This window comes from the organism of the source record quoted next, unplaced genomic scaffold (genome assembly GCF_019419815.1).
Source record: "Pyrus x bretschneideri cultivar Hongxiangsu unplaced genomic scaffold, Pyrus_bretschneideri_v1 Contig49, whole genome shotgun sequence".
In the NCBI taxonomy this organism is placed as follows: Eukaryota; Viridiplantae; Streptophyta; class Magnoliopsida; order Rosales; family Rosaceae; genus Pyrus; species Pyrus x bretschneideri.
In genome coordinates, this window is record NW_025999786.1 from 748034 (window position 1) to 820122 (window position 72089).

At 37.1% G+C, this 72089-nt stretch overlaps 2 protein-coding genes and 1 long non-coding RNA gene across 4 annotated transcripts; 1 reads left to right on the top strand and 2 right to left on the bottom strand.

Moving 5' to 3' along the window:
* Positions 1–8880: 8880 nt before the first annotated feature.
* Positions 8881–15441, top strand: LOC125470138. Its single transcript, XR_007252376.1, has 2 exons — positions 8881–9781; positions 15020–15441. It is a non-coding gene; the product is annotated as an uncharacterized LOC125470138 (long non-coding RNA).
* A 19948-nt stretch (positions 15442–35389) lies between these two features.
* LOC103956134 (replication factor C subunit 1-like) lies at positions 35390–37395 on the bottom strand. Its single transcript, XM_009368078.3, has 6 exons — positions 37304–37395; positions 37181–37220; positions 36799–36923; positions 35912–35984; positions 35707–35799; positions 35390–35628 (listed from the first exon to the last, which is right to left on the bottom strand). Exons 1-6 carry the CDS (start codon positions 37393–37395, stop codon positions 35506–35508), a joined length of 546 nt encoding a protein of 181 aa, XP_009366353.3. The 3' UTR covers positions 35390–35505.
* A 15123-nt stretch (positions 37396–52518) lies between these two features.
* On the bottom strand, positions 52519–56063 carry LOC103940178 (root phototropism protein 3-like). Of its 2 annotated transcripts, none has more exons than XR_007252427.1 (5): positions 55503–56063; positions 55287–55356; positions 53891–55177; positions 52730–53348; positions 52519–52650 (listed from the first exon to the last, which is right to left on the bottom strand). XR_007252427.1 is itself a non-coding variant. In XM_009350259.3 (5 exons), the coding sequence occupies exons 2-5, from the start codon at positions 55613–55615 to the stop codon at positions 52794–52796; spliced, it is 2025 nt and encodes a 674-aa protein (XP_009348534.2). In that variant the 5' UTR covers positions 55616–55644; positions 55780–56063; the 3' UTR covers positions 52551–52793. The 2 variants fall into 2 exon arrangements, 1 of the variants encoding a protein (XP_009348534.2); XM_009350259.3 differs by having other exon boundaries at positions 52551–53348; positions 55503–55644; positions 55780–56063.
* Between the last annotated feature and the right edge of the window lie 16026 nt (positions 56064–72089).

Here is a 72089-nt window from a genome sequence, read left to right on the forward strand (position 1 = left end):
TTGGGTTGAGAGTAAACAATCCTACTTAGAAGGTTAACAAATAAGATAAAATGTAAATGAAAACAAAAAGACGAACAGAAGGTAGTGATTATAAAGATGATAACTCAATTACCACTCACTTGGCTCTAATACCAAATGGGGTGATACTAGTGATAATGATGAGGGTAGTAATGATGCAAATCTTGTGAATTGGAGATTTGATGTGGTGGATAGGCAGGATTGAATAAACTATGAAACCAACTATTATAAATGAATAAGAAAAACTGGATGGAGTCATCTGTGTTTATCTTGAATTTGAGATATTCAATGAATTGACTGTGAGTAAGAATTTTATGCCATTCAAAATTAGTAGTTATGAAAATAATGAAATCAAAATAATGATGCAATTATAATTTGAAAATAAGTTTTATTGCAAAACTTACACTGGGACTTACATTTAATTTACAGACGATTGAATTAGCAAATAAGAAATTGACTGATGAAAAGGATATTGGTGCATGCAGGCATCCTTGACATTTTAGAATTTAAATTATTTACAATTTGGTTTTCTTTGAATATAGTGTGAACCCAAAGAAATTTTGACTGAGAAAAGATGTAAATGAAAACTTGATGTCTCCTTCCTCTGAGTCATCTTCTTATAGACTTGGAAAAGAGACTTGGATGATTGATTGCTTTTACTATTGATGAATAGTGAACTTGTTGGAATAATTGCTGTTTTTATAGTGGAATGTGTAGATGACTGAATGATTGCATGCTTTGTTGGAATTATTGATATGAATATTGTCTGAACGCTTCACATGGTGACTTGGAAAGATGACTAAATTTTCACATGGCAATTGTCATAGTGTTCACATGATGACTTGACATGACGGATGAATTTTCACATGGCCTTATGCAAAAGGGTCTTGCGAATCCTAGTAGTCGACCCACTTGGCTGACTGTGTTTTTTGACTTATTAATTTGGCTGGTTGCTGTGAGGACGCATATGAAGATTTGGAGTCTGAAGCTTCTTCTTCTTTAGTGTGGAGCATCGTTGCTTCTGCAAGTAATTGTTGTGCTAAATCTTAGAGCTGAGTGGCTTTATTCTTCTTTGAGCCTGACGATCTAGGAGACTTGACTGTTCCTTAAAAGGATAAGGATGGACTAATGTCCGATAATGATTGAGCTGAAATAGCTGGCATTATTGGTTGTGCTGGGACGACTGGAGGATGAGTAATGGGAAATTCAGAGAGAACCAAATTGATGACCCTCTGATGGTTGAATTTATCCCACCACTTGACTGATCTGACTTTGTTGACTTCACCGGTTTCAACTTCATAATTCCACTTCAAGATCCACGGGACTTTGTATTTGGCCATGAAAATTGGGAGAAGTGTTATTCTGTAGTTGAATCTGCTTCTATCAAATTTTTGTTGAAAATTGGTGGAAAGTACCTGCATAAGTTATTTTGCAAGGAGACTGGCTACTGGGCCATGGTTGACCACCAATTTTGAGAACCATGCAGGAAAGTTCAACCTAAAACTCTTGTCAAAATTAATGAACCATGAATGACTGGAATCTTCTGTCTAATGGAGAAAGATGTTAGTCCAAGCATCGATGTAATCAAAATAATTATAATAGTTATTGGGTATTTGAACATATTTAGTGTGAAGGGGTTTGCTTTTGTAAATGGGGATTTCCCAATCTGCTTTGGTTAAGAACCGGCCAATGTAAAGAGAATGGTAAAAAATTTTGTTTTCATGGGTTTTACTGTAAAGTGGTTTGATAGAGATGGACTTTGTTTCATAATGACTTGATAATATTTCAGTGTTTTGTGTGGTGATGTAGGGTGATAATTGAAATTAAGTGGAAAGATGATTTTGGCTAATTTTTCTAGTGCTTGTTCCTGATTGAGATTGAAAGGGATGTTAAAAAGATATCCACTGGGATTTTTCTTGACATAAGATGATGTTTTAGTATAACTGATTGGTTGAGATGACGATGATTGGTATGTAAGAATTGAATAAGGATCATATTGATTGACTAATGCCGTTTGGTAATTGGGATATGGTTACTGGTAATTTGGCCTAAAGTTTCCTATTGTGAAACCTAAGGGAGTGAAACGGTTGTTAATGGCTAAGGTCGATGAAGAATCAGGGCTTGATTCTTATTTTACTAGTGGTAGTGGTAGAGTGGCTGGAAGCCTTTTCTGATCAGGTCTTCTTGTTGTCATTCTTCCCCTGCAGAAATTCTCTGGTTAGAAAATCAGGGATGCAATTTTGACTACCTTTGGTGTATTCGATTTCAAAATTAAAGAATACTTAATATAGCTTGCCATCGTGCAAAAATCTATTTTGATGCAATATTTTGAACATCTTTTTGTAAAACATGTTTTGCAGATTTGCAATCGACTTTGACTAAAAAAATTTTGATTTAATAAATCATCTTAAAATTTACTAATACATAATACTATAGATAATATTTCTTTCTTAATAGTACTATAATTACTTTGTGCTGGATTCCATACTTCTGAATGGAAACGAACAATTTGTTTAGGAGATTCGAAAGAAATTAACTATTTGAGAATAATCCCCTGTAACCAATTTTAGAGGCATCAGTTTCGACGATATTAAATGAATTAGGAGTTGGAATGCCAAGATAGGGCAACATCTAAACATGTGACTTGATCTTTTTGGTAATGGAAGTATGAGTATTAGACCATGATGAGAGATTTTCTTTTAGACGATCAAACAAAGGTTTGCATTGTTGCCTAAGATGTGGATAACATTCTGCAACATAATTTAAAGATCCTAGAAATCTTTGTAATTTTGTTTTGTCAGTAGTTTCATATGGGAATTTATCTGCAAACTAAATTACTCTATCTATTGGCTAAACGGTTGACTGGTGGATATTGTATCCCGAAAACCTAATTTTGGTCTAGAATAACTTAAGTTTGGTTGCTGAGACAATTAATCCATTTGACTTAATTATCTTAGCAAATATATTTAAGTGTTTCCAATGCTCATCTATGGGTTTGGAATAAATGAGAATATGGTCAAGATAAACAATTGAGAAATGACTGTAATGATTAAATATTTCATTCATGATATTCTGAAATTCGCTTGGTGCGTTTTTAAGACTGAATGGCATTACATTCCATTCATAATGACCCAAAGGAGTGACAAATGTGGTTTTGTATTTGTCATCCTTATGGATTTGAATCTGCCAAAATCTAGACTTCATGTCGAATTTTGAGAAGATTATAGCTTGACTAAGTCTCTTAATTCAATCTCTTTTGTTAGGAATTGGATACTGTATCCATTCCAAGACTTCAATAAGAGGTTTGTAATTAATGACTAGCCTAGGAGTTCCTCTTTCTAATTAAGTGTTTTTTCTGGACATAAAAAGCAGGACAAGACCAGAGTGATTTACTTTTCCTGATTATTGCTTTATTGAGAAGTTCTTGAATTTCTGTTTTGCAGAATTTCATGACTTCTTGGTTCATTTGAATTGGCCTGGCTTTTGTTGTTATTTTCTTTTCATCAAATTCCTTATTGTAAAGAAGTTTAACAATGTGTTGCTTTCAGTGCCAGAAAGCATTGGGAATGTTAGAACAAATTTCATTAATAAGTTCCTTTTGAAAGTTGTCAATGTTTTGTAACAAAGATTTGTTTGTGAATTGTTCTTCAATGCTTTTGTAATTAATTTCTTCTTTTAAGAAATTAATTTGTTGTGATTTTTTTGGTGACTAGATTGATGGTTTTTGAAATACTATCTTTTTGTAATTGTCTTAATTTTTTGAGATCATTTTTCGTGCAAAATTCAAATGTGATTTTTTTGTCCTATCATTTTGGTAGTTATACGGTTATGGTGTACCTTAAAAGGATATATGAGAGCTATGAAGGGGAGCCCTAGAATGACTGGGTCTAAAATGTTTTTTTTAATTAAAACGAATGTGGTTTTAAAACAAACATGAGCTTTTGGAATTTCTTATTTTAATTGCATTGGGGACTAGTTTGCTCCACTAAGGATTTTTGTTGATTTATGAAAACACTTAGTGGGGATTAAACCTTCTTGAATACAATTCAAGTCCACACCTGAGTCAATTAAGACAATTGTTTCTAACTAAAAGTCTTCAATTATTATTTTTATTTTAGAATACCATTTCTGGATCCTAATTTTTTGTAGTAATCCTAAAACTAGATTTTCTGTTGGATTTTCTATGGACTTGGATTCTAATTCTTGGTAGGAGGAAGAACTATCGTGTTCTTCATCATTATTGCTAAGGAATGCTTGTGTTTGAATACTACTGAGATGTGAGCGGATTTTTATGTTTTCTGATTTTGAGGACATAATTTCTTCCTTAATTTTGTTGACTTCCCTTTGTAGGTCTTTGATCGTAAAACCTTTCTAGGGTTGTGATAAGAAAGATTTTTAGGGCTACCTAAGGTTGACTAGTACTGGCTTCTTCAAGAGAGACTTACTTCTTAAGTTTCTTTAAATAAAATGACTTTAATTCATGGTCATCTACTTTGCTAATTAACTCGCTAAGAAGATCTTCTTGTTTATTGAGGACTGAAATCTTTTTACAACAAGCATCTGTGCATCCTATCTTAATGTCGGGGAATGAAAGACTACTTGAGGAATTACTGTAAAACGTTGAATTAAAATCTGAATCATCTTTAGATTGACTATGGTATGTTTCTCTTAATTCTAAGATTTGGATTAGTTGGGTCTTCTCTTCCTCAGAGATTTTCAACTGATTGATTGTTTTCTTGACTCTGCACTCATTTGCATAATGACCGAATTTGCTAGCGGAGACAGAGTTTAGCAAATATGTGGGGAAGGTAAAGCCAGTAAGATTTATGTATATTGAAAACCTGCATTTTGAACATTATGAGTAGATTATTTAGATCTAATTCAATGGCTAACATTAGCTCCAGATCCAGCTTAAGTAGAATTCCATACATAGTACATGAAGAACAAAAATTAGAATTTCAAACAGATGATAGTATCGACTTTGGAGATTGGAATATCCCCAAGGTTTCTAGTAAAAACATTTACAAAAAGAAATGGTCAGTAGCCTCTTTTAGAAGTGAACATCACATCAAAATAGTTGAAAAAGCTTATGCCCTTAGTAAAGAACATGAAACTTGTCAATTATTCACACCAAAACAAATTAAAACTCATATAAAAATGGTTACAACTACATTCACATAGGTGTTGTCCAAATAGCAGTTAAGCCCTTAACAAGAAGAGGCCTTAATACCTTTATTTTATTATGCCTTCAAGATGCAAGATTCAATGACTTCAATGACAACATTCTTGGGATGATTGAGTCAAGTCTTTAAAACGGACCAATTCATTTTGATTGTTTCCTAAATCTCACGATAAGTCTTTCAGATCCCCACATGCTAAAAGCACTCACATTAAACATAAAAAATTCAGGGTACCAAGTTCTTGAAGCAGTCCAACTATTAGCCTTAATCTTTAGACTTTACTACAAAGTTACAAGAACAAACATGAATTTCCAAGCCTTAGACCACACACTCCTGATACAAACCAATCAAGAAAATGCCAACATTAAAATACCCAGAACTATCAAATGGTCAGATATCAGTCTACCTTCAGATTGGTACTTGATCAATGAAAGCAAACTAGTAAGCGTACAGGATAGCTTAGTCAACCTCGACAACATAGAACAATATTTTGACGGAACAATTAAAATCAACTTCAACCCTCCAGCATGAAAATCTAGTGTCCACCTCCACAAGTTAGCCCAATCACACAAATCTTTAGGGTCAGATAAAAACTCTTTTTCTGGATCCACTTCAGTCGATATGGTGGTTCGAGATCAAGTTCTAACCAATTCCTTGGTCAATAAAAAATTAAAATAAGTAGAAACTAACTCAATAGTCACCCAGCAAGAATTCATTAATGATTTAATCAACATGAAATGAAATAAAAAATGTAGTCAAAAGAGATGAAGAAGGAACACTTATTTTCGATGAACGTATCGAAAGATGAGTCCTAGATGCAGTCAACACATTACTTTTCACTATCATAGAACATTTCATAGGGACACTGTAGACATTGAAATTTCGGTGAAATAAATGTTGGCCAATGCATTAAATGATTTATTTCATCTGATTATTATATTGAAAATTAAGCCTTGAAAAATTCTATAAATTGAAGGCCAAACCTTCCATTTAAGGGAACCCATTCACATGTACATTTCTGTACTCCCAAATTGGAAGAGAATTCCCCAAATCCTTGAAGCTATGAAACTCTAAAGCTTTCAAGCATCCAACTCCCAAATTCCCAAGAATCCCGGAAGATCAAGAAAACTCTCTTTGTTCTTCGTCAGATCCTTGAAGAAATCCACACAACTGTTCATCAAGATCAAGCCCCAAAGGCCCTTGAAGATCCTTCATCCTCATTCATCAAGATCAAGCCCAACGACCCTTGAAGAAATCCACACAACTATTCATCAAGATCAAGCTTCGAAGGCCCTTGAAGATCCATTCATCCTCGTTCATCCTAAGATCAAGCCTCAACGGCCCTTTGGATCAACAACATCAGCAAATCTACATTATTGTTCATCCCTAGACCAAGACTCAAAGACCCTTTGGATCAACATCTCATCCACAAATCTACACCTTACGAAGATAGAATTAGAGAATCAAATTTTAAAAGAGATTTTAACCCCAAAATTAATTCAAAACATTATTTTGTACACGTGTTCTTGTTTTATTCATTGTAGGAAAATCGTGTTTACAATTTTGGCACGCCCAGTGGGACAATCTCTACCTCTCATTTTTTTCTCCATTAAGGAATCCGAACACATCTCAAAATCAATGGCATCAAGCAAGGGTAAGCCGTTCTTGTAACCACCAAGGAAAGGATCCTGAGCACTTCTGCCGCGAACGGACAATCCATTGGCTCCACAACCGCTCTTCAACATGCTGCTTCAAAGTTGGTGCCACTAAGGGAACATGGGGAGCATCAAAGGTTCGAGTCCATCATCAACCTAACCTTGTTGGGGGCACCAAAGCATGCTGCTGAGGCACACAAGATAACATCCCAAAACGGCCAACGGGATTTTTCTTCAACACACTGGATGCCTGAAGAAAAATCACGTCTATTGGTTGCACAAGTCTTGACCATCGGCCTTACCTCCATTAAAGAATAACTGGCTTAAATAAGTGAAGCAATTGTAAGCTTCACAAGGACTGCGGAGGAGAAAGACTTGCAAATCACCGCACTCATTAACTGATTGGAGGCGCAACATGACGAAAAAGTTGACTGCGACCCAAAGATTGATCTACAAAAGAAAGAAGCCGACAAAGAAGAGGAGGCTCTGGTGGAGAAAGTTGAGGAGAAGCCAAGCCAAGCAATGACACTCATAGACTCTCTTTCCACACAGCATATCCAGGACATGATTGCTAACACTGTCGGAACACTGGTGTAAGGCACTTTACAAGATGCATTGTTGTACTCAAAGCCATATACCAAAAGGATTTATAGCTTGCGGATGCCGACAGGGTACTAACTACCAAAGTTTATGCAGTTTGATGGAAAGGGAAACCTAACGTAACCTGTTGCCCATTTCATTGAGACTTGCAACAATGTGAGGACTGAAGAAGACTGCCTCACAAAGCAGTTTGTCCACTCTCTGAATGGGAATGCGTTTGACCGGTACACTGACCTAGAGCCTGAGTCCATCACTAGTTGGGAAAAGTTGGAGTGGGAATTCCTCAACCTCTTTTACAACACCTACTGCACTATAAGCATACTGGAACTCACAAATACAAAACAGTGGAAAGATGAGCCAGTCGTTGACTACATCAACCGATGGTGCACTCTAAGTCTCGACTGCAAAGATAGACACTTGGAGACCTCCTCGATCGAGATATGTGTTCAAGGCATGCAGTAGGGATTACACTACATCCTTCAAGGCATCAAACCACGGACCTTCGAGAAGTTGACCACCCACACCCATGACATGAAGTTAAGCATCGCCCATCATGGGAAGAAAGAATCAATCGCCGACTACAAGAACGACAAAGTTTTTGGGCCAAAGGTGGACAAGGTTGTGTGGAAACCTACCAAGGAAGCAATGACGGTTAATATAGCTCCCGTCAAAATCTCCACACGAGGCAAGGCGATTCAAACCGAAGCTTTTCGTTATCCATTCCCCGACTCTGATGTGGTTTCCATGTTGAAAGACTTGCTTGACAAAAAAATGATCTATTTACCTGAGTGTAGACGGCCGGAAGAAATGAACTGTACTGACAATCCAAGGTACTGTAAGTTCCATCGATTTATCAGTCATATGACAAAAAAGTGCTCCGTGCTGAAAGATCTCATCATGAAGCTGACTCAGAAAGGAATCATCGAGCTAGATCTTGACAATGTGGTGAAGTCAAACTATACCACTGTTACTTTTGGCTTTTTCGACTCAAAATCTTCACCTCAACTGCTGGGGGCATGCTCCAAAACCATGTCAGTCAAGTTAAGTGAAGTTGAAGGATGGACTCATGTCACTCCAAAGAAACTGCACAAGAAGTATACGTCTCTTTCATAAATTCACCTATCGGAAAAGGGGCAAAGCAGCTCTCGTTAACCTCCAAAGCTACATAAAGTGTTAAGGATGATGAAATTGTGACACGAAGATCGTCTGTTGCCATCATGATGCGCAATTTCTTCCTCGAAAACTTCTTCAATCACTTGGTCAAGACTCCTTGCTATGAAGATTGCAAGGAATGCCTCTCCAAGATCGTTTGACAAATTCAAAAAGCTCCTTGTTTGCAAAAGCCTAAAAGGCGACAACCAAAACGCTCCTTGCTTGCACAAGCTGAAACTGCAAACGGCACAAAAATACTCATTGCTTGCACGAGCTGAAATTGTAAACGGCACCAAAATGCTCCTTGCCTGCATGATCTGAAACTGCAACACGGCACCAGACTCTCGTTGCCTGCATGAGCTGAAACTGTAAATGACACCAAATCTACACCAAATGCTCTTGGCCTGCAAGAGCATAAACTGTGTACAACACAAAAAAAATGTATTTGAACTACGTTATGACTTGATCTCTTCTTTGGAGGGGTACTTAGGCACCTCGAACATTCAACTTTGAATTCAGTCACATCAAAATAAAAATAAAAAATAAGGTTTTATTAAAGGCTCGACTAATGAAAGTTAATTTCATTACAAAAAAAAAAATACAAGTTTTCTTTTGTACATAAATTAAATTACAGCTTATTTTAAAAAAAATACAGGTTGTAAATATACATATATTTGTATATAAATTTGCAATTGCTTTGGCCCAGCACGGTGCACACCATCAATGAGTCAACCAGCAATAAGCCCAACTCTCGTGGCCCATCCTCACTCAACTCCAAGCTGGTCCAAATCCTCTCCCAAAGCTTCCTTGTCTCCAGCTGTCTCTCTCATTCTTTTCAACTAACCTATCCACCTTAAACTCGTCTCTGCCACCGAAGGCTTTAAGATCAGACACCATGAATCGAAGCAGTTGAGATGGCGGTGCCAGTCTCCTTCGTCCTCATTCCAACCAAACCCCACATGCTACTTATGGTGCGTACACTTGGAGCAACCTTACTGCCAACCCAGCCACATGTCTCTCCTTCGTCTCAGGTCTTCACTCGCGAGCTCATTAACCCCCTTTTCCAGCATCGGCTATCTCCGTTTGCGTGGCATAGCCCGTCCTTGTCTCGTAGTCTGCCTAGCGAGCTCTGGACCTCACACCCAGCTACCTGTATCGTCCTTCAAGCCCACAGAGGTGTTAACCCAGTATCTCAGATTCAATGAAGATAGAGAGAGAAAGAGAGAGAGAGAGAGAGAGAGAAAGAGGATTGTAGAGAGAATTCAGAGGGAAAAATTATGATGTATTATTATCTACTTCACATTAAGGAAGCTATTACAAGATGGAGTATTTATACTCTTAGCAAACCGACTCTTCTAACCAATATAACAAACAAGCTAATCTGTTTACATGTGGCATCATCTCAGCCTTACATTCTTATACTTCTAACATCCCCCCACAATCTCATGCTTGGAACCGCCAAGCATTAGATTGGTACAATGAAACTTAAACAAAGGAGCACTCAATCATTTTGTGAGAATATCCGCAAATTGTTCTTGAGAAGACACAAATTGAACAATCAATTTATTCTTGGCAACCCTCTCGCGAACAAAATGAACATCTATCTCAATATGCTTAGGGCGCTGATGTTGTACTGGATTGAAGGATAAGGCAATTGCTGAAAGATTATCACAAAATAATACAGGAGAAGAAGGAACAGAAACCTTCAAGAAAGCCAGAAGTTGTTGGATCCAGTCTAACTCAGCAGCCGTGGAAGAGAGAGCCCGATATTCAGCTTCAGTAGATGATCGAGAAACAGTTTGTTGTTTCTTAGATGACCAAGAGATAGGATTGGTACCTAAAAAGACCACTAAACCGGTTGTAGACCTCCTATCATTAGGATCTCCTGCCCAGTCAGCATCACTAAAAGATTTGAGATTCAAATCACCCTTGGAATATGTGAGCCCCAGATGCATAGTCCTTTTTAAGTACCTTAAGATCCTCTTCACTGCTGTAAAATGAGACTGCACTGGTGCTTGCATAAACTGGCACACCTGATGAACAGAAAAGGCAATATCGGGCCTAGTAAATGTAAGATACTGAAGAGCCCCTATTATACTCCTGTACATGGTTGGATTGTTATAGGGCTGACCATCATCCTTCAATAGCCGATTATAAGGGAGACAGGGAGTATCACAAGCTTTAGAATCAAGCATTTCTGTTTTATGCAGCAGATCCCGTATGTATTTAGTCTGTGATAAGAACAGACCATTGGGACACCTAGTAATCTGAATACCCAAGAAAAAATGGAGAGTACCCAAATCCTTGATATCAAACTCAGTTGTGAGAGAGTGAATGACCTGTGTAATTGCTGCAGAACTGCTCCCTGTGATGATTATATCATCAACATACAACAATAAAATCACAACAGATTCACCAGCATGCTTGACAAAAAGAGAAGAATCAGAATATGTATGTTGAAACCCCAGAGAAGGTAGAAATGCAGTAAACCTTTCATTCCAAGCCCGAGGGGCTTGTTTCAACCCATAGAGGGACTTGTGTAACTTACACACTAAGTCAGGTTGTTTAGCATCTACAAACCCAGGAGGTTGAGCCATATATACCTCCTCTTGAAGAACGCCATGCAAAAAAGCGTTTTTGACATCAAGTTGTCGAAGGGGCCAATCAAATTGAGCTGCTAATGCCAAAACTAACCTGACAGTAGTTGGCTTTACTACAGGACTGAAGGTTTCTCCATAGTCTAAACCAGGTTCTTGGCTAAACCCTTTTGCGACCAACCGAGCTTTATGCCGAGCTATAGATCCATCAGAATGCTTTTTGACCTTGAAAACCCATTTGCAGCCCACTAAGTTCTTTTGAGGTGGTAAAGGAACCAAACTCCATGTCCCTTGTTTATACAATGCATCTAGTTCTTCTGTCATAGCATTGAACCAAACTGGAACCTTGAGTGCAGATTTGTAAGTAGCAGGTTCCACCAAAGAAAGATCAACAGGTGGAGACGCATCAAATGTGGTCAAGAGTACCTTCTTTTTAACAATTCCACTTTTACTCCTTGTTTGCATAGGATGTAAATTGAGGGGAGGTATTGGTAATACAACTTGGAGACTATCAGGACTAAAATCAAATGCCACAGGGATCTCAGGATAGGAATTTGCAGCTGCAGTAATGGACTAAGGAACAAAATTTGAGGTGACTGGGTGGGAGGGTACTAATGAAGGGGGAGTGGAAACAGAAGGATGTAATTGTGTAACAGCAAGACTATGAGATGACAAACTTGGTGACACAGGTATAGAAAATGTATGTGATGATGAATGAGATGGGAATGTAACTAATTCATTAAGACTATTAGTGATAGATAAGGAAAGTCTGTCAATAAGGCTGAATAAGGAAACTCTGTCTCATCAAAGATCACATGTCTAGAAATGTAGAATCTTTGACTTAACACCTCTTAACATATATACCCTTTATATTTAGAGGCATACCCAAGAAAAACACATTTGGCTGTTTTTGGTTGCAATTTAGTATTGTTGTAAGGCTTAAGAAGAGGATAACAGGTACACCTGAAAACCCTTAAGTGTGAAAGGACAGGTAAATCCCCAAACAAAAGCTCAAAAGGTGACTTATTCTGCAAAGTTGCAGAGGGCATCCTATTGATGAGATAGTTAGCAGTTTGACAACCAAATGACCAAAACCGGGATGGCAATTGAGCATTTTGGAGAAGTGTAAGTGTGCTTTCTACCAAGTGTCTATGTTTCCTTTCTGCTAAACCGTTTTGCTCAGGGGTATAAGGACAAGAAATTTGATGGGAAATGCCTTTGTCTTTAAGAAACCTTTGAAATCTGTGACTAAGGTATTCCCCACCCCCATCACTTTGTAACAATTGAAGGGAAACAGAAAATTGGTTCAACACAAATGAATAAAAACCAACAAATGTGTCAAACAAATCTGATTTATTGATGAGAGGAAACAGCCAACAAAACCGAGTACATTCATCAATGAATGTTACATAATATCGAAAACCATCAGCAGAGATACATGGTGCTGGCCCCCAAATGTCACTATGAACAACTTCAAAAGGTTTAACAGCCTTATTGACACTACAATGAAATGGCAGTTTGCTAAACTTGCCTTCTAAGCAACTTTGACACAACACAGGTAAGGATGATTTTGCACAAGGTATTTTAGCTTTACTGAGCATTAAAGACACAATGGAGTTTGAGGGATGACCTAGTCTACTATGCCAAAGAGTAGACTTGACAAGCTGACCAAGGAAGGCTGTGGGTTGCAAAATCGATTTCTGAGACGCAGGAGGATGATTGGCAAGGGAAGGTAGTGAATAGAGCCCATTATTGCAAATTCCTGTGAACAGTATCCTCTCTGTAGCCTTGTCCTGTATCCAAAAATTATAGGCATCAAATACGAGGCAACAGTTGTTGTCAAGGCAGATTCTATGCACAGATAACAAGTTTTGAGACAATTTAGGCACATATAGTATAGAATTCAGCTTAATGGGATGAAGTTGAGGTTTGAGAATTGTACTCCCAATATGAGATACTTTCAGAACTTCACCATTAGCTGTGTGCACTGTTTCAGAAGTAGGATAAGGAGTGGCTAAAGTCAAATTGTTGAAGTCAGCAGTCATATGGTTGGTGGCACCAGAGTCTGCAATCCAAACTGGAGGTGAAGCAGCCGGAGTGGAGGACATGCCAGGTGTTGACTGTGAGGGTTGAGAAAGCACAGTGTTCATTGCTTGCATAGAGTATTGTGGAGGAGAGGAATTAGGGAACATGCCAAACTGTGGTTGTCACAGGCGAGGATCTTTATCCTTGTGAAAACAATACTGAGCCGTGTGATTCTATCGACCACAAATGTAGCACTTAGGCTTGAACCGGAATTGATTAGGACAGGAAGGTGCAGTGTGTCATTCTTGATAGCAGAGTTGACAAGTATTAAAAGGATCAGGATAACTGCCATAAGCTGGCTGAGGTGCATGACCAAGAAGACCTGGACTCGGAGTCGGAAGCACTCGGGTTTGAGGGTTATATGACTGCCTTGGCATGTTAAATCTGTTGCCTTGATTAAACTTGCCCTTGCCTTTGTATTTATTGTTGTTTTGCCGAAACCCATAGGTGGATTGCCCAGAATTAGAAGAAAGACCAGAAGAATGATCACTAGAACCCCGGTCAGTAGTAGAAGAACTGGTAGCTAACATTGCAGACAGCATCTGAGCATTAGTACTTGCATCAACAATTCCTTCATCAACAAACAATTGAGATCGAAACTCTTTCAACGAGATGACCTTTTCTCGTCCACGAATGACACACCGAAATGTGTTATATTCAGGAGGTAAGCCATTTAAAGCCAAAATCACAATATCTTCATCTTCAAAGAACACTCCTGTAGCAGATAGATAATCTCGAGCCTCTTTGATTCTCTGCAGATTCTGAGAAATTGTATTGGAGCCTTTCTTAATATTCTGTAAGTCAGACTTCATCTGAAAGATACTAGTTCTTGAAACTGTTGAAAAATTGTCTTTGAGACGAGTCCAAATGTCCTGAGAACTAGTACTCCCTATAGCACAAGAAACAGCTACAGGGGATAGTGTAGCCGTTATCAACTGCATAAGTGCATGATCATGCATTTTCCACACTTTATAGTCATCAGTTTCGACATTAGCAGATGAATCACCAGAACTGACTTCAGATGCAACAGAAGAAGAAGATACAAAACGAGGAGGACATGGGGACGAACCATCAACAAACCCCATAATTCCATATCCCTCCAGCATTAATTCCATTTGAAAATGCCAATTAAGGTAATTAGAGTCATCCAATTTGACATTCACAGAAGTGGACACAGAGGAAATCAACCCAGTAATCAGAGATTGCAAAATTTGAAGTTGCGAAGCAGTAACCATGGTTGTATACAAAGAAACTGAGTGAGATAATACCTTTCTATGGCTCAGACAAAAAAGCAAACACCTGGTGTGCAGTCGAGAAACACCTAGAAAACAAGAATCAGGACTTGATGTAGAAACCCTAGAATCTTGAACACCAAGGGAAATCACCAAGAGAAGAGACGATGCAGCCCCAGAGTAGCAGACGAAGACTGGAAGAATGCGGAAGCAATAAAGGATCGGATCTTTATGCGTGTGCAACAATGGCGATTGATACCATGTTAACCCAGTATCTCAGATTCAATGAAGATAGAGAGAGAAAGAGAGAGAGAGAGAAAGAGGATTGTAGAGAGAATTCAGAGGGAAAAAATATGATGTATTATTATCTAAGGAAGCTATTACAAGATGGAGTATTTATACTCTTAGCAAACCGACTCTTCTAACCAATATAACAAACAAGCTAATCTGTTTACATGTGGCATCATCTCAGCCTTACATTCTTATACTTCTAATAAGAGGAACCCAGGAGGTACCTTTAACCCACTTGGACTTGCTGATAATCCTGAAGCTTTTGCTGAACTGAAAGAGTGAAGATTGGTGCTGTTGACAGCGGCGAAGAAGCTTCGGATGAGCTGTCAATCCGTCTTTCCCCTTGCAGTGGTGTCTTCCTCCTTCGATCCTAAACCTCTCATCTTTCTTCTGTTTTAACTTTCAATGCATTGGATTGAGTTTTTTTACTTATTTCCACTCTAGGTTTAAAAATTTCTTCTGTTTTAACTTTCAACGCATTGGATTAAGTTTTTACTTATTTCCACTCTAGGTTTAAAAATGGAAGAGAAGCTAAACGGCGCACTATAGAGACAAATTTGAGTGATATTTGTTGGTGACTTCTCTAAGGTTCTGGTAATGCAAACTGGTTTTTCATACAACTTGTTAGTTATCGAGGTGTTCTAACTTCTTTCTCATATCTTCCTCGTATCGTTTGCCGGACGAATTCAATTTTTCTGTCGATGTGGTTTCGTCGCCTAAACACTCTAGAAAAAACTAAAATGCTGACTAAGTTTTCCTCCTGACCAACTTTTTTGTTCCGTTGGGTAAATACTCTTTGCCCAATGAATTACTGTTCATCAGGCAAACTTTAGTCGGACAAAAGGTAAATTATGCTACAGTAAATATATATATATATATATATATATATATATATATATATAAGAGAATTTACAAGTAATTATTAATATAATAGGATACCTAATTTCTATGAAATTATAAAAGGTAACAAAATATTGGCCTAAAATAATACAACTCACCAACACTTTCTCTCTAGTTGGTGCATAGATATTGCTCCTAGTTAACTTGTAAAGTGAGTTGTAGAACGCTTTACTCGAAATTGCCTTCATTAGGATATATATAAATATATATATATATATATATATATCAACCAATTGGTCTTCAGATTTCACAAAAAGAAATTGAACAATTTAATCGTCCCGCTTCTCTTAAATGAAATATATGTCCACCTCAACATACTTAGTATGATCATACTGATTAGATTATGAGCGATATTATCTGCAACTTAATTGTTGCAACTAGAACTGGACACCGGCTTGGCCGGATCCAAATTTAGAGTAATCAGACTGGATTCGTTTGGCAATGAAATCAGGCAAGCGGGTCGTTATATATATAAAAAAAAAAAAAATTGTTGTTGTTGTTGGTCAATGACGTAGAATTTTTTGAAAGTATAACGCATATTTATATGATTATGAAAGGGGGACTTAAGGAGAATCGTGAACCAATAAGGGAAATTAGTCTATGTCAGATCCCACATCGACCAACGGAGAGGGGGTGATGTGCCTTATATGTACATGTCCACCTCCATATAGCACGAGGCCTTTTTGGAGCTCACTGCCTTTTCCATTGGAACTCCGAAGTTAAGCGAGTTCAGACGAGAGTAATCCCAGGATGGATGACCCACTGGGAAGTTCTCGAGTGAGTTCCCAAAAACAAAACCGTGAAGGCGTGGTCGGGGTCCAAAGTGAACAATATCATACTACGGCGGAGCTGTGACTAGGATGTGACAGAATGGTATTAGAGCCATTTTGCCATTTGGTACGGATGTGCCAGCGAGGACGTCAGGTTCCCCTTAAGTGGGGTGGATTGTGAGATCCCATATTCACCAACGGAGAGGGGGTGATGTGCCTTATATGTACATGCCCACCTCCATATAGCACGAGACCTTTTGGTAGCTCATTGGCTTCGGATTCCATCAGAACTCCGAAGTTAAGCGAGTTCAGGTGAGAGCAATCCTAGGATGGATGACCCACTGGGAAGTTCTCGAGTGAGTTCTTAGAAACAAAACTATGAGGGTGTGGCCGGGGCGCAAAGCAGACAATATTGTGCTATGGCGGAGCCAGGACTGGGATGTGACAGTCTAAACCTGTAACAAGGAAGTTTAAGGTAATGTGTTGGACACAAACTACGCAATCATTACTCAACAAGTCTTTGTCTGCGTTATACAGTAATATTGGGTATGCACTTGTAGTAGTAATACATGGTGACACAATGGTAGCAACTGCATGCAGAGTCATCACTACTTGTCTACTACCAACTGGAAGTGTAAATTCTCGAGTCATCTATTTATACTATATATGAACACTGTGAGTGATGTGTTGGTCGTAGTTATGTATAAGTGATGTGTAGGGCAACTATGTGTCTACGTTTGGGTTTTGTGTTGGGCATATCTACGTGTGGTACATGTGAGTTTTGTGTTTATTGGTGTACTTAATATAAGTGTTTGGGCTTGAAATCCAAGATTTGGGTTGAAAGAGAGTTAGCCTAGGAAGAAGGTTGCAAGTCTCGGCCATATGGTGAAATATTTGGCCCCATAGTAAAGTACTGATTGTTTAACCGAGTTCTAGAGGAATTAGAATTGTTCAAAGATCAGGAATAGATCAAGATTCGGTCGGGTCCTGTCTAAAGTGGGACTATGTGAAAATCATGATGGGTTTTGATAAGATTTAGAAGAAATTGTTTAATGATCAATACTCATGACCAGAAAAAAATGAATTAACCACATAAAGGATTAAATTCAGAGCCTAATTTAAGTTAAAGAGACCAAGACTCGATGATGATAGTTTTGGCATAAAGAGGACTTGTCATAATAATTTTAAGTGCATTCAAATATTACCGAGGAAATAGAATTCTACAGCTCGGCAAACTTGGGCATCAAGTAAATTATCCTATAAATATAAGAGAGTTTGCAACGTAGAGAAGACCTTCAACTCAACTCACAAATCAATGCTTTACGTGAACCCTCTCTTCTTTTGAGAAAAAATAATACTAATTGCTTTACTAACTGTCAGCACGAGCACAATCTCTCTATCAGGTTACTAGAATCACAACCAAGCAAAATACAAAGCCTAAATCTACAAGAATATTGTAGCATACTAAGCTGAAGAACTCGCAACAGATGAAGCCATGGATGCAGAAAAACAAGGCCTGCAAACTTTGATTCTTTTCCTCTCTGTCAGATTGCTATTTGCTCAAAACTAAGAATAGGACTTAGTACCACTATGAGTATTAATCTGTGAGAGCAGAGATCACCATATATATATATATTGATGGTGAATCTGACCTGCATCAAAATCAGATTCTGTTAGAGAAGTTTGTTCTCCCTGATTTTGTGTTTGGGGCTGGTAAACTGGATGTGTAACCTGAGAGGTTGTTTCTACTGATTTTAGTTTGATGTTAATTAAATCATTAATTAACTCTTGTTGGGTGAAAGAAGAACTGGAGGCTACGACCTTTAATTTCCTATTGGCTATTGAATTGATTAATTCTTGATCTTGACCCATCTTATCGGTTGGTATGGATTCAGAAAAAGAATTTCTGCTAGGAGCAAATGATCTATGAGACTGGGTAGACTCATAGGATTTTCTTGCTGGACGATCAAAGTTGATTTTAACCGTTCCATCAAAATATTATTCTATGTTGTCTAAATGAACTAGACTGTTTTGAAAAGCTACTGGCTTACTTTCATTAATTAGACACCAATCTGAAGACGAATTGGTTAAACTAATCTGAAGATCCAAGGGACCTTGTATTTGGCCATGAACAATGATAGAAGAGTGATTCTACCATCGAACTGGCTTCTATCAAATCTTTGTTGGAAACCAGATGATAGAACCTGTATGTGTTCTTTGGGTAGTAAGCTGGCTATTGGGCCATGAACTGACCACCAGCTGGGAAACCATGGTAGAAAACTTAGCCTGAAATTTCTGTCAAAGGTTACAATCCATGAATGGCTAAAATCAGCCGTTTGATGAAGAAATATATTAGTCCAGGCTTGAATGTAATCAAAATAATTATAATGGTTGTTCGGGAGGAGAAAATGTTGAGTATAAAGTTGTTTGGTTTGATAGAGGGGGATTCCCCATTCTTGTTCTGTAAGAAATCTACCAATGTGAGGGGAATGGTAGAGTATTTTGCATTCATGGTGTATATATATATATATATATATATATATATATATATATATATATATAATCCTTCTCATATCATAGTAAGGATTCCCTATTTAGAAACCATATAGAAAGATGCTTGTATTTTCTATCTCATATCAATTCTAACATAAGATTGAATCCTCCATCAACTGGAATCAGTCTACCAATTTTTATAAGGTTTTCTTATGCCAATTGGACTCAATCAACCAATCTAAAATATCCAGTCTCATGTTCATTATTTTACATTCTCCCACTTGAGCAAGAGACCAATTTCAAACACGGTTTTAGCAATCATAAGAAGTGATCACATAACTTTTTTTAAGAATTCATTATCATGACTAATGTTCCATTGCATTTCAAAATATAGAAACTAAGAACCATAAACCACATAACAAGATTGCAGTTTTAATTCAAAGCTCACATGTACCCAATCTGCTAATATAACTCATGACCAAACTGATATACACAATTATTTAACAAAATTGCTCCCACTATTCAAAAGATCCATACATCACTATAAAGAGCAAAATGTCTATCATTTATTAAAAGAACAATTCATAACGATCTGCTTTAAACAGACAAACTGTTTTTCAAAGCAACAAATGAATCCATTCTTAAAATTCAATCTGTCATTCGAAACCACAAAAATTTCACAAATGAAGTTTTGAGCACAAATGCAAAGAAACTTATTAAAATATAAAACTAACTATCAAATTAGCTAGCTAAAAACTAAAAAGAAGAATTCAACCTTAGGAACATCAGACTTGCACCAGCTGTTCCAAAACCTTTGATTGTCACAGTAGCACCCTTGGCTACTCCCACTAATCAAAACCTTCAAGCACTCCCATCCAAGCAACATGCAACTTAAATTCCCCAACAGGTAAGGCTTTAGTCAATGGATCAGCAAGCATCAAAGTTGTATTTATATATTGCACTTTAGTCACTGCCTTTTTAACTTGTTCTTTTACTTTAAAAAATTTTACATCCATCAGCCTAAAAGCTGAAGTTCTTCTGTTATTTTTTGGTAAAGAACACAACTGAGTTATTATCACAACACACTCTCATAGGTCTCTAAATTGAGTTTATGATCTTTAATTCTATCATAAAAATTTTCAATTAAGCTGCTTGCTTCATTCCTTCGGAACAAGCTACAAAATTAGCCTTCATAATTGAAGTAGCAATAATAGCCTATTTTTCACTTTTCCAAGAGACTGCCCCACCATTTAGCATAAATATGTAACCACCTATTGACTTTCTATCGTCCACATCAATAGCCAAATCCAAGTCAGTATACACCTCAAGTTCCAAAGATTCATATTATCAAGTTCGAATCAATAAGCTTACTTATGTTATTCTAATCAAACTTATCAAACAGAGAGATTCAAACAAAATTAAATTTTGATTTCATGCTTCTTATTTGGGTTTCAGAATACATACCGTGAATTATGAATATCCATATCGTGCAACGAAAGCAAAATTGATATAAATTTATTGGGTAAAGTACAAAAAACTACCTCAACTATTGGTGTCATGACACTTTCATACCTCATTTTTTAAAATTGACAGTGTCATACCTCATCTTATGAATTTGTGCCAATGTTATACCTTCCGTTAGCCTGCCGTTAATTTATCAGTTAAATGCTGACGTGGCTTGATCCAGACCCCACTTTCTATTAAAAAAATTAAAATAAAATAAAAAAATCATTTAATATTTTTAAATATTAAAATAATAAAAAAAAGTTAAAACAAAAAAAAAATCAAAAAAATCAAAACCTTCCCATCCACTCCCCCTCCCCCTTTCTCTCTCTCCCATCTTCTTCTTCCCTACGTGATTCAACCAAAAAAATAAAAAATTTGCCCTAACCCCCCGAAGAAGAAGAAGAAGAAGAAGAGAAGGAAGGAAGGAAGGAAGGAAGGAGGAGAAGAAGAAGAAGAAGGAAGGAAGCAAGAGAAGAAGAAGAAGAAGGGGAAAAAAAAAAAAACCCCAACCCAGTTCGTCCCTCCCCCCAAAAAAAACAAACCCAGTTCGTCCCCCCTCCCAAAAAAAAAAAAATCCAACCCCTTGCCAAACCAGAAAGCAAAGGAAGGAGGAGGAAGAAGAAGAAGAAGAAGAAAAAAAAAAAAAAACCCAGATCCCGTTTGCCAATTCCGCGAGGGGTGGGTGAGGTTGGGTGGGTGTAAGGATGGGTGCGGAGGGTGGATGTGAGGGGAAGACGAACTGGGATTTTTTTTGTTTTGTTTTGTTTTGTTTTTTTTTTTTTTGTTTTTTGGGTTGTAGGTAAGGGCTCGGGTTGGGGGGGGGGGGAATGGGGGAGAAGAAAGAAGGACGTCCGGGGGGGGGGGAGGGTGGGAACGGATAAAGTTTTTTTTCTTTTTTTTTTTTTTTTGTTTTCTTCTTTTGTTTTCTGGGTTGCGGGCTTGCAGCAGGGGATGGGGGGAGAAGAAAGAAGGATCCCCCGGGGGGGGGAGAGGGAGGGTGGGTAGGGATAAAGGTTTTTTTTTTTTTTTTCTTCATTTGTTTTCTGGGTTGGAGTTTCGTAGGGGGAGGGATAGAGGGAGTGAAAGAGTTATTTCGTTTTTTATTTTATTTTAATATTTAAAAAATATTAAATAATTTTTTTTTAGTTTTTAATAGTATTTTATTAATTTTTTTAATAAAAAGTGGGCCCTGAATCATGCCACGTCAGCATTTAACTGAGAAATTCATGCCAAGCTAACAGAAGGTATAACATTGGCACAAACTCGTAAGATGAGGTATGACATTGTCAATTTTAAAAGATAAGGTATGAAAGTGTCGGAACACCAATAGTTAAGGTAGTTTTTTGTACTTTACCCAAATTTATTACTTAATTCTCAGATCATCCAAACACGTAATCGAAGAAAAGAGAGAACAATTGAAAGTGTTCTCAATCTTAAAGCACCAAAAAAAAAAAAAACAAAAAACGGATTTTGTCTAATTCTAACTGTCGAAAATTTTAGGGTAAATTATATTTTCATACCTCAGGTATGGGGCCTATTTCAATTCCTTACAACATCTTCAAAACATTTCACTTTCATACCTTAAGTACTATTTTATTTCAAAATAATACATGCGTTACATTTTCCATCCATTGATCCGTTAAGTGCTGACGTGGCTGCCACATATATGCCACGTGGTTGCCAAATGTCTACCACGTGGAAAAAATAATAATTTTTTAATTTTCCTTTAATAAACCTAAATCTTCTAAATATTAAAAAAAAAAAAAAAAAAAAAAACCAGAACCCCATTCCCTTTCCCCTTCCTCGCAACCCACAACCCAAACCCTAAATCCCATGTTTTCTCCGATCCACTCTTCCCTGTTCACCTCCCCGACCCACTTTGTCTTCTCCACCCTAGTGTGCTACGTTCATGCCGCCAACAGCGAGAGATTCGAGCTGGTCGAATTCGAAGGAAGGTGGCGGGGCCAATGGTGTATACGAGCTTGGTGCGCCTGGTGGAATGGAATCCGTTTTCCCATATCTCAGCTTTGGTGACGACGTCGACCTCGATAGAGCTGGAGAGAGCATGGTCAGAGTGCGAATGAGGGGATTGGAGCCCTGAGAAGGGCGTGCTGTTGTCGGTAAACCCCTAACCCAAACCTTAAATCCATGTCTTCTCCGATCCACTCTTCCCTGTTCACCTCCCCGACCTACTTTGTCTTCTCCACCCTAGCGGGCTACGTTCATGCCGCCAACGGTGAGAGATTCGAGCTGGTCGAATCTGAAGGTGGCGGGGCCGATGGTGCATACGAGCTTGGTGCGCCTGGTGGAACGGAATCTGTTCTTCCGGAGCTCAGTTTCGGTGACGACATCGACCTCGATGGAGTTGGAGAGAGCATGGTTGGAGTGCGAAGGAGAGGATTGGAGCCCTGAGGAGGATGTGCTGTTGTCGGTAACGAGAACGGAAAACTTGGGATCAGAGGAGGAGGTTCTGATGGAGAGCTTTGGGAAAGAAGGGGTTGTGGTTTTGGTGGTGGTGGTGATGACCGGCAACCGGCGATTGAAGTTGGAGAGGAATGAGGAGTGGTGCTTTGAGATGGCGAGGTTGGACGGGTGAAGAGATGTATGGATTGCGACATTGCGACTGGGGGTAAGCGGCGGTGAATGGTCACGGAGGGAGAAAGTGGGGGTTTAAAAGGGGTGGACGGAGCTATCGAAGAGAAGAGAGAGCTTTGGGAGGAGTTTCCAAAGTGAGGAAATGAGGGAGGGACAAAAAAAGCTGGACTGATGGGTAGTGGGTCAGGGAGGTGAACAGGGAAGAGTGGATCGGAGAAGACATGGGATTTAGGGTTTGGGTTGTGGGTTGCAGGGAAGGGGAAAGGGAATTGGGTTAAGGTATTTTTTTTTTTTTTTTAATATTTAGAAGATTTAGGTTTATTAAAAAAAATTAAAAAATTATTATTTTTTGCTACGTGGCAGACATTTGGCAGCCATGTCAGCACTTAACGGATCAATGGATGGAAAATGTAACAGAGGTATTATTTTGAAATAAAATAGTACTTAAGGTATGAAAGTGAAATGTTTTGAAGATGTTGTAAGGAATTGAAATAGGCCCTAAACCTGAGGTATGAAAATGTAATTTACCCAAAATTTTAAATAACCTTATTTAAATGCACAGTTTTGCGTAATCTTAGTTTTATTCCCAGAACGAGGACCTGTTTTGAAGCCTAACAACCGAAAAAACTTGTTGTTTTTATTTCTTTATTTTTATTAGATTCTTTTGATCTTGTTGATTGAATTTAAGAATTTAAATTTATGGCTCTGATACCACATCTAAATCTACAAGAATATTGCAACATACTTGCAGGATACTAACTTGAAGAACTCGCAGCAAAGGAAGCCATGGATACAAAAAAACAAGGCTTGCAAACTGTGATTCTTTTCCTCCCTGTCAAACTGCTATTTGCTCAAAACTAAGAAATAAGACTTAGTACCAATATGAGCGTTAATTTGTGAGAGTACAAATCACCATATACATAAATATATATAACCCTTCTCATATCATAATAAGGATTCCATATGAGAATCCATATAGAAAACTGCTTGTATTTTAATCTCATATCAATTCTAACATAAGATTGAATCCTCCATCAACTGCAATAAGTCTACCAATTCTTATAAGAAAACTGCAATTAGTCTACCAATTCTTATAAGGTTTTCTTATGCCAATTGGACTTAATCTACCAGTCTGAAATATCCAATCTCATGTTCATAATCTTACAAGATTTGGGTTGATGGGCGACAATTGCATGGTTAGATGAAGTTTTCTAGAGGCAACTAACAAAACGACATGCTGGTTAGACAAGGTCAAAGATGTAGAATCAGTTCGGTTAAGGAGTCTTAACAGCTAGGTTAAACAACGAGTTTCTCAAGTTTGACAAGTTAACCATCTCAAGCCTCCATCAGTGAAGAGTCTTTCATTCTTTTGCCGAAATAGGTCACTTCATTAGCCTTCTTGGTGAAGTGAAGTATTTTTATGATTGGATAGTCCCAAGTCACATTCAGGGTTAGACATAATGACGGCTAAATCACTTTTACAATAAAGACACCCATTTCTTTTGAGTATCTTTATCCTTATAGTTTGCTATCAGTTTGGTGATAAGTCATATATTTCATGCATTTATACCATCCATTTCTAGTCTCTTTGTGATGTTTTTGAATTAAACTGGTTGTATTTTACCTTATTTTGTGTTAGTGTGCAGTTACTTGTACTTTAGGATCATTTGAAGGCAAAACAAGTGAAAACATGCGATTTTTGGAGCTGACCCTTATTCAAACATAGAGAGAAGTTTAGTGGCCTATTTTGGAGCTCAAATAAAGTTATTACTTGTTTTGAAGCCCAAATAAAGTTATTACTGGTTTTGAAGTCCAAATAAAGAATCCAAGATGAATCTAGCTTGTTAAAAGAACAAGAGCAGAATGGGAAAGGAATTGGAATATCCAGCTTGATTTGAAGGAGCCAAATAAGGAAAAACATTCAAAACTTTGGCTTAATGGTTGGGATCACCTTACAATCAGCTGCAGCCCCATTTAGCATATAAATACTAGGGTTTCAGATCACTTTTACATAAGGCCCCTTTGGGGACGTCCAGAGCTCTCTCTTTTCTCATTCTTTGGCCTTTCTTCTAGAAACAAAACCTTAGTTCTATTCACCTTCCGCTGCCATCGAAGAAACCATGTAACCGCACTGTTCTTAAAGAAGTTCGACATCAGAATTGCTTCAAGGAGGTTTCTTCTATGAACTTTAGTTTCACTCATGTTGTTCTTGATATTTATATATTATGTATTCATGTTGTGTAATTAAGTTTATAGCTGGGGATTTCGATGTAGCCTTGCAAAACTATTCTATGTTATTAAGTTAAAGTATTCGATTCACCAAGTTGTGTTCTTGTTTCATTCACTGATTTTATAGTTTAATTTGTTTGTTAATCTTAATGTTTGATCACCATTAGGGCTGCTTATGAATTATTTGATCAAGGTTATAGTACACATCATGCTTAATCTTGGTAGACATGTGAATGATCGAGGAAACTACTATGCAGACATCCTGCCATGTGATTTCTTTGGTTCCTTGAAGTATTCTTGTTCTTAGTGGATTCTTATTTGGTAATCTAAGTTGAACATCACAACTAGGTTGCAAATTAAGAGTACTTGATCACAACCACACATCAAATGGCTGATCATAAATGAGTAAAATGAACCCTAGTTGCATGTTGGAGTGTTGAATGCGTTTTGACTTAATTTTCATGGAATTGGCTTGTAATGGTGAAATTGGTATCCCTAGTTCCATTCCCATCATTTCTGAATCATTCTATTATTCATATGTACATTCTCTTTCATTTTAAGTTAATTTACTTTTCTAATCAAAATCCAAACTCAATTTTTTAGTTTCATTGTTTAGTTAGGGTTCACATAAAGCTAGTACTTTGTAGAGGTCTAATCAGTTCCTGTGGTTCGACACCCTTACTTGTACCATTATACTAACCATATTTTTGCATTAGGAAGGAACACAACATTTGGCAGACTTATTTTCTTACCACATAGTCGAGGCTGCTGAACCTAGTGCACAAGATCCAAAACTTTGTAGTGAGTTGCATAATTTTATCTTCAGGTTACATAATCAAAGGCTGAGAGCGTTCCATCTTTGGCCGAAATTGCTTGGTTCAGGAGTCAGAAGCGCATTTCAGCACATCCATCTCATTCAAGACACTCGCCTGGCTGAGCTACGTAGCAAGTTGGCACGCTTGCATCAGCAATCAATCACCAAGTGACGTAGATAGCACTTTAGTCTCAGCATATGCGCTACGTAGCCTATGTAATTTTTAAGGCCAACAAATTGTGAAAGTGATCCATGTAGTGATGCTCTTATTAATCTTAAAACAGAGATCAAATTGACTTTCACATATGCTTTGATATTGAGTCTCATGAGTTTCGTAACTCATTGGGTTTTGGTGACCAATTTGATACTTACACCACTCCCCGATGTAGAGGTTATGGACAATACACTTGAGAGTAGGGTTTCTATTAGACCCTTGCAATTTCTTACATGACCTGTTAACACAACATGTAAACGACGCGAAAATAACGGTTTACTATAAAACACAATAGCCATAGTGTATGTGCATATCTTATATATCAAATATGTATTATTGCATTATTATTCTATATAAATTAAAAAAAAATTATGTGTTATTTATTTATTTTTATAGTATACTATAGCCAAAGAGTGAGAATAAAAAAAATTATAAAACACATTATAAATAAAAATATCAAGTAATTTAAAAATACCAAACACATTAAAAAATTATACTAATTAATTTACAAGTGCAAAAAAATGTGAAAAGATACACAAATGCTCGTGATTGCATCTTCTATGCTTTGAAGATGGTTACATCGCCGTTTGAATTTCTAGAACCATACAAACCCTCATGAATAATATTTTAAGGGGAGTGCAAAATAAATAAAATTCATAATCATTAATATACAAGTATGAAAAATGTGAAAGTATAAATAAACACTTGTGATTGCATCCTCAACCTTGAAGTGCAACTCACTTCATTTTGCATATCCTTGAAAATTTGGTATATTTTAGTAATGCACTAATGTTTTTCATTAGGCTCCTATTTTGGAGTATGTAAGACTTGAAATACAAATGTATTTTTTTTTTCTTCATATTTTCAAGTAATATTTATGTGACAATGTAGTATGTATATACTAATTTAGTATTATTTTTTCCATTTTTTTGGGTTCAAATTATGTTTTTCATTTTCATTATTTATTGATTTAAAATATATTTTATTTAACAGGTAATAGGTTGGGTTATATTACCTGATAATATTAACGGGTCAATTTTGGGTCGGGTCATATTACCTGTTTACTTTAACGGGTGTTACACGACACGACTCGTTAAGATATCAAATATGTCACAAAAATGACACGGACACGAAAAACACGACACAAATGCTAGGTCCAGTTTCTATAACCCTTAACCTTTATTTAATTATTGTGAGGTTAGTTCACCTATGAACTTTGTAAACTATGTTTCTAGTGAATATTTGATATATTTATCTATGAGCTCTAGATAACTCTATATATTTGTTTTAACGCTACATTTTTCTATCACGGCCGGTTATAGACGTATCTTAGGATTGGGCGTGACATTAAGGGTAAAAATTCGAGCTAACCACACAATGTCAGTCATGATAAATTAGTATCAAATGGGTCAACCATAATAAGTATCGAACTCGTCATCTATGAGAATCGAACTTAAAATATTCACATACAAGTGAAGAGTAATATTGTACTAAGTGACAAAAGAATCAACTAAGTTTTGAATTCAATATGCCATATAAAAGAATTCAATATGTAAACTCAAGCCTTGTGTCCTTGATTGTCAAATAGATGCCCCGTTGCAAGCTAAATTAGATAACCTAATAGCTATATATTTAATGGCGGAAGAAATAATCTTGCGTTGCATGCAATGTGTTTAAACTACAGGTAGCAACCCGCAACCGAAGCCAACAACCGAAGAGACCGACTCTATTTCATTGACGAGTGGACAAGCAGGTGAACCAATTAACAACTCAAATGTGCGTCATGTCAACTTTTTCCTAACCATATTTGAGCAAATCAACAATAACACAACCATAAATAAGTAAATACGTACACACAAACACACACACATATATATTTCCTTGTCTATATATATATACACACACATGCACAAACTCATCATCAATATTAACTCAATCGATCATATATACTCAATTACTCATTTGAATTACTTCCGAACCTTTTCGATCGATAAGTTTGAATCAATGGACACTTACAATCACTGCATCTTATCTGCTGTCTTGTTCATTGTCCTGTTTTCTTCAAGCATCCATGTCTCCGTAGCGGCTCGCAATCTTCTCCAGACGCTACCACCTTTCCCTCCCCTGCCAACACTCCCACAACCCACATTGCCAAACATACCAAACAACCTACCATCTCTACCTATGCCCACCGGCGGCGGCTCCACACAGACACAGCTGCCTCCACTTCCCAATTTCCCTACTACGTCATTCCCAAATATCCCTAAGATTACACTGCCTCCACTGCCAAATTTTCCCTCGGTACTCCCAACCAATATCCCTACTACAATTCCCTCTTTCCCATTTTTCTCTCCACCACCTGCAACCGCTAAACCGTAAATCATGCATATATGTTGGCACATGCAGACGCAGCAACTGTAGCTGACTAGCAACTGTTGGATTGGATCTTCATTTTCTCTTTTTAATTTTTATTAATTTATGCTTTAGTTTCTGTATGGTATTGGATACGTATTTCTTCGATTACAATATGTGTTGTATGTATGCTTTGATGCGCTTTATATATGTCCAATGAAGTTTTATTTGGTATGCTAATGCTATAGCACTTTAATGTTTCAATTAACTTCATTTGTGCTTTATATTTATAATGTGAAATCGAACCTATTACTTAATTTGTTTTCTTCATATACTTCGCCATTTGCTAAAATTGAGGTTTATGTAAATTTCTGATATCTTATTTCCATCCAAAGTATATATAAGAGAATTTACAGGTAATTATAAATATAATAGGATACTTAATTTCCACGAAATTATAAAAGGTAACAAATTATTGGCCTAAAATAATACATCTCAAACTAACACTTCCTCTCAATTTGGTACTAGATATTGTTCATGCTTCACTTGTAAAGTGAGCTGCAGAGCACTTTACTAGTTTTCTGCTTACAAGGATATTAGCCAATTGGTCTTTTGATTTCACAAACGAGAATTGAACACTCTAATATTCCAGCTTCTCTTAATTGAAATATATGTCCACCTCAACATCCTTAGTACGATTATGCTGATCTAGATTATGAGGGAGGTTATTTGCAGCTTTATTGTCGCAATATATAGATTCATCACAAAATCAAAAACCCAAATTACATGACAAACCTCTCTAACCAAAAAAGTTTACAAAGTCTCTTAATCATTCTTCTATACTCAGCTTCCGCACTAGGTATAACAACCACCCTTAACCACTAAAATTAAGTAGAATGAAAACCAACACGATCAACTTTTTATACTTTGATAAACCAAAGAGGTACAATGATAAAATTACTGCCAACTGCTATATTTTCAATGTAAAAGTCTGCAAATTATTGGCACTTAGCTGCTACTATTCTTATATTTTACTCATACCTGCATCTGACATGGGTGTAAAATGTGTGTTAATTACTAATTTACACCCACATCAGTATTTTACAGCATTAAAAACCAAATATAAATTAGATTGTACGCTACCAAAATAACAACCTCCACTCTTTTTTTTTGGGGTGTCCAAATTTTACAATAAGAGGAGGGGAAGTTCGGCTAAGCTGTAATGGGCATCCTAATTTGGTGTCTAAATTAATCCCACTAGGTTTCAACCATTCGTGTATAAATTGACCATAGTCGTCTGGTGTTGCCTACCTCAAATAAGCTTGTTTAGTTTCCTCGTGAATTAGATATCTAGTTCGAGCTCACTCCCTTTGGTTTGGTTCCACATCACAAGTCTAAAATGGCAAGTAATTACTGCAAGTGGTTGTTTGTTGTAGCTATGTTTTTCACATTATCAATTTCTTCAGCCTTGGCCGGCGGCGCCGCCCCTCGAAAACTCTTAGCACCAACCTTTCCTACTAATCTGCCCAATGTTGGATTTCCTGCTTTGCCACTTACGCCACTTTTGCCTCCACCTACTACTTCACTTCCAAATTTTCCTCCACTTCGTACTTTCCCTATCTACCCTCCACCTAATATTATCCACAAAATAAACACACACAAACAAACAACTTAAACACACAAAAACACAAAACCCTAGCTGCTATCCTCTTTCTCCTTTCTTGCACATAGCCAATCTCAAAATCCAACCTCAGCGCCGTCGACTCCTTCCTTGGGTTGGGGGCCAGCGACAACACCTTTTTTTTTTTTTTTTTTTTTTTACCCTCTCTCCTCTTTCCTTTTTATTAGTTATCCTTGTGCACTTCTCTTTCGATGCCCATGGTTGTCGATTTAAGAAGTCACAACTTTTTCTATCAACTTTGCTTGGAGTTTTCTTGTTCTTTGCTATTTTCCTATGTTTGTTGTCATTTCCCAGTGTTTATCACCATTTTGTGCGTCATGACAAACCCAATCCCCACCCTACTGTTGAAAATATGCCTAAAGCCAATCGTAAGATGATACTTTACGAACATTTCACATGTTAAACTAAACTAATTTAATATAAGGTCAAAGATTGTTGTTAAAGCCATCTCATTAAATGTTATATGCATAAATGATAAGTCCAATGAATATGTAATTAGGAGAATGTGGTTTAAAGAAGTTAGATTCATGAGACCATTCTCTTTCATACACATATCCTAAACGTTCCTGATCATAGGATTGTCAATTAGGCATTGACAATCTGCATAGATCAGTACATGTTATGTTTTCTTCCCATGAGAGTGGTTCTCAAGTCATTGGTGTGATTGACACCAAGACAAGTATGTAGGTGCTCAATAGAGAATGAGTCCATTGAACACGATTAACGAGGAGTTCTCATACTCTGTCACATGAGAACTCATGGTTGCAAAGTAGTCATTTGACATGAGACATCGTAGTTATTTTATGGTAAGGTCTTTAGTCTATGACTGTATTAAAGGCATTCCATTTAAGGATGTCCACGACATAGTTGGGGATGATCTACTTAGCGTGAATGTGCAACAAGGGATCTCTAACCTTCAATCCGTTAAGGGAGAATACTCTGTTATATGATTAAGAATCTCTAACCAGAGTATGAATGAGATTTAGGAAATTGTTCCAAATCACATTCAAGAAAATCATATAGAAAAGAGTATCACATCAGATAATAGACATGAATAAACTATCAAAGCAAACAATTTGATCAAGAGTATTGAATTAGAGAAAGACAATATCGCATTTGTAATACCAAACTGAATAGGTTATCCAAACCTCTTCTGATTAGTTTGGATAGTCATAACATACTGCTAGGTGTCACTCATGGCTTGTGAAAGCCCTGAAGATGTATAATACTAAAGGCAGAATCGAAAGTAAGTTTCAATTCACAATTGATTAGTAAGAGTTCTAATCGCCCACTACTTCACTAAAAGGAACCTAATCAATAACACACCATGTAAGGTAATAATTGAACGACATAACAAAGATGAGTAAGGACAATTAAAAAGTTTAATTGTATACGTAAGAATTAATTAATATATTAATTAATTCATACGAAAAGGTTCGTATTAGGCCTTAAGTTAGTGTTGGGTTTCAGGACCTAAAATTATTTTGGTCCACAAGACTTTTGAAGAATCCATTCCTTATCCAAATCCAAGATGACATGGAGCCAAAAAGCAAAGTTCCTCCATCCACATTCATGGAGACAAAGGAATGAAGCCTCTCATGGGTGATTAACCTCTGCTAAGTAAAAAGGTGCTTCAAAGGTATAAAGTTTCTCAACTCTCTTTGTGTTTAGAGTTGAATCTTGATTCACCACCACTACTAAGCTTTGAGTTTAATGGTTTAAGTTTTGTTTTAAAGTGCATACAAGCATGCTTCAACCATTTAATTGTTAGATGCATAATATGTAGCTTAATGAACTTAGTTTCTCAAATAATTTCCTTCACCTACAGCCCCCCTCCTTCAACCCCGAACACCCATCATTTTCCATCTTGTTCATTTGTACCTTTTTCTCCCTTGCCATCCTTCCACAACCTCTACTCAAAGCCTAGAGCAAAATACCTATTTGGTCCGCAGATCTAAGCACTCCGTTCACGGCTCTGCACCTAACCGGCATGTTGAAAGTTTGGGGCCAAGCGTGTTGTGGCTTTGCCCAAAACGAAGGTTTTTTAGATTGCCCCCTTAGCCCCATTTCTTTCCCTTTTATTTTGGTTTTTGGTTCTACTTGCAAGGGCTTGTTAGTGGTTCAAATCTGTTGGCTCTTCTTTGGTGTGGCGGTTTTGATGGTGAAATTTGGTTAGGGTGTTTCTTTGTTGCAGGTTGATTTGCTTTGTAATGCTGATACCTTCATCGAATCCAACGCAAAGTTGGTTTTCTTCGGGCGATTATTGTTGCGGTCGCTAGTGAGGTGATGGCGTCGGTGGCGGTTGACCTTTGTGGACTGAGCATTTTGGGTTTTTTTATTTTCTAATTTAATGAAATTACTTGCTTTTTCGACCAAAAAAAAAAAATCTGTACTTTAATATAGCAGTTCAGGAGCTTCGAAGGGTTAGTTTGGTATTGTTGTACTTTTTGTTTTTTTAAAAAAAAAAAGCTTTTGCTATACTATGAAAATAAACAACTGCAAAATAAAGCAATTGAGTATTTGATAATTTTTTTTTTTTTAAGTAGTGTGCAAGTATTCAGTAAACTTTTATATAAAATTGCTCTGATTATGTTAAATGACTAAAAGGTTATAATTAAAAAAAGTATAATGTATTATAATGATTTATTTTATTTTATTTATAATTTTTATCTTCTCTTTTATGACATTTAACCTAACACAGCAAGAAACTTAGTTTTATCTTCTCTTTTATGATTTATTTTATTTTATTTTATTTATAATTTTTGTCTTCTCTTTTATGGCATTTGCCAATACATATTGGCACTAACTAGCTAGATAATGGTGGATAATGTTATTATATTTAGTTTCCAAATGCAGTTAAATAATGGTGGATTCCTTCTCATCAACATATGACAAGCTTTTTGTTTGGTGTGCATTGGATCCCCCAGCCTACATCTGTTTTGGGGTCCTCAATCGTTTGACGTTGCAATTTGATTTGTTTAATTTGTTGTATTAGTTAGGTTTGTAATGCTATGGAGTGAAAGTGCATCCCCTACTTAGTGCCATGGGAGTTAAAATGGGACAGTTGTAAAGGTATGGAATAAGAGACGGGCCACAAGAGATTTGGGTGCAGAAGATTTGAGGTCTACGTAATTTGCTCATTTGATATTATGTGACCGAATAAGTAATAAGTACTTGAAAGTATTGTAGCCAAATCTCAATAGTTAGACCAAATGGTGATAATACAAGTACTATAACCAATCCCATATCCTTGAGCTCTTGTAATATTCTTGTACGGTATTAATTAGGAGTGTGCTATCCACATACCCCATTTTACTTCTTACACACCCCTTGTTAATTTCTATCCGTTGATTTTCTTCAATTCATCCGATCCAACGGCCGATAATTAGAAGGACGTGTGAAAAGTAAAATGAAGTGTGTGAATATCACACCCCATTAATTATATAAATGCATATTTTAATTATGTATGCATGCATTTTCTACCATGCACGTAAGATTTTTGTGAAATCAAACTCGAGACATTACGTGCAATAATGAATGCCATTAATTAATTGAGCCACAAGTATTATGCAAGCAACTTTTATCTTTTATCCATACAGTTTATGTGAGCTGAAGAAAAAATGAATAATTTTGCAAAGATCAATTTCCATGTAATCTTGTGGCGTGGTGGATTCTTTGGTCCATTGCCCCAATTATTTGGCATTTCACATTTCTGACAAGAAAGGGTTATTTGAGCAATATTCTAATTTAATCTAAAACTAAACTAAACTAGATATAGAGCAATTCGAACTTGCATGAAGAGGAATACGTTGCTCTAGTCAAGTTGACTGGCCCGTGTCTACCAGATTTCTGAAAGATGCTACCGCAGTCAAAACAATAAATCTGGGAGTTACTATCAACACCACCTTGTAAACTAAAACTAAAACCGGAGATCCTACCATCCCTCACTCACCTACCAAAAATATTTATGTACAGAGCAAAAATCTCTTTACATCCGCTTATAAAACCTGCCAAAACCATAGCAAGAAGTTCCATCTCTTCTTTCATCTCCCTTCACTCTTTCTCTTGGCACCAGCTCCTGAACCTCGGCCACCTTTTTTCTCCACGGCAGCAGAGGAACCACCTCTACCTTTTCCAGCTGGTGTCTTCTTTGCACTTGTATTTGGCGCACCCTTCAAATCAAATTGTACTTGCAGTCCTACAAAATATGAGGAACACACAAATCATGCATTCAGGAATAACATAAATTTAAATACAAATAGCCTGAACATGCGAGCTTTCGAAGTCAGGCTCATCATGTAGGATACCACCAGTTACCTTTTGTGTTCAAACTTTGCAGATCCTTTTGCAGCTTCTCACCAGCTGCAGTGCCTTCTGACACATTGTGAAAAGAACAATCACTAAGTGAGCTCCAATGAGTTGGACAGTCAACCGAATAGTTACAATCCAGAAGCAATCTAGCTTGCTTAATTTTTAGTTCCATTTACAACCCTAGAAACGTAATTACGATCCATTGCCGAGTAAGTTTCTGCCAGTAATATAATAAGAGAATTACAGTAAATCCTAAAACAAACCATTCTGGTGGTGTCAAATTTCTTGACAAGAAACAAGGAGCAAAATCCTAGAACACTATTTCAACTGGTCACGAAAGAAATGCTCCTTCATGTCAAGGTTTAATTCGGAGGCAATAATATATCAACTGGTCACGAAAGAACATTTCTAGACATGTTTCCTTCATTTCCTTTCTGCAATTTCAGAATCCCAGATAACATGGAACATGCTCTCTATTTCTCATGAAATACAACATGTTAGCATACGCCATTTTTATTCTACAACATAATAATGATAGAGCTTTCTGTTCCAGAAACATCTTAAGGCAACACCATTTCACAAAATACGCCGCAGAACAAAATGGCCACTTATCATTGTGAACAATTGCCTAAAACTAAAGTAGTCCTGGCAAAATGAACAATGTATAAACGACAAAAGGACCAGCAAAATGATGACAGAAAACTTAAACAAGTACTCTGCATCTGACGAATTTTCATCTTCACTCTGAACCTATGTATCGTCATTGTTCTCTCCAGTTACATCATCAGATGGTTCTAAAAGGGCAGCAATCCACTTCTTAGGGGCCTTTTTCATTGCAGCAATAGTAACAAATCTGCAGCTCGTACCATCCTTGTTTTGCTTCCTTCTTTGTATGCGTTTGTCAAAGCAGCTTTTACAGCAGGTAGTATGCCATCTAGCGGATTTGGGTGCCCCTGATACATAGCTTATTGATGAGAAAACTTGGAAATTTGGAGCATTATAGCAACAACCAAGCCTGCGCCAAGGGTTACCTGATATTTGGATAACTCCACAATAGTATCGAAGTCATCCTGACCAATGGAGTAAGCATTCATGAACTCCACAACTTCCTGCACAGCTTCATCCTGATATTTTTAACAAAGAAAGTTGGATTTACAACTGATCATCAACCCAACTGTTTTACATATTTTGCAATTAATATTAGATCTTCATATACAACTACAGATTATTCCCAACCTTAGGCAGTTCGTGGAGCGGCACGGCCAAGCGCTTCAGAAGAAGAGAAAGGTATTCAACTTGCAGTGTTTCCCTAAACAATTTACAAACGAGAAATTAAGAGGCTTCCAAGGGACACAAAATAAGACAAATAAAATAAAAACAGAGTGGTAGAGAGAGAGAGAGAGGGAGGGAGAGAGAGTGGTCTTGAACAGACACATTCACTAATTAAAACCTTGAAATGACAGACCTTTTATTTCTTTTTGGTCACTACGTGATAAAATTTCAGAAGTCCAAAATAATATTGAAAATAATCCAACAATTGGAAATTTCCAAAGTTTTCAAGTCAAAATGCATAGTAGGACTAAAAACAGAAGGAAAATATAAATAACAATTAAACTCCAAAAACATAGAAGTTGAAATTTCCTTCCCAAGGATACCATGGCCATGTATGCACAAGAAAATATAAGTATACAACTTTCCTGATGGATCTAAAGCCCTAGGGATCCATTTACCCATAATAACAATTGAACACCATGGGTTGTATATTATTTCCGATCCTTATATAAGTCAATGACTGCGGCATTATGGCTTTGTTTGGTGTCTAGGATTCGATTGGAGAAGTCACTATATTCAATGTATGCTGAATGAAGAAACGTATGTAACTTCCACAGTTTGTCCAAGTTTAGGCAGAAGCTGGAATCGTGATGAAGGAAAGGATAGACAAGGTTATGTTTCCATCATGACCGGTCCACCTTGTACCTTCAACTTGGAAAAATTTTTAATCATTGACACCAAATTCAGATCAATCCTTCACACCAGACGAGGCCATATGTTCGCATAAGCCATTGCAAAATTCAAATGCATTCAGTTAGTGACTAAAAGTTCAAACATAGAATAGAAACTACCTCCCCGAACTAGATTCACGAGAAGTAAGAAGATGGACATGCAAATCTTCCAAGAGCCTAAGATTTTTCCCTAATGCTGAGTTCTTTCCCAGCCACCCTCCAAATCTATTAAAACTCCTTTCTCCCTGCATAATAAGGCCAACTTGTGACGATAAGCATAAACCCTGTTGCATATATATGTATATTTCACAACACTTGGAAAGTATACTACTCAAAAACAAATCTTATAAGTGAAGAAATGGGAATTAAGTTGAACCAGTGGTCCAATAACAGCAAAACTTCTTTAAAATACTATACACAAAATGAACACATTTTCAAGGCCAAAGAGAGTACCATAACACTCTTTGAACTTATAAACTTGCAAGTAAAAGAAAATAAATACCTGCTCAAGTGTCTCTCTGTGCCCCCGCAACAATGCAGCACTGGTTATAAATATAAAATAAAATTATGAATAAATTCATACAGAAATTATCTCAACTTGCAGAGCTGATGTGAAGAAGCATACGGAATTATAGAGGATGAAAGACAAGCACTTTGGGAAACCTGCTCAAGCTTCCTGATTGTATTTGTTGTAAATTTGTATGAGGAGGAGTACATCTTCCAAGCTTGTATTATACTTGAAATTAATTGTGTTTTTGTTTATAATATACTTGAGTTGCATACAAATAATTATATAACATGTAACAGGGACCTCGTGAATGGAGAGAAATGATAAGAAAGTTTATGTTTAAAGTTTTTTGTTCATATGGTTGTGGTTGCACAGATTGCTAAAATGTTGGGTTTTTGCGAATTTTTATTTTTAATAATTGTAGCAAAGGTTTGTGCTTGGAAAATAGTTTAATAGGTAAAGGTTTATGGTTGTGGTTTAATGGGTGTAGGTTTATTGATTGTAGATTGTAGGTTTTTATTTGGGCACATAGCTTGCAGATTTGAAGCTATTCCTAGGATACCAAAAATTGATTTTGGTTCACACTATCTTGTTCAAGAGTGTGTGAAGCTTTTTACATGTTGTAGTGTTGAAGCTTTTTTGTTAAAGCTTTGTAGATGAAGCTTTTTGGTTGAAGTTTTGTAGGTGAAGTTTTGTAGTTGAAGTTTTTTGGTTGAAGCTTTGTAAGTGAAGCTTTGTAGGTGAAGCTTTTTGGTTGAACCTTTGTAGGTGAATGTTTTAGGTTGAAACTTTGTAGGTGAAACATTTTGGTTGAAGCTTTGTAAGTGAAGCTTTTAGGTTGAAGCTTTGTAGGTGAAGCTTTTTGGTTGAAGCTTTGTAAGTGAAGCTTTTAGGTTGAAGCCTTGTAGGTGAAGCATTTTAGTTAGGCACATAGCTTGACTAGATGAAGCTAATCGTCGGGCACCACAAATTGATTTTGCTTCACACTATCTTGATCGAGAGTATGTGGAGCTTTTTACATGTTGTAGTTGCATCCTATGTTGAAGCTTTTGTTGGGCACTATAAATTGATTTTCCTTCACATTGTCTTGATCAAGAGTGTGTGAAGTTGTTTACATGTTGTAGTTGCATCCTATGTGTTGAAGCTTTTGTTGACCTACTCATGTTTGAAATTAATTAATGATTATTAATTGATTAATAACTAATTAATTAGTATTTAACAATTAATTAATTGATTAATAATTATCGAAATAATTATTAATAAGTAATTAATGTTTTTTTTTTTTGGAATTTTGAATTTTGAATTTTCCTAGCTTGTGTGGAAGTTCCACGACTTGATATGTAGGGCTTTCTCATGGGTTGAGTTTGAATTTCTTCGCCCATGTTGAACTATATAAGAAGGATGAGTTTCCACTTCTTACATTGCTTTCATTTGTTCATTTTGTAGTGATTTTTTGAAGATAGAGTGCTCTCTAGTTGAGAAGGATTCTGACAATGCTTGACACCATCTTCAGGTTGGTAACCTTCTTGATTGGATCAAATGCTTTCATTCTAGTTGAATTGTTTGAGTTTCTATGCATTTGGCTAAGAACATGATGAACTGATGATAGAGTTTGTAAGTGAACCTTTAGGCTTTGATCCTTCACATAGTGATAGAGTTTGTTTATGTTGTTGTAGATGTTAGAGCCTAGAGGTCCTAGTGATGAAGGCTCCCCTAGTTCTAGCTCTAGGTTTGAGCCAGCAATGTTAGAGTCTTCAGGGTCTTTGTTAGAGTCTTGTGAAGAGGAAATGTTGGATGACCTTCACGATCATGAAGCATGCATTCCACTCCTTTCTCCCAAAGCTTCTGATGTAGGTCTAGGATTGTAACCTTAACCAATATTGGTTCTACCTTCTACATGTCGATGGGTGAGGACGTTGCTCTTGATGCCATACCCATCTTTCGCTCTGAGTTCACAGCGGAATGCACTTGGTAGTGTAGGATACCCAGTAGTGTAGGAATGCACTTGGTGCATGATGAAAAATTACTTATTGAGCCGCCTAAAGGTCACGTCATATTCTACACCCAGATAATAATGACGTTAAGGGTCAATTAAGAAGTTATCTCTCATTGGATATGTGCCTAGACAACTCAATCCTAGTTTTTGGGATACCTTGATCGGGTTTTATATAATTTTGATGGAGTGTGGATTAGCTGAGCCTTCCTTCCATCAGTGGTGCTACTGCTATAAGATGCACCAAGTGAAGTCATGCACTGGCTATGCTGAGTGTGCGTGTTAAAGCAAGAGAGAGTGTATTGTCTTTGGTTAAAAAAAAGGCGTATTGCACTTGGAAAAACCGTTGGTGCTTTCTTTATAAGGATTGGGAGCATGCTAGAGATGTTACATCTGAGCGACGTGTTCTTACACACTAGAGTTCATTCTCCCAATGGAGAAATCCATTATCTTATGATGCTACTTTCCTTGATATCTTTCAAGGAAACTCTTCTAAAGTGTTATTTTTCCTTGGATCAAATCTAAGGAGGTAAATACTTAAGACGTCTTACTCATCAACTTACATTCTTGAATTCTTTGAAACATTTTGCAAAGTATTCAGACTTGTGTTTATTCAAAATAAATGATAGTTCAACCGAGATTGATCTTCAGTGAATGTTATACAACATGAGTGGTATTATGTTGTGGACAAGTGCTACTAACATCTAAGTGAATTAACCTCAACAACTTTGAGATCCGTTCTTCTTTTCAAAAGAATAAAGATTCGGACATTTCACCTCTATACGATTTTAACAAGAAGGCATTGGATTCGGATCTAACGATCCACAGCATCCATCTATGACCAACTTGTGATTTATGTTTTAGAGGTGTCACAACTCAGTGGGATTAGTCACTACCTTGCAACCTTTTAGGTTTTAAGCATCATTATATTCTAAACAGCTAACACTACCACATCATCTCTACTATAGAGACAATCAATCAGATTACAATAATCCAATCATTCATTAATAAAGAACAATGTTTTGTCAAACAAAACATTCATCCATCTCTTAAAATTATAGTGACAGAATTAAGTTCCTTATTCAAATTGGAATGTAAAGACAATCTTTGTTTTTCCAATTTCTTTGGTAGTTCATATGAGGAAGTAAGTACTATCTGCTTTCGCAGAGATCTATATTTTATTCATGTTCTGAATGTGAAGTACCTTCTCTTCTCTCATTAATCTTCTACTTCTTATTAGCCACACTTTTACAACGATTGTGAAACATAGTTACTAATACAGAATCAAGCATTCAAGTGGAAGAACCAACTGTGTTGAACTATTCAAGAACAATTTACAACACCTTCGAAAGGTGTGTTCTTGACTCTTGCAAGACATTTCTTGCAAATACCCATTCCAATGTCCATCCTTTCATAAAGAAAGTTTATTCCCTTGGAGTTATTTCCCCTTCTTCATTTGACTTCTCCATTGACTACAATAGTCATGGTCCCTTAAACTTCCACTATCTCTCTTGAAACTTATTTCAATTGTGTTATACACATCAAACAACTATATAATTTACAATAAACTTACTAAACCATTTGGATAGGGACTCAAAGGTGAAGTCTTTGCCTTGTTTCTATCTCCTGAAGTGGTTCAACACTTCAACACTCAATGATTTAAAATCATCATAAGTCCATGTTGATGGACTATTCTTGTCAATCAATCATTACATTCTAAATATGATTACAAACTTTAGGCAACTCTCACTTCTTCATACAACAATTTGTAAGTGAAGAATCATGGCACATAAAGTGTCCATGCCTTTGTGCTTACTTCTCAAGTTCCTTGTTCATTTAACAAAGAAACAAGCACTAGTGTTTGTGTTAACTAAGGGTTGTTCAAAGAAACTCTTATTTCTTCATACAACAATTTGTAATGGAAGAATTATGACACTAAAAGTGTCCTTGTCTTTGTGCTAATCTTCTCAAGTTCCTTTGTTCATACAACAAAGGAATAAGCATTTGTTGTTTGTGTTGTCCTTTTTACGATAAACTTATCTAACATGTTCTTCCAATGATACATTATCAATAGGAAGATTGTGAGGATGAGACTACTTTGGTACATATACAATCCATTCAAGACAATCAATCTATGGGATTGTGGTACCAAGTCTGGAAACTAAAGCCTTCGGCTTTTTCTTTGTCAAGTTTTGGATAGTGTTTGCAAATATATCGGTAAATAAATACATAATGAATATAAATTGATTGATTTTAAGCTATTTGATCTGGGTCTTTAAATCAAATAGCACCACCCACTATTTTTGGGAAATTCCATATCCCTCATTGGAATTCAAGAGTTTTGGAGGAAACTCTTAGTAGGGTATGAGAGGCTCACTATTACCAAGCCCACCTCACAATGATAAGAGTTGGCTAGCATAAATAATAATGAGAGAGTATGCTTACTCATTTACATCTCATGTAAGTACCCATCTTATTTGGCCTCTAGAGTATGATGCCTCACAATAATATGATGTTGGCTTCATTGCACTTAGTTAAGTCATTCTCACCATATAAGTTTGGGTAGAGGTTTAAGAACAACCTCACAGTGATATAATGTTGATCATTCTTGTTGCTAACCTTCACAACATCATGTATGCGTATAGAACTCCTCCTGAGTGTAAGCACATACTTTGTACTCCCCCATGATAAGGTGAAGTCGGTGTATAAGTCACAAACGATTGGAGCCTACCACGGTGGAAGGCCACGAAAGAGTGTTCAAAGCACTCTCATGCCTGTCAACTTAATAGCGGTTTAGTTGAGGGTTTTTAGGTCTCATCACATATAAGCATGCATTTTAATCTCATTAAAACAATTTGGTCCTATTACAACTATTGGTCCATGTGATTGATTTAGTAGTATATGATACTCCCACTATGCTTGTAAAATGATTTTTAAAGTAAGAGTATATGGTACTACTAACATAAGCTTTGCATTCATTGATGGACTATATAGTTGCCTTAGGGCCTTAGGATGACTATGAACCTTTGATTCGATCCAACACGAGCCTAGTGTTGGATCACGGTCTAGGGATGGTGATTGATTTTACTTACGCGTTTAATCACATTAAGGTGTGTTTTCTTATTGGGCGTTGGACCCAACTACTCCAATTTCATGCATATCAAATAAAACAAGAGATGAGTACTTCAAAGTAAAGAAGAGCTTATGCTCTTTTACAACATTTGATCAAATCAAAATACTTTAAAGTAAAGAAGAGCTTATGCTCTTTTACAACTTTAAAGTAAAGAAGAGCTTATACTCTTTTACAACATTTGATCATATCAAATTACAACCAAAATCTAATCTACACATTCCCATGGTTCAAACAAATTTGAGAGACACATTTCACATAGCTTAATTATCGTAGGCTTAGGTTCCTAATCACCATTTCTTTAATTAATTAATGCTTTAACTAATTAAACTTGAATGCAACATTGTCATTTTGTTTTTGTATCCATAGAATTGATTTAGATAGAGCTAAATGAAATGAAAATTCAATTCTCATTTAAAGATACAAAACTATTTTGTTCTTAACTAATTTGGGCCAAAATGCAATAACCTCAACTTTTGGGCTATATTGCAAAACATAAACTTTTGAGGTCACTTTTTAAAAGTAGAAAAGTCCACTACTTCATGTAATTACAACTAGAACCTAAAAATTTCAACAAATGCAAAAACTTTATTAAAGGAGAAAAATAATTTGTTCTTTAGTGATTTTGGGCCTTTATGTAAAAATGTAAACTTTCTGGTCAAATTGCGAATACACAAAAGTATCAAAACTTTATGTAATTGCATAAAAGCCCCAAAAGTACACCCATTATAGGGGTGGCCAGTTTTGGTAGGGTGAGTGATTGGGTGGTTTTTGATGAAAATTCAAAGTCAAGTATGTTGAAAAAGATAGGTATGGTGTTGAAATAAAATAGGTATGGGTGTGAAAGAAAAGTACCAATCATGTGCACCAACCATGACTAACAAAATTTCAAACACACTTACAACTTTCCAATCACTTTTTCAAAAGTGTCTTTCTGATTGAAAAATCACATGATTCATCACAAAACAAAACTTTATGTAAACAACCAAAAAACTTTGAATCAAAACACCAAACTTTTTGTTCTTGGTATGAACATCAAAAACAAAGCAAGAACATTGAAGAACATCCATGAAAACCCATAAGAGCTCCATGAATGTTTTCACTCAATAGAACTCAAATTTTCACTACTCAAAATAGGGTTATCATCCTAGGGTACTTAGGGGGTTCCTAATGTCACTTTAAAACTCTTTTAACAAGACAAACATGAACCCAAAAATCCACCCTTTGGATTTGGCCGAATTTCCCCATAAATATGGCACCAAATTTTAGCTCCAAAATTCATGCTTAAATATGAACATCTACAACTTTTGAGATCACAAATTTTCTAACAAAATTTACATTCAAAGAAGCAAGAGTAAAGCTTGTAACAATTACAACATTCAAATCATAAACTATAAAAATACAAAACCCAAAAGGATTCACCAACAGTACCTAAGCTCTGATACCACTTGAAGGAAAAATTTGTGAAAACAAGTTCATTTGAGCAACATCTATGCATGCAATTAACAATTAAAGGTGGAATCATGCTTGTATGCACTCAAAAACAAAACTTTACCCATGAAATTCAAGGCCTAGTAGTTGTGGTGAACCAAGACTCAACTCAAGAAAAAAGTGAGTTTAGAAATGTTATACCTTTGTTGAATCATCTTTGCATAAGCAAGGGCTAATCACCCAAGAGAGAGGGCCTTCATTCCTTACATTTTAGCTCCATGGATTTCTTGGAGAATGATGGTTGGATGGATTCTCCAAGTTCCCAAGAAAGGGAACCTTTAAGTTTCCACACCAAGGAGAGACTTGAAGAAGAGATGAGTGACCTTGGAGGAAGATTGATACTAGTAAATCCCCTCCAAAGGGGCCGGGCTCCTAGAGAGAAAAAGAGAGATTTTGTTCTCTCCAATTTCCTCAAGAGAGACCCCTTATGAATTTTGGCTATAAAGTCCTTTATATAGTCACTTCACTTAAGTGACAAAAAGAACCAAAAAAGTTTCATTCATGTTATGGCCGACCTTCTAAAGGCTTTGGGCTGTTTGGGCCCTTTTGAGTATTTAGTCATTAAGTTATCAGACAACTTAAGTTAATGGGCTTGACGGTCCTAAGCCCAATGGGCCTTGAGGTCCACTAATTACTCAAAAGCTAAAACGAACTTATTCGTTTGACTAATTAACATATTAATTAATCCTAACCATAAATCGTTAAACCATTTAATTATCCTTACTCATCTCTGTTGTTTCTTCAATCTCTACCTTACACGGTGTACAATGCGTTAGGTTTTTTTAGTGAGGCAGTGGGCAATTAGAACTCTTCAAATCGATTGTGAATTGAAACTTACTTTCAATTCTCCCTTTAGTGATTATACACCTTTAGGTCTTCCACAAACCATGAATGACACCTAGCAGTACGTCATTACCCAAGCTAATTAGAAAAGGTGGAGAACCAATTCAGTTTGAGATTTCAATGCAATACGGTCTTTCTCTAATACAATACTCTTGACCACATTGTTTGGTTTGCTAGTTTATTCATGTCTACTATCCAATGTGATTATTCTCTAACTTATATGATTACCCTGAACGTGATTTGGAACAACTTCCTAAATCTCATTCATACTTTGGCCAGAGATTCTTAATCATATCATAGAGAAATCTCCCTCAACGGTTTGAAGGTTAGAGATTCCTTGTTGTGCATTCACTTGCCTTCATGGCTAAGTGGCTTAACCCCAACTATGTTATGGACACCCTCTGACGGAGTGACTTTGACATGTCAAAGATCAAGGACTTAACCATAAGACAACTATGATGCCTCAGGTCAAAGAACTACTTTGCATTATCCCAACTATGAGTTTTCATGTGACATAAGTATGAGAATTCCTTGTTGATTGCGTTCAATAGACTCAAATGCTATTGAGCACCTACATGCTTGTCTTGGTGTCAGTCACACCAATGACTCGAGACCAGTCACTCTCTCTAAGAGAAGACATAGCACGTACTGATCTTAACGGACTGTCAATGCCTAATTGGCAATCCTATGATCAGGAACGTTTAGGATATATATAAGAAAGAGAATGGTTTCATGAATCTAACTTCTTTAGGTCACATTCTCCCAATTATATATTCCTTGGACTTATCGTTTAAGCATATAACGTTTATATGAGACGCCTTTAAACAATAAACTTTGCCTTTTATATTAAACAAGATTAGTTTAATCTGTAAAATGTTTGTAAAGTATCATCATATGATTGGCTTTAGGGCACATTTCCAACATATCCTTGGTTATCTCGATATTGTACCTTACTCTTTTGATTAAAAAGAGATTATTGAGGATGAAAATCTTTCCTCTTGCCTTGAGATTGATATGTTTGTTGTCCTGGTGAAGCGTTAGGTAAGTTAGGGGGAGATGCAACAACCGTCTGAAGGTTGAGGCATTATCTCTTGGTTGGATCTGACTCTCATTTCCTATTTGTTAATAAGGGATAGCCATATGTGGTTTCCTTTGATATGTCATTGCTTCGGCGGATGCATGGTTGTAAGTACGTGCCATCACCTCAGAGTAAGTTTTCCAAGTGTTGGCATTGATCATGTATTTGAAGAAACGATCATGTAGGTCTGCCTGAAGGCTTTAAGGGCAGTCTTGTCATCTGCTTCAGTGCAATGAGAATACTCATGGTTGAAGCGGCTGGCATAGTTATGTAGTGACTCATCTGGCTTCTGGCGAATTGTGTATAAGTCGTTTGCAGAGTGCAAACGATTGGTCTGGAAAATGTGTTAAGACAAATAGTTTCTTTAGCTCCTTAAGGGAATTTACCGTCTCAGATAGAAGATAGCAATACCAATTCAAGGCTCCACCAAAGAGGGTGGAGGGGAAAAAAAGACATATTTCTTCATTAGTATGCATTTGGTATGCCATGATGGACTTAAAGAGGTTAAGGTGTTCAATCGGATCCTCCATTCTGGTATGTTAAGGATCTTTCATTAGCTTTTACTTTATCTTTGCTTGGAAAGGTGTGTCAATGATCTTTCTCGTAAAAGGGCTGGGTCGGGCCTTGGTTAATTCTAGTTAGGTATCTCGGTCTGACGTTTAGCTTTCAACTTGTTTACTTCCTCAAGGAGTTGTAGGACAATGGGGTCTTGAGTGGAGTCATGTACTACTGGAGCCTTCCTTCGTAAGTTTCCATTACCTCTTGGAAGTAGGGAAGTTTGATCAAAGACTTGTGGTTTTTCCTTGGACTCACCTTACTGGCTTCTAGGGTGTGTCTGTTGAAAGCCCTTCGAGTCTCCTACACTCTCATATTCTTCTAAGACTTGTCGTTTATTCCCTGGATTGGTAGTTAGCTTGGGCCGTGGTAGAGGACCAAGTCTTTTATAAACCATTGGGTTATAGATCTTTGAGCTTATGTGGTTAGGGTTTTCTCCACCCTGCCTTAGGAAGTTCAGGCAACTGCGATAAACAACCCTTGATCATTTCACTCCTCTGCAAAGAGGTGCCTCCCTCTACTTCTCCTGTTTTGGGTCGAAGCAGTTGGGCTGAAAGAAGTCTCACGTTGATCAACACATTAATGAATAGCTCGCTCCTCATTAAGAATATCCATGTTGACGACCAGTGACCTTTCGTGTTGGAGGGCACCCAGGTGATGGTCAACGTCTACAGGGGCAATAAGCTCGTGTGATTGAGTCTACCTAGACTTGTGGAGCATCTTGAAGATCTTCTCATATTGTTCATGGAGGATTTCATTCTTCATTGCTATCTTGTTGTTTTGAGCCTCCAACTCTTCAACCTTAGCCTAAAGAGCAAACTTTTTTTGGTCATTCCTTTACTGCCTCACACTAGCCACGATAGGGTGTCGTTCTGTTTGTTGTGGCTTCCTTCGCTCCCCATGTTGGAGAGGGATGCTTGAACAAAAGAGAGTGTATGAACAATGGAAACCAGCTTGATGAAGTTGGTGAAAGTAAGAATAAGTTTCTCTTCCCACAGACAGTGCCAAATATTAATGCACAAAATCAGTGAAGACTTTGGAACAATGTAAAGTTAAGTTTGTGACCTTCGCTCGGTTGTTCCAGTCACCTGGTGATGATGATGTGTAAAGAGATAGAGATAGGGAAGCAAACACAAGATGTTTGTGGTTTACCTTAAGTTTAGCTACGTCTATAAAGTAAAAGAGTTCTCATTAATAGTGAAGGGTTTACACAAATACATAAGTTTAAGCATAATCATAATTAGTGGATTCTAATGACTAGTTAAGTACGATAATGACATTAGCGATTAACTGTAGGAGAATGGTCTTCTTTTATAGTTTGGGAGACTCTCCAGCTTTCGTCTACGGTCGATGTGGGACTCTATGAGCTTTATTTTGACGTTGACATATGACATGCTATGATTGGCCTCCTGGATCGAGGGAAACTCTTGTGCTTTGGTAGGGGTGTCTTAGCATGAGCCCGTCAGTTGGTCCTTAAAGGTATGAAGTTGACTGATGCTTGGTAGTTTTGGGATTGATCAAGTATGGTACAAATAGTGCTCCCTTAAGTTCCCGAGTGAGGAAAGCTTCTCGGTTGAGGATTTGAAAAATCCATTCAACTAAGTAATCACGAAACTTCTGAGTATCGAAGTGTAGTAGCATATAGTAAGAGTTCCCCAAGTCTTTGAACGAGGCTCAAAGAGGTGTGTAATTCGTTGCCAAATCGTAAAAACAATGAAACATTTTAATATTGCTCACTCTTCCTTTCAAGTTGTAGCCCAAGACTTTCTTTTTAAGTTTTGAGGCCTAAAACCTTGTAAGCCTAGGCCCACCTAGTTTGAGCTTCACAGAGGCCCAACATATTTATATTTTTTAGAAGCCCAATCTTTTCTTCTTTTCCATTGTTGTTGTTGTTGTTGTTGTTGTTGTTGATTTTTGTTTTTTTTAATAAAAACTTCCTAGACCCAAGGGGAAGCCCAACAAATTTCAGGCTTCATCTTTTTTTATTATATTTATTTAATGTTTTTTATTTGTTGTTTTCGAGCCCAGCGAAGGGGAGGCCTAGTGCCTCAAAATTTTTTCCTTGAAACAAAACCTAGCCTCCCTATTTTTTTACTCATGTCTTCTTCCTTGTTTCCTTTAGCATGTGTAGAAAACAAACACAAGGTTGTCCCGTCTAAACACGCCGTCCCACACCTCTTCGACTTTACCCATCGTAACCAGGCTGCCGTGTTCAGTTTAGAAGTAGCCAAAATTTGTGGTTTTCGAGTCCCTGCGTTCACAAACCATCAGGTGGGATTGGAGTGGAGATCCCAAGTTCACTATAAGTCCATGCGTGAAGGCGTTGGTGCCGTGGTGTAGGGCTGAAGTTGCAAGCTTGCAGTGGTTGTAGGTTTGGGGCACGAGGAAGGAGTGAGACTGTGGGTGGCTTGGTAATTTTGTGGGTGTCGCTGGTCTGTTCAATGCTTGTAATGTTCTAGGTGTTGCAGGTCTATTCAAAGCTTACACTTTTAGGGGTGTCGCAGGTCTGGGGCACGGGGAAATAATGGTAGCTTTGATTTTCAAGACATCAGCAAATTGAAAGCTTGCTGTGATCTTAGGTTGAAGGTTGTAGAGGGAGTCACCGTGGGGTGGGGTAGGTTGTCTCATCGCAGCTCAGAGAGGTAGGGTGTCGCAGGTCTGGGGCGCGGGACGAGAGTGAGACTGTGGCTGGCTGGGGCCAGTGGGTGAGGTGGTTGCACAATGGGGCTTTTGTGATTATTTCTAGGTTTTGATGGGTGCTGCTGCTAGAGAAATCATTGGGGAGGGGTCACTTGGACTAAAAGGTGGGGGTCTTTCATGGTTTTGTTTGAATATTTTCTTAATCTGTTGGGTGGAGTAAATTGTTGGCACATATGGGATCTGATATAGTCACCATAAAATGTACAAAAGGATCTCTGAATTTTGTCATCAATCCTTAGCACAATATTCAATGCTTCTTGACTGTATTTGTTGTAAATTTGTATATGGAGGAGTACATCTTCCAAGCTTGTATTATACATGAAATTAATTGTATTTTTGTTTATAATATACTTGAGTTGCATACAAATAATTATATAATATGCAACAGGGACCTCGTGAATAGAGAGAAAGGATAAGAAAGTTTATGTTTAAAGTTTTTTGTTCATATGGTTGTGGTTGCATAGATTGCTAAAATGTTGGGTTTTTGTGAATTTTTTACTTTTAATATTTGTAGCAAAGGTTTGTGCTTGGAAAATAGTTTAATAGGTAAAGGTTTATGGTTGTGGTTTAATGGGTGTAGGTTTATTGATTGTAGATTTTTGGATGTAGGTTTTTGTTTGGGCAAATAGCTTGAATAGTTGAATCTATTCCTAGGACACCAAAAATTGATTTTGCTTCACACTATCTTGATCAAGAGTGTGTGAAGCGTTTTACATGTTGTAGTGTTGAAGCTTTTTGGTTAAAGCTTTGAAGGTGAAGCTTTGTAGGTGAAGTTTTGTAGGTGAAACTTTTTGGTTGAAGTTTTGTAGGTGAAACTTTTCGGTTAAAGCTTTGTAGGTGAAGCTTTTAGGTTGAAGTTTTGTAGGCGAACCTTTTTGGTTGAAGTTTTGGAGGTGAAGCTTTTTTGTTGAAGCTTTTAGGTTGAAGCTTTGTAGATGAATCTTTTTGGAGATGATAGATATCAAATGTACAAGCTTGTCATGCTAGTCACTGGGTTTGTGGTACAGTAAATTTGAACTCTTGTAGAAGGGAATTGGGGTTTAGTTAGAATTGGAAATTTTGGTTGAAATGGCTAAATCTTTTTTATGAAAAGGTACGATAATCATCAAGATGGTGATAAAAAAAAAATAGGTATAAAAGGATAGAACATTAAAAAGAAGTGAACCTCTAAAAAAAAAAAAATCTTGTGAGGACTTTCAAACCATAATCAAGAAAGAAAGAGGCCACCATTACATAATAGAAGAGAAAAGAATGTAATCACTTAATAGAACTATCCTTAATCAAGATGTCTGTTATCATGTCCGTTTCCTTGAACTAAATCCACCTTATGTTGCTCTACAATTCTTGCTCTTGCAAGCCTATGTGCTGCCTCATTTGCTTCTCGTCTAACATGACTGAGTTTGGATTGAGAGCAAGCTTGAAGGAAGGAGCGAATATCATTAATTAGAGCATCCCCAATAGGGGCTCTATCCTCCATAAGGCTACTACATTTCAAGCCTTAACGAGAAATTTCATCCCCAATGAGCCAGAAAACAGGACTAAATCCACCACTGGGGCTAGCAACTTCCTTTCTTGGGTAGCATAAAATCGGGCTACATCCAGCCCAAAAACACAGTGGATCCCACAAAAAAAGTAGCAACCCATGTGAGCAAAATTCTATCACTTTCCCTCCACTTGTGAATACACTTATACTCTCCTTTTATTCTTATTTTTAATTATTTTTTCTTACTTATTTTTCTTGCAATTTAGGTAAATAATAATTCTTTTAAATTCCATAAGAATTAAAATTTCAAATTGATTTAACGTTCATGGGCATTGGTGGGTGAAATTTTCAAATTTTTTTTCTAAATTGTATGATACTAATTTACCAATTGGTGTTAGGTAAATTGTTGTGTTATACATGAAAATCATATAATTTTAGAGGGCGAAGTTGGGGTTTGTTTCTTTCAAAGGATGAAATTGAAATAAGAAAATCTAATCCAATGAATGATTCATAAGTAATGAAATCTAACTTTATCATAATTTGAACTTTTAGGTTGAAGGGTTCATTAAAAGAAATTTAAGATAGCACGTCCAAAAGATATAGGCACATATAGAGCCCGAAAGATATAGCTCCTCGTTATGAGAGATTCTTTCATAAAGCCCCAACGATTCTTTGGAGTTCTAAAATGGGCTATATCCACCACTCTCTTATCTGTCCCAAATTAGGTATATCATCTCCTCGTTGTTGCATAGCAGCGATTGCAAGACAGAATCTCCTTCAAATTCTACTTCAGTAGCTTGCGACTCCTCTACAAACATGACGGCCCTTCTTGCAGCAATCAACTCCGCTCACAACGGTGAAACCACGTCCACATGACCACCTGAGAAAGCTGCCATGAAATCCCCTCTGTTGTCCCTTACAATCACCCCAAAGCCACCATATTTTGCCCTCTCCTCCCAAGCTCCATAGAAGTTCCATAGACTCAACCCATGGCTGGTTTCTTTGAAGTTTGCTTTGTTCTAGGCCGCCGTTGTTTCTGTGTGGAGTGCCAAAGTCAAAATTCAGATAACCAAATCTTTGAAGGTACTTGAATTTTCATTGGTGGTAAGTGAGAGCCAGTCCATAAACCCAAATTCTAAAATTGTCACCTTTATATGTTTCTTTACAATCTTTATGATCAGAGAATTCGTCTTTGACATGTGACGTATTTTACTTTTCAATATGATCATCGAATTTTTTTATTTTATTTTTATTTTTTTACTCTCAACTTGATCATCTATGAATTATTGAAACCAAATATGTCGATTTCACATCTCGGGACCAAATAATATGTAAATTTAATTGTAAATGGACAATCAGGAAAGAGAAAGTTCGTAACATAGATGTATAGAGATGACTTGGAAAAATGTGTTCCAGGACATTCGAAACAATTAGACCTCCGACATGTTACCTCAGTAAAACCACTTTAGTTGCAACATGAGATAATGTTTTAAGTGGAAATCTTATCGCCATTGTTTTCTTCTTTCTACACTGTTTTTGGTCTCTCTTGAGTTTTGGTGTGGTCCCATAAAATCAGACTTGTGTTGTGGACTCAAATTCTATGATTGGTGTGGTGACTGGTCAATTCTTTCGGATATGTCAAATTTCCAGAGACATATGAAAACCCTTCCAAAAGGTAATGCTGACCTAGTGCCTATACTCGCAAGGGCAACGGGAAGAGAAAGATTTAGATGAATCGGTTATACAGTCGCGGTGATATTTTGGTTTAATAACACTTTTGAAATAAGAAGCAAGTGGTAGATTATCTATGTGGTTAGTCTAGAATACTATTAGTAATCTCTATTAATTAATGAAACCTTCTGTTTTTTTGTTTTTTTGGACAAACAAAAAGTGAGTTACATTATTAGTTGTTAGATAACAGAGAAATCGATAAAGATCAAACCTGCATCAGAGTGTATGAGCATCATTGTTTTCCACCACTACACTAAAGCGTCATCTGTGTAATGCACACTCTATTTGAGTCAGGGTATTTCACCCTGCCTCTCCCCCTTAGTGAAAAAGAAAAAACAAATAGATTTCAGCATTGAGAAATGCAGAAATCACTACCATAGTACAATCAAATTTCAGTGATACTGAGGTTCATCAGGTAGGCTCTGGGAACAATTGCTCCAGAAAAGAAATCTCGCAATTCCTGTTGAAATAAATAACAAAAATTATAAAATAAAAGGAAAGAAAAACCCTTGGATAACCAAAAAAAAAGAGAAAAAAACCTTTGGAACACTTAGTCAAACATGTAGCTGTATATCTATTTCCTTCAATCTGTCGTTCTTATTTTCACGAGATGGAATTTCTCCACTTCCTAGGTGTCTTTGTAGTCTGCTGATCTGCAGCCGTTGTGTGCTCCGGCCCGATGTTCTGGTTTTCTAAATTTGTGTTCTTTGTGAGTTGTTTGCTTAGTTTCTTCCATCCACTGCTCCATGCCGATGTCTGTTTATTCTTTGACATCTTATCAAACTGTCTCTGCAAATTCTCCATGTCATGCTGGAGCTCTAGGTGCTTGGCTTTCACACTCTCCAGTTCGAATTTAACCGTGTTAATGTCTTTTTTAGCGGCAGCCCATCCTTCTTGGAACGACTGCGGGGTCCCTTCGAGTAGTGTTTTTCGATTCGAAACCATTGGCTGATACTGAGAGTCTCCAGCTTCTTTGAGGGAGCTTGTGGCTAATGCATTGCTTATTTTAACTTGTTCACAGAAAAGGACCTGCACTACCACTCTCAATGGGAGTCTTTCGTTTTGGGCAGCATGCATGCAGGCATCAATTGATAGCTTTTGGCAATCCATCACCCGGCAAAGCCTCTTCCTTTCGTGCTCAGAAAGTGTTGGATGGGCCTGTTAAATTGATAAAGAGATGAGAACTCTTAATCTAAAGCAATTCAGCAACAAAAATGGCGTAACAATTAATGAGAGAAACAAAAGCAATTTCTCAACGATTGTTCATCAAGTCTATAAACCAGAGGCAAATGACATTGTTGAGTTGTGCTTTCAAGTCATCATCACACAAGTCGACTTGCAGCACTTGCTAGAGATATCAGTGCATCACATATAAGCATTTTGTTCACTTCCAAAAATGTAAAACTACTAGTAAATTAGCAATACATGGCTCAAATATTCAAATTAGTAATGTCTCCCATTTATCGAAGCTAAAACAAGCACACATCCATGTTAATTAAAAAGGCTCACTCATAGATTAAAATTTGCCTGCACTAGATAATGTGATTGATACATTTCTCTACGCTGCAAACTTTACATCTATGTTTTTCCCCTTCAATGTGTATTCAAAACATGCATGAAAAGGCAATTTTTTGTAAGATCATGAACAGGCAAAATAGAAGGAGCAATTCCAGGACAGTAATTTCGGGAGAAGGATGTACCTTAAGATAGGAATCAACTGCTCTATAAAGTCCATCATCGCAGATCCTTGCAGACTCGGGCAAAGCTTCTGCCAGTACCTGAAACTTTGTTAGGGAGAGGCTTCTATCTCTGGACACCTCTGTAAGATAACTATCAACAAGCCTAGCTACCCTCATCTTAGCATTTGGACCAGTAGACCTTTGAAGGTCATCATAGTGCTTCCCAGGGAAAGATTGTTGGCTTGGACTTGAAATTTCCGTCTGTTCTTGAACCAGAAAGTGCTCCAGAAGCCTTTGAACAAGATCCACGTCGTACATAGTTTCACATTTATTGTAAGAAGGAATAAGAAGATCCGCCAAAGTAGCCTGTTCGAATTGCATTCCCACCCGTTTTTCCAACTCAGTAACCAAAGCAGGTGCTACTTTCAGCATGTTTGCCATTCTCAAAAGCCGAAGAAGGAAGCTGCACGAGACACTATCCTTCTGTGGTGGGATTATGCTGATAAGGCTCTCAATGATCATCCGTTGATCTTTGGCCTGAACACTTGAAGACTCATCTTTATTTCCTGCCAGAATCATATGAAGTCCACCTTTCCAACTACCGCTACTATTACTTGTACTATTGCTGCTGTTGCTTCCTTCATCAGCTGTACCTGTGCCTTCGTTGATCAAACCTGGAAGCCACTTAGATGCGTAATGCATCATTGCAGCTCCAATCAGTTCAAATCTCATCCCCTTTACCTTAATTGCGGTAATAACTCTGAAAAAATGATCGATCCTTAGAATCGAAACATCTTCAAACCACCAATCAGGAGGGACCTGCTGGCTTCTACTTGGACTTGAGTCCTTCATGTCACCCCAGTTTGGGTTAGCAACTTTTGTTGGCTTTCCAGTGTATGCCCATCTTATCCCTTTTGGATTGGCACAAGCTTTCCAAGCAATAGACTCGCTGCATCTTCGGACAATTTGAAGATTTTCAGCCCACGGTGACAGCTTCTCGCAGCTTTTCAACACCACAATGGAGTCTCTCCATGAGGATAAAACCACATAGCTAAGAAAAGCCTCAGTTTTGAAGATAAGGTTGCCTTCTTCCAAGTCCTCTGTCATTTCAAGGTACTCTGCAGCACATCTCAAGCCTGAAATATTTGCTGCTGTTAGATCCACAGCAATTCCATAGCAGAATTTCGCAGCTAACTCGAAGGCCTGTGGTCCACCAGGAAGATCATCCAAACACATCTTACTCAGGTCCGGGTTGCGTAATTCATATATGACTCTGTTGATCTTTCCACTCCTTGAAAGCAGGGGATACTTGGATAACACAAACATAAAATTTCATTCTCTTAAAGTATACTTGTAATAAAAATATTAGACTAGTAAGATTTCGGATTAAAGGTTCGAATGAAGTTTAGTTTTATACCTTGTGCAAGTGAAAATTTACATCCCCAACTTGAACTAGCAGGTCGCTTGGGATATCAGTTGCTACATACCTATTAATTCAAACAAACCCACCAAATATTTTAATCAACTTTGCTAATTGATATCCACAACAAAGCATGCACACTGGACAATTAAAATCTCATTTAATCAAACTTCAATTAATTAATGTAATAATTTGATAGTTCATAGTACATACCAAGAGTTGCCTTTGAGCTCAAAGCCATCAGTCTTAACATTGTGCTTGGATGAACAGAGACCTCCATTCTTGTAATCTCTCCCTCCAACCGACTCAGTCTCAGAATCCCACATGATTTTGGAGAAATCCCAGAAAATTCAAGCTGGAATTTTATCGGGAAAGTGGCAACAAATAGCAGTGAAAGTGAGAGCAGCAGAAAGCAGAGAGATAGCGCAGTGAAAACTGAGATATGGGAGGAGGGAGACTAAAAAGAGAAGAGTAGAGTGGTCTCACTCACATGGGGTGCTTGGAATTATCTTCAATTGTCGGATTCTTAAGAGGTTTCCAAGAGTTGTTACAGGCTGTGGAGTAATGGGCATGGTAAGTACTGTTTTGGATCACTCGCAGCCTCCTTTCTTTGCTTCTCTCTGATTGTTTAGTTGTTTCTCTTCTCCCAAATGCACATTCCACAGAGAATTTCAGAGATTCAGTTTCTTAACTTAGATTATTCACTCTCTGTTGTTCTCTCATTTTATTTTGGGCAATTACAAAGAATGATGACTTTTGAAATTTAGTTGCAGAAATAGTCATTGTTTAATAACAACCTCATATAGACCATATATTGACCGCACAATGATGATATAACAACCCCACAACAATGGATCATCTATGGTGGACCTAACAATTTCTTGTACGATCCGTTAACACAACATGAAAACGACACGAAAATAATTGATTTCGAGTCAACATGATAACTAATCGGTTGTTATCAGATCATTCGTTAAGGACCCATTAATAATGGGTTTACACGTGAGTAACACGTGGGTAATCTATTTCGACTTGTTAAAAAAAAAAAATTATTTTGATAATTTTTAAGTTAAATATGTACTATTTGTATTATCTTCTATATAAATTAATTTTTTTATTCATATTATCAGAGTTTCTTATTATATTACTGCGATAAATTGTACTTGACATATTGTCCAAAAATCAAATCAACTAGTATAGTATTAGTATAGGTAAAAAGGCAGAATTTCAATTTTAGAGTCAACAACCTAATAAAGTTTTTTTTTTTTTTCTCGTCAAACTATAGAATTGTTAGATTAGGGAGCCAACAGAGTTTGAACCCACACCAGGTGCAAGGGCCACACTTCTCTCCACCACTGTGGTAGACGGCCACTTGCACCTACCTAAGTTTTTTACTTTGTCTTATAAAATCATACTCATAAAATGTTGTATACTCTTAAAAATTAGATTAAAACATTATAAAACACATTAAAAAAATAAAAATATCAAAGTAAAAACACATTAAAAAATTATAATAATTAATTTACAAGTGCGAAAAATGTGAAAAAAATATGCAAAAGCTCGTGATCGCATCCTCTACGCTTTGAGTATGAGCAAATTGTATTTTTAAACCCTAAAAGTCCTCTTGAATATTATTTTTAGGGGAGTTCAAAATAAATAAAAATTCATAATCAAAATAAATAAAAATTCATAATAATTAATGTACAAATGTGAAAAATGTGAAAGAATATATAAACGCTCATGATTACATCCTCCGTGCCTAAACGATGGTTACATTATTCTTTAGATTTGTAAAACTCACCAAACCCTCATGCATAGTATTTTTTATTTGAGTGCAAAATTAAAATGTTCATAATAATTAATGTAGAAATATGAAAAAATGCAAAAAAAAAAAAAAAAAAAATTTACAAGAGAGAGTTGAGAACCTTTGTGGTTCATCTTCACATTTGCAAAGGCTATTCACCCAAAGTGAGGGTTTTCATTTCTTTGCTATCTTTTGCTCCTTTGGATCTTTTGGCTTCTTAGATTTGGATGGTGCAATGGGAATCTCCAAAACTTCCCAAAGAAGAAACCTCTAAGTCTTCACACCAAGGAGAGATGTGACGAAGGGATGAGTGACCAAGGTAGAGGGATATGCTAGTTTTCCTTTCCTATAGTGGCCGACCTCTTAGAGAGAAGAGAAAGAGTTATGTTTCTCTTATTTCTTCATATAAAAGCCCTAAATTAGGGTGATAAGGTTATAATGTTCCTTATATAGTCTCTCAATCGAGTGACTCAAAGAATACTCTAACTAATCGTCTCTTTTTGTATAGCCAGCCTCTCAGGGTTATTGGACTTTTGAGCCTTCTGATTTTTAAGTTGTCATACAATTTAAGTTACTGTGTTTGACAGTTCGAAGTCCATTGGGTCTTGAAGCCCAATAGTAACTCAAGATATAAAACAAACTTAATCATTTGATTAATTAACATATTAATTAATCCTACCCATAAACAATTAAACCATTTAATTTTCCTTACTCAACTCCGTTGTATTCTTCAATCTTTACCGAACATGGAGTACAATCCATTAGGTTCCAGTTAGCGAGGTAATGGACAATTAGAACTCTTACTAATCGCTTGTGATATTCTGACACGCCCCAGCCCCAATATCCCCAAATATCAGGATGGACACATGCTAGCCGACACCCGAGGGTGACGAAGCCATTTTAGTATGCATGCAAGTTATAAAGGAAGGACGAATGTAAATAAATTAAGTAAATTTAAATATAATGAAAATGTGTGGATGTGGGAACGTGTTCAAAGCATACAATTAATCTAGAATATTGAGAAAGGAATATTATAAAAGATATGAACAAAGGACTGGGTCCCATATTGAGAGAGCTCGAAGACACTGATGCGGTTATGTCTTGATGTCGGGATTATATGCCTCGATTCTAAGCCCTGAAGGGGGCGCAAAACAAAATGTGAACGGACCAAAGTTTATAATAATAATAATAATAATAATAATATAATAATATAATAATAATAATAATAATAATAATAATAAGAAACCTCACTTTTCTTTCTGAACATAATAACCCCTTGTTTTGAAAACACATATATAATACTACATAGTAGGTACATATATATAATATTACATACTATGTTTTTCTAAAAACTCTACATGCTATAAAAATGTTAGTATGCTAAAATCATCTCTAAAAGTGGTAGTAAAGCGCCTGAAGGCAAAACCAACGAGTCTCGGAAATCAACACGATGATGTACTCGACTAGGGGTATCATAATTGCCCAAAAGTATAACCATCACCCTAAGGTGAAGCTGTACGACACTGGGTTACGCCAGTGAAGAAATATGGTAGGTCCTATCACTCGAAGGTGAAGCTATATGACTCTGGGTTACGCCAAAGAAGAAAATATAACATAACACACCAACACTAGCCGTGGCTAGTGAAGCTATCCGACACTGGTTTCACCAGTGAAGCTGGGAGTATGTCATAAATATCTCGCTGCTCATCAACTGTATCCTATGGCCATACTTGTGTTGTGTGTATGTGTTGTATGATTACCCACTAATTAAGCACATAAAACATAAATTGTATTCTTTCCAAATCAAACCTCAAAGCTTAAAAGCTCAAACATCATAAATCATATGCGTAAATCCTTAATATCTTATAGGCATAAAAGCAATAGTTCATAAACCTTTCATAAAATGTAAGTTCGATAAATCATAAATAATGCGTGAAATGTAAAATCATGTTTTTCATGAATGCAAGCCTAGTATCAAATAAAAATCATGCAACATGAGAAGGGGTCCACTCACAAATACTCTGTCATCGAAGAGTCGTTCCAACTAGGGTGGACGGGATCTCCACTAACAAACGCACCTAAGCACATAAAGGGACCAATTAGTAAAACTCTACTAAAATGATTGAATTTAGGAAAACGTAGGGCGACTTTGAATTCAGGGCGTCAAATTATCCTAAGAGGGGGCTCAGGAAAAATTCGTAAAAAGTCAACAGTTGACCCAAAAAGTCCACCGAGATGCTGAGCCTGTCAACTATGTTAAAACTTCAGAATTTCACTAAACGGACACTAAAAACGGATTCTGGGCGTTGAAATTAGTTTAGGAGGGTTTTTGGAAAAATTTCGTAAAAGTGAACACAAGGAATATTCTGGATCCAATTAGAAAACGGGTCGAGTTCGGTTTATGGGTCATTGGGTCGAGTTCCAGGGTTGGGTCCTGGTCATATTCGGTTCAGATCTAGGTTCAGAATAGTTGGGTCTGGTCAACCTGGTTTTAGGCCTTGGGTCGGCCGGATTCTAGGGCTCCGTCTATTCTCAAATGTCAACTAAAACTAGTAATCTAATATACCAAATTGAAGCCCAAGGAACAATGAAGATTATTATACCTAACGTTTTCATTTTTCAATTCCATAACACTTTTTTTTTTTTTGTTGAGATAATTAGAAATATAATTACCAGAGCTGGAGTCAAAGTGAAATAGAAAGCCACCAGGGGCAAACAACAACAAACCAAATTACAAAAGGAAAGGAAAGCAAACAAGATGCTGAGTACACCCATTGGCGAAGCTAGGAACTGTCGAGGGGAGAGGCGAACTTAAGAGTGCAAGGTTAAAAAAAATGGCAACAATCAAATCCTTTTATATAGTAATGTCTTCCATAATTTATCAATACAAACAAATTACAATTATTGCCAGTGAGGTTTCATGTAAACGTCGCATAATTGGTTCATTATCAATAAAAATAAATACATCTTTATCCATGTAAACTCAGTGACCTCACTTTGTTAGGAACTACCCGGAATACTTGAAGAAAGAATATAAGGAATATTCAAAGTAGGACTACTCGAAATATTCGAAAGAGGACAAGCCGAAATATTCGAAGAAGGACTAACTGGAATATTTGAAGAATGATTTAAGCACTGTTTCATAGTACCGTTTTATTATGTCACTGTATAATAAGAAAAAAAGAGTCTTAGACTCTTAACCCTAGAGTAAAATATAATATATGACTACTAACTAATTAAACCAAAAATTCAATTAATCAATACCATTAATCATATAAACTATTCAATAAACCAAAATTCAATTCAATTAATTAAATATAAATAATCAATAACTATGATTCTATATCTCTACTAATCTCTACTAATTAATAAAACATTCATTGTTAACCAAAACCTTATGAAATTACTAGTTTAACCCTTTAATTAAAACAGAACATGAATAAGAAATATGGGGCAGAAATGTAATTTCACACAACCAAATTTTGTTATTTTTTTTCAAAGTCTCACCTACATGTAATCCTAACATATCGCTAATTGAAAAAAAAAAAAGAAACCCTTCCCACTCTCACGTTCTCTATCACTACCTTCCTCTATCCTTCTATTTCAAAAAGGAAAAAAAAAAAAAAAAATTTCACACACTTTATGTGTGCCTATATGCTATTAATTAGTTTTCAAAAGGGAATGGAGGGACTTAATGGCATGAAGGCAGAGGTAACGGGGGAACCAATGGTCCCCACTTTAATTTATTTTTTTAGTCAACTAAATGAAACCGCATTGTTTGGTTATGGAATATTTTAAATTTTTTGTCACAAAATGAAACGGCGTAGTTTCTTTCAAAGATTTTTCAAAAATAAAAAATTAAATAAAATTATAACATTGCTGCACAACAGCAGCAGGAAGTAGGAACCCAGAAACCAGACAGCAGATCGAGTAGTAGCCATAACTTCCACCAGGTGCAGAGGGGTGAACCACGATTTCTAGGCTTAATTTACGGCAAGAGGAGGGGCGACCGCCCCTCCTTGTCCCTCTGTAGCTTCGCCACTGAGTACACCTCCGTGTCCCCCTTTACAACCTCTTAAATCTAAAGATTTACTTTGGATGACTAGGAAGTCCATCCTTGTTCAAAACATCAACAAATAAAGATGGAGGTTGTTGAATCCAGACTAAGTCGCACATCTCCGCACCAGTGTGCGATGCTACGAAATCCGCCACTCCATTGGTTGACCTTGGAAGCCAAGACCAATCACAGGCTAGGAAGGATGCTCCTACCTATTGGATCATAGAGTGTAGGAACACCTCCCAGCCAACATTCTATGCACCCATTTAGGCACGAGATAAGATCCATCGAATCCGATTCCACTACCACCCTCGCAAATCCCCTACGCCGTGCAAGCACACATTCCTCCAGGATTCCCAACGCCTCAGCCACCATGACGTTCTGCCCTTGGATATCCCTTCGCCTTACCGCCAAACAAGCCGAGCTAGAGTCACAAATCACCACCCCTACATGTCCCCGTGCATCGAGACGACGCCAACTAGCATCGATGTTGACCTTCACCGATCCAAGAGGAGGGGACCAAATGGGTAATAAACTAAAGTAATAATACCTGTTTGGAGCTAGATATACCATAGATTTTTAACACAGAAGTTTTAAACCTTTCTCTTACTCTAGGTAAACTTAAGTAATAATATCGTTCGTATAAAAAATCAATAATATTAAGCTTTGGAGAATAACATTTTAGAACATTATTAAGCCATGAGGGTATATAACGATTTGGACAATATTTGCATCCATCCCATAGGTGCAACGCCTTATTCACTTCGGAATTAACGTGTACACCATATAAACTAAATAATTAGAACATTTTATTTTCTTAACCAATTGTTAAAATATAATTTTTACAACAATCATTATAACCGGGGATGGAATTTAGTCATTTACAAGTTCATATAAATGAATATTCATCATGAATATATTACTCGGTACTAAGAACGTTTAAAATATGATAGTCGCAAAAGATGAACAACGTGGTACACCCTATAAGATGAATGCAAGTATTCTCCCAATAATTTGCACTATATTATGGTCAAAGACTTATTTTGCACCTACAATAAATTGTTAAATATATGTACCAAATGTTTAGGTAATGGTTACGTTGAGGCAGTATATGTGGTTAGGAGTTGTCCAATGGCCCGTCATAAATATTTGACGTATAAAGCTTAAATCTCCTAACAATTAACAAGACTAATTCAACAAATTCGCCTATATATGTATGTATGTATGTATATATATATATATATATATATTTTACATTTTTCACACTTCTACATTAATTATTTGAATTATTATTAATTTTGCACTCAGACAAAAAAACTATTCATGAGGGTTTAGAGGGTTTTAAAAATCTAAACAATGAAACAACCATTGTCTAAGTATAGAGGATTCAATCACGAGCGTTTATATATTTTTTCACATTTTTCAACTTGTACATTAATTATGATGACTTTTTATTTATTTTGGAACCCCTCTAAAAACACTATTCATGAGGGGTTGTAGGGTTTTAAAAGTTCAAACAACGATGTATCTACCGTCAAAGTGTAGAGAAGATGCGATCACGAGCATTTGCATATTTTTTTCACATTGTTTCATACTTGTAAATGAATTATTATGAATTTTTTTAATGTGCTTTGGATATTTTTAAATTGCTTTGTATTTTTAATGTGCTCTGCAAATTTTTAATCTCACTAATGTGAGATTAAGTATTATGGCTATTATAGTAACTAGTCGACAAGTGATTGGTTTCATTTCTTGTTTGGCCGACTTGGATAAATCATCTCATTCTCCAATATTCGCTCCATCTCCCATGCATGCTGATACTTAATTCACGTATCACTAGTGCATGTGTTACATTTAGGAAAATAACAATTATTTTCTATTAACAAGAGTTCTGGCTCTCAGTATAATATACTCTGCATTTTTTAAGGTTTTTTTCTTATTGTTCAAAAAATTGATATTCTAATCTACAAGACTAGGGATCAAACTCCGTTGAAAGGAGGCAGGCAAGTGGTAATTTGGTTGATTGGTATAAATAGTTTAGGGTTTAGGGTTTAGAAATCTGGATCCATTAAATAATGCGGTTTTGTGTTGGGTTATAATATTTCGGGTCCTTCTCTTAGTCAACGAGGTTGTGAAAACCGGATCCAAGGGTTTTAGATAAATGCAAGTTGTAACAATTTTTCAGCACTCAACCGAAAGCAAAACACTTTACAACGGTAATTTTCTCTCCATTAGTGAAAGCCTTCCTTTCCGTGTGTGTGAGAGTAGAAAAGAAACTCAATTTCCTCCTCTTGTCTTCAGCCCCCTATTTCAGTGTAGGGTCGGTGGCAGCCTCTCGTTTCTGGTTTTTTTGGTGATTTCCCAATTTTCCTCCTTGTTTTTCTTGCCCTTCCACCCCTATTTGCCACTGAGCTTTCCAACCCTCAGATTTGATTTCTTTTCCCCATTCAACCAATCACCATATCCCCATCCATCCACCCACCCATCTGCATGTCCCCCATCCTTCTCTTCATCTGCATGTTCTTTTGTCTTCCATGGATTCTATCTCCGCTCCAACCCGCAACCATTTTTAGATGCGATCTATTACGGCCTTTCCTCAAGAAGGTGCGTCGAGTTCCGGTGTTTACATTGGCTCGGTGGTCACACCAACACTTTCTCCCTGTCTGCCTTTTTTAGTAGTGTTGCTTGTGGAACTCCCACAAGCTTTTTCCGTTTCTCTAACTTGGTTGTTGCGATCCGTGGTGTGTTATCCAACAGAGGATGAAATCTGTTTTCTTTCCATCTCTGTGGTGCTATTTGGCTAGGCTCTTGGCAAATGTTGGTTGTGGAGGCTCGTGTTTTTTGTGTTGTTGAGGAGTTTTCGACTATAACGGGTGGAGGAAGCTGTTGGGTTTGTTTGTGTGTTTCTAGTTTGGGCTCCAAACTACATTTTGGGCTCTTGGGTTACTACGAAGGTCCATCTTTTGCTTCTGTAATTTATGTATTTGGGCCTTTGTTCTGGACTTATTTTGTGTTTTAACAATAAAGTAACCCTTTTACCCAAAAAAAAGAAAAAAATTGTAAGTTGTAACAGGTCTTTCATCTAGGATCCCGAGGTTGGGATATCCTTTCATTTTAAAAAAGTTAATGTCACTTAGTACTCGGTCTACTGGTATTCATCTTCACTTATAAGTGAGAGGTCTTAGGTTTGATTCTCGCCAAAGGTGAGTTTAAACCATATTATTGCTAGCTCATTATGAGGCTAAGCCTACCCCTTCCCCTTAGTGCAGATAATATCAATTGTTCAAAAAACAAAAAAGTTATCAATTGCCACTTAGTACAACGGTTATGGATGTAAATTTCCGCCTTCTTCTCATTTGACGAAAATGCACCTATAAAACAATAACTCCTAAGATCAAGGCCAAGAGCCTCACGCGCCAACAATGAATGGGGGGACTTTAGCCAAAGAATCTCTGATGCAAAAGTTAGAATTTGAGAGAGAAAGTGTTTAGATAATTTTACGGAGAGAATGAACTTATGATTTTGGAAATAGGGACCGGCCACTTATGGTGAAATTTTGGCTCTAATTGCTAGATATTATGTCAAATAATATCTTGCAATTAATTTGGTAATTAATCCCAATTTGAAAAGAATAATTGGGAGTTACCTTGTGGTTGAGGATTTGATGAGGAGTGATGAGAGGGTTTTGAATAAATACCATTTTGCACTTAGTACAACGGTTATGGATGTAAATTTCCGCCTTCTTCTCATTTGACGAAAATGCACCTATAAAACAATAACTCCTAAGATCAAGGCCAAGAGCCTCACGCGCCAACAATGAATGGGGGGACTTTAGCCAAAGAATCTCTGATGCAAAAGTTAGAATTTGAGAGAGAAAGTGTTTAGATAATTTTACGGAGAGAATGAACTTATGATTTTGGAAATAGGGACCGGCCACTTATGGTGAAATTTTGGCTCTAATTGCTAGATATTATGTCAAATAATATCTTGCAATTAATTTGGTAATTAATCCCAATTTGAAAAGAATAATTGGGAGTTACCTTGTGGTTGAGGATTTGATGAGGAGTGATGAGAGGGTTTTGAATAAATACCATTTTGCACTTAGTACAACGGTTATGGATGTAAATTTCCGCCTTCTTCTCATTTGACGAAAATGCACCTATAAAACAATAACTCCTAAGATCAAGGCCAAGAGCCTCACGCGCCAACAATGAATGGGGGGACTTTAGCCAAAGAATCTCTGATGCAAAAGTTAGAATTTGAGAGAGAAAGTGTTTAGATAATTTTACGGAGAGAATGAACTTATGATTTTGGAAATAGGGACCGGCCACTTATGGTGAAATTTTGGCTCTAATTGCTAGATATTATGTCAAATAATATCTTGCAATTAATTTGGTAATTAATCCCAATTTGAAAAGAATAATTGGGAGTTACCTTGTGGTTGAGGATTTGATGAGGAGTGATGAGAGGGTTTTGAATAAATACCATTTTGATCACCTTTGACCTTGATTGAGCCGTTATTGTCCGTTGCACGCATGTGGGAATCTGGGTGTGCCTCAACCGTAATTTTGTCTTTTTAGCCAAAAGTCCACATGTCGCCTCCATAATTTTCTTGATTATTTTTGGCTACACAAATGCCTCCTCACCTGTTGGGTTGCTAGTAGGAAAGGGAAGCAGGTGTAGAGATCTTCCCTTGCTTTAGGAAACTTGATATTGTTTCCTATTTTGATGTAGATTCCCTCATTAATTGGAAATTAGATCCTTCTAGGAAAGTGAAATAAATTACCTTCAAACTCTATTTAAGTCTACCTTAAGTAGATGATTAAATCAACTTCAGAGAGCAATTTATTCTACCCTATAAGAGAGAGAAAGCTAGAGGATATTTATTCTCCCTCCCCTTGCAATCTTCTACACTTGCCTGTGCAAAGGACCATTTTTCATTGCTTTCTTCGTCTTCACACCGCACCAAGGTAAGAAAAAATTAATTTTTCCTTGTCTTCATAATTTTTGGGAGCCTCGGCGCTTGAAATTTGGCTCAACAAGGGTCGAGAAGGTGTGAAAAGGTGGCTAGAAAGCCACAACATGGCTGTCATGGGTGGCTTACTGCTATCTGTTAGATGTAGAGGTGGCTGGCTGGGTTAGGGGCGGCTTGGCTTGGGCTAAGCTGATGGGCGCTAGGCTAGACCTGGCACGGGCCAGGCTGGTGGTGTACCGCCGTTGTATCATTAAGGTGGGTCCTTGCAAGGCTGCTTACTTCAAAATTAACTCCGATGACTCGTTTAGAGACTTCCTCGAGGCATATAGGCATGCCATTCTGTCGAAGGTGCATGTGAAGGTGTCAAGGAAAGTAGCAGCAAGCCATGTTGCGTTTCTTCCAAGAAGTGCTTTGCTCCATGAAGTGTGCCCTCGCTTAATGCTCTCCCAATGCAGTTTATGTGATGGTGGGATTCCTCAATCTAAGCCAATTCTTTGACTTGAATTTGACCGTCAACGAATTTTGGTATTTTTTTGACATAGGCCACATTGAAGGAGTCGAGCAGCTGGGATTTCACCAAAGGCTCTTTGATCACTCGAGCAAGGGAGATCATGACTCGGCCAATGAGACTTTGGAGATAAGTGGAAAGTGGGAATTTGTTTCTTCCCCCAAATTGCATATTTCGACAGTTTTCATCTCCAGTTAGTAGATTGCTTATTCTCTATGCTACTTTGTATTTTTACTAAGCTGCTCTCTAATTTGTTGATTGTCCACATCTATTTATGTAGATTCGAACTTCGGGATAACTCCTAAGACTTCTCCAGACATGAAGAAGGTGCATGTTGCTTTGGGTATCCTTGTTGAGTACTGTGAATGGCATTGGCTGCTTAGTCATCTTTGCCGAGAGAAAGATGAGTTATCCCTGAAGCGGATCAAGCCAGAGGCACTAACTTGTCCGATCACCGTTATAGAGCCCACTGCAAATGAAAGTGGGAAAAAGAGATCTTCCCTGCTTACTCAAGGTATGCCGGCTAAAAAAAAGTCAAAGACTTTTTCCGCTGCTCGCGAGGGTTCTTCGGATACCCCTAAACTTGTGATTGACTTGACTTCTTCAAATGGGAAGAAAGATAGAGCTATTAAATCTGAGTCAGTGACGCCTGCCATGCCAAAGATGGCTAGTTTGATTGCTAATAGGATTCCGTCATGCCTCTAGTGCCGAAACTAATGCCAAGACGTTTGTTGGAGCTAATTCTGGTTCCTTTGGAGAGGCTCGCTACTATAAAGGTCGATAATGTGGACTCTTCTGCTAAAGTGGCGCCAAGGCATACTCCCCCTGTTGCTGAGACTGATTCATCTATTGGGAAGGAAGAGACTGCTTGTATGGCCAAGTATGAGAAATTCACTATGCCTACTTATAGGGAGGCTGCTGAGATCTGTGCGTTTTTTAAACCAGGTCTGCTTGAAGACATTGACGGTTGTGCCTAGTTTATTGATGACATTAGAGGGGTTATTTGCCCAAGTTCCTTTGCGAAGCATACGGCTGAGTATAAGAAGACTGCTCTACTTGCAATGATGCAGAAGACGACTATTCTGGTAGCCGGTTCTATGCTTCTTGACCAAGATGATACCAAGGCTACCAAAGAGGTAGCAAAGTCTATGACAGCCGAAGCTTATTCCTTTGTCAAAAAGATCAAGAGGTTGGAATTTGAGCTCGTCTTTTTGAAGGGGTCTAATATCTCTGCCCCCACTTCTCTACAGCTTGAGACCGCTTACCAAGAGATCGTTGACTTGAAGATTAGGCTTGACACGATCCAATTTAAGTATGAAAATGCAGAGAAGGATCAGATGTTACATACCTTAGATTCAAGATCTTGAGCGTGCCGTTTCTGAGCTTCGTTCCGCTGCTTATGCAAATGATAAAGAGTTAACTGCTGCTTATAACCAAGTGATCCACTTCAAGAAGATCGTTGATAGGATCGAGCCCCAAGTGTTGGAACTTCAAGGTACGTTGAAGATCAATGAGAGATTGAAGAAGGAAGTGGATGCATTGTAGTGTGTCTGTTTTAGTTTGCTCAAGGAGAATGAGTAGCTAAAATGTGAGAAGGTTAGGCTCGAGGCTTCACTTGTTCAAAGTTAGGCTAATTTCTACATGCTAGGTTATGTAGATCATCCTTTTGGCAGGCCGTCTGACTTTAAGTTTGCTAGGAAAAACATTGAGAACTTCTCTATTTCTCCGGAAGACTTGCTTGCCTTTACTTTTGAGGCCTCCATTGGTGAAGTAGTTGGAGAAGTTGGTGCCCAGGCTGGAGCAGCAGAGGGTGAAGCGCCAGATGATGCCACTATTAGAGCGTTACAGCTGCTGAAGGTGTGGCGGCTGAGTAGTTATGGGATGTCCAAGCTGTTGAAGGGTAGATTTTTAGGTAGCCTTTAGGATTTTCTTTGTTTTCCTTTCTCGCTTTTGTTTTGCTTGAACTCTTTTGGCCTTTGTTATTTGTTTATCAATTTTGCTAGAAAATGTAATAAACATGCTTCCTTTGCTTTTCTTCGTCTTCTTTTCTTTTGTTTACACCCAACCTTTGGCTTTTAGACCAGCGACAAGCGTGCTACTTATCTATAAGCGGTTAGGCCCGTGTAGCCTATGTAGCAGTTGGTGTTGATGTAGAACTTTTGCAAGGTTGTTAACCATAGGGTCGGTAGCCGAACGCCTTACTTACAGAAGCAGACAAGTTCGCGTGGCCACGAGGTTGTTAACCATGGCTTTCTTCAATCCTTTAAGCTGTGTGGCCTGCATCACAACATACAAAAGATTTTTGGGCCATGAAATTTGCTAACCTTTTGTATCAAAAGTACGCGGTACATATTGGTTTATATATTCATGAAAAACTTCGAGTTTTCATGGATGTAATGTTTTGAGAAAACTTCTGGTTTTCAAGGCATATTTTTCGAAAAACTTCAAGTTTCAAAAAGTTTATGAACTTCAAGTTCATGTGTTCAGTGCAAGCAAACACAAGTATACACAGACAAATATGCAACAAATATATGCATGTAGGTCATCCGGGCGTTCGATAATAATTGAATATATTATTGGACACTATGAAAGAACATGAAACATATGAAAGAACTTTTTTTTTATAATTATTTTAGCCATTGGATTTAAATTTGACCCGTTATATTTTTTTTACCATTATATTTGACATATTAAACATTAGTCGTTGGATTCAATGAATTTATAAATATAAAACTAAAAAGAAATACATGTATAGGGTGGGCCAACCGCTAACACAGGGGGAATTCTGGCCTAACTTTGCCTCAAAAAATGAGTTTTGGGTTAAAACTCATACTTGGCCCAAGGATTGGAGCAACTTGAGGTAAGTGTATGACTTACATTTTGAGTTTTACTTCAAGGGTTGGAGTAGATCTAACAACTCCCCATCTACGTACATTTTGATTTTTACTTCAAGGGTTGGAGTAGATCTAACAACTCCCCATCTATGTGAAGCATTTGTGCATGTGGTTTACAAGGAGTTGGTGCTGGTTGGCAAGAATCCATTATAGCTTTGTGAATTAAATCCTTAGCATACTTGGCCTGACTCACAAAAATATATCCATTGCCCTTGTACTGAATTTGTAGATCAAGGAAATATGTCAATCTACCCATACTTTGAGCTCAAATACCTCACAAAGATTTTGAATCACAAGGTGCACTTTAGAAGGTTTGGAACTGTGAATATGATATTATCAACATACAAAAGTAATACTACCAGACCAACAACATTATGCTTAATAAAAAGGCTGAAATCAGATTGAGATACATTTTGAAGAATTGGTTGTTGATGACTAACTTGAAGCCAGCAAGTTTAAAAGGGAAGTGAATAGGGATGGGCAAATACCCATCGGTTATGGGTAACCATGGTTATTTGTCCATTTAAATTTCACGGTTATGGTTATAGGTAACCACTTAGATAATTAAACAATTATGGGTATAACCGCTTACTCGTAAAATTTAAATGGGTGGTCATGGATATTAACCGTGGTTATAAACGGGTGCCCGTATATCTGTTTATTTTAATACAAATAAAAAATTATAATTAGAGAAAAAAAACCTAAGGTTTTGATATGAATTGATTCTTCATCATCACCACATTAGGGCTACATAAGTTTTTTTTTATATTAGAATTGGTGATGATTTTTCATCAGTATCGTCATACTAATAAATTCATACTACAGTATTGCTGGGTATTTTGGTTTGAGGTTTTAATGTTCTATTCCCTTACAAATTAAGTTTTCAGAAGCTTTACTTTGTAATCATATGGATGTTATAATTGAAGGCTTGCTGGGTATAGAAAAAAAATATGTTGAAAATACATTAATTTTCTTTCCAATATGCTTGCTCAAGTTGTGACGACCCATCCCAAATTATTATATATATATATATATATATTCTCACCTAGTGTGTAAAGTGACAATATTGTTGGCTTAGTGACATGGATGTACATATGCAGTTCTAAATTAATTTCCTAGCTATCGTAATTAGATTGTACTCGACGTCACGAGCGCATTGATGAAAGTTAAGCCCGAATGTATAGAGCGTAAACAAACCAAAATAAGAAACCAATCACCATGATTCCTATTTCCATGGACCCAATTAGGTATTTGGGCTATTATCTCATCTACACCAATCAAAATTAATCCTCTCTCTCCCTCTCTTACGGCAGCCCAATCAGGGTTTAACATTTTCTTCTTCTGCCCAATCAGGAGGACACACACACACACACACACACACACACACACACACACACGCATGCACGTACACACTCTCTCCCCTCTTCTTAAACCTTCTATTTCCTTCTTCTCTTTGCGTCGCGACACCAACATACACCATCATCATCAAACTCTAATGGATTGAGTCTTTGGAAACCACCATCATTCTCCTCTTGACCTCACGAACTCAGCCATACCCTTAGCTCCTCGAATGGACGATAGGAATGTGAGAAACCAGATGCTCCGGCAAGGAGTCAGGTTTGCTCCGACGCGATGCCGACATGGTTTCAAGATTTTAAGGCTTGGAAACGTATTCACCCAACTTTCCTAACCATTTGAAGTAGTTTTGGAATGAAGTGGACGTTAATATAGTAGAGTTTGTAAGGTTGCAAAGTTGGTCGGAAGTATCGAGGAAATTTCCAACTATTTTCCGTTGGATTTTGAACTTCTATTAGGTATGAATGTGATCTACTCTTCAAGACCTACAAATCCATATAAATTTCATTGATTTTGGTTGAGAAATGACAAAGTTATAAGCTTTAGAAAATTTTCTAGAAACCGGCGAGTGCAGCCGGCGGTGGAGACCGGTGGAGTGACTGAAGAAGAAGGGGAATATTCCGTTAACTTTAACGGAATATTCTAATAGTGTCAGGTACTGTCAGTTACATTTAACAGAATATTCCATCAAACAGACGAAATATTCTTAACGACGTCAGTCACACGGACAGCACGTGCTTGTGCTTGGCCGGCGTGTGTGGTCGTGCCTTGGTCGGCGTGTGTGGCCTTGCCTTGGCCAGCACGTGAAGGCGTGTCCGGTGTCCAAATTTTTTTGTAAAAATATGTGTGTGTTCGTAATGTCGAGTAGATCACATTGGTATATTCAAACACCCTATTTGAGCAACATATGAGGAATTAATCCTGGGCTTTGTTTATGTGTTATCTAATTAACATTAAAATAGTTGTATTCCATATAGGTGAGAGGTACCCCGAGGACGAGTGTGGACAAGAGAGGCTAGGGGGCTACGATCCTGCTACTTATCAGTGAGTGGACATTTGTTTTCTATATATATATGCTTTGCGATTTCCAAAAAGCAATTTTAAATGAATTTTAGCCTTGTATGCCATGTCTATACCACTTATTACTATATTGTTGCATTAGTATGAATTGTGAATTATACTATTTGATGTTGCAGAGGCTCAGGT

Bases quoted from the DNA above. Each gene is read 5' to 3' on its own strand.
- LOC103940178 (XM_009350259.3), bottom strand. From the start codon at position 55,615: ATGTGGGATTCTGAGACTGAGTCGGTTGGAGGGAGAGATTACAAGAAT. The intron at 55,178-55,286 runs GTATAAAACTAA...GTGTTATCCAAG, and splicing joins TAAATTTTCACTTGCACAAG to TATCCCCTGCTTTCAAGGAG. The intron at 53,349-53,890 runs GTACATCCTTCT...TCAATTTAACAG, and splicing joins CAGTTGATTCCTATCTTAAG to GCCCATCCAACACTTTCTGA.
- LOC103956134 (XM_009368078.3), bottom strand. From the start codon at position 37,395: ATGTACTCCTCCTCATACAAATTTACAACAAATACAATCAGGAAGCTT. The intron at 37,221-37,303 runs GTATGCTTCTTC...ATTTATAACCAG, and splicing joins CTTTCATCCTCTATAATTCC to TGCTGCATTGTTGCGGGGGC. The intron at 35,800-35,911 runs GTTGGGAATAAT...TAAAAATATCAG, and splicing joins CGCTCCACGAACTGCCTAAG to GATGAAGCTGTGCAGGAAGT.